At 34.2% G+C, this 72,089-nt stretch overlaps 2 non-coding genes across 2 annotated transcripts; one reads left to right on the forward strand and one right to left on the reverse strand.

Annotated features, from left to right (window-relative positions):
* Positions 1 to 20,038: 20,038 nt before the first annotated feature.
* LOC126002641 (U1 spliceosomal RNA) lies at positions 20,039 to 20,202 on the reverse strand. Its single transcript, XR_007493323.1, has one exon. It is a non-coding gene; the product is annotated as a U1 spliceosomal RNA (small nuclear RNA).
* Positions 20,203 to 23,071: 2,869 nt separating this feature from the next.
* LOC126002630 (U1 spliceosomal RNA) lies at positions 23,072 to 23,235 on the forward strand. Its single transcript, XR_007493312.1, has one exon. It is a non-coding gene; the product is annotated as a U1 spliceosomal RNA (small nuclear RNA).
* The last annotated feature ends 48,854 nt before the right edge of the window (positions 23,236 to 72,089 follow it).

The following is a 72,089-nucleotide window of genomic DNA, read 5'->3' on the forward strand; positions in this document are numbered from 1 at the left end:
GCAGTTTGTAGTTCTGTTATTTATAGCACAAAACTGTGGACTCATTACAGTAAAAATTTATCTCTTTCAAACCCCAAACCTTTGTATAATTGAACCAGTGTTCCAGATTATTTCATAGAGATAGAAAAGTCTTAACCAAAGCCCAGAAATTTCTTGTTGACATTTAGACTACGTCTGAACAGACCATGTCAAAAATTTATTTTTAGAAGTCAACTATGCCTCCAGAAGTACATAGACTATTCCACTTTGTTTAGAGAACAAAAAATTTCGTCATTAAAAAGTGAAATAATGTTAAATCTTGTTTGTAGATTAACATGTTTGCTTATTAGATTTTATTTTTTAAAAAATTCAGGTATCTTTGAATGTTTGGGGGAGAGGTCAGACTTTCTGAAAATAAGCAATGAATACATTGTGTGCTTCTGTTCAGAATTCCCACCTCAAATCAGGGAAAATTTTAAATCTCCATTAAATATAGAGTTAAAAATGGTTGAGACTTAAATTTCAATCATGAGTATTCTAGTACCCACCCCTTTACAAATGTTCACTACCTGCCACCAATTTCCCCAGTTAGTAGACGCCAAATTTGAGCACTATTTAGATTCTGATAATTCCTAATCTCAACCTAGGGAGAATCTTGTACTAAAAGTCAATTAAAAAAAACACAAGTACTTTGTATATTTTTTCTCCCCACAGTTTTCTTTTTTCTCTTGCCCCACTAATTATTTGTAGTTAAGAACATAAACAAATTAATAGCAAAGAAGCAGGTTTACAATGGTAAAAAAATAAACTGGAGTCCATATTGTATTAATGCATTATGAATTTTGTTCTCTGGGGATTTGACTTGGGCAAATGATAATGAGTTAGTTACTTCTTTGGGAAGAGAGAAGGCAGTAAAAAAAACTTAAACATCAGATGAGTATTTGGTTTTTCAGTAGATTTTATGTTCTTTTCCATTTCCCATTACTCTTCCTTATCTTGGGACAATTTCATATTTACTTTTGAGAAGGAATTTATACTTGTTTATATTCACAATGATGAATAAATCTGATAAATATCTAGATACAGCCAGGTCATAGAGAGCAGTTATCGTCACTAATCACACACAGAAACTAACCTTTCTGATAACTTTTCCTTATTCTCTACCACAACTATAAAATTTACTTGATGTGAATCTACCCTGGAGTTAAGGCTTACTAGCTCCATAGTAAAAAGTCCCCCCACAAAAAACAAAAAAAAACAAAAAAAAACAAACAAAAAAAAAAAACCCAAGCAAGAAACGCAATACCATCTCATAGACTTTGCAGTTCCAAAAGCAAGCTAATGAAAAATCACAAATTTTAATGGTTAAATTGTTACTGGACATACACTTTTTCTAGCATATAAAGAATGACTATAAGCAGTGATAGATTCACTTTTCTACTATTATAAGACATCCCCCAAAAATGCCTTCTAGTCCAGCAGGATGAACCCTATTGGTTACAGCATATGTTCAGCAAAGTTTAAAATTCAAGATATGTTCTGAGAATTGCTAAAGGAAATGTATAAGAAAAATTTGATGCAACATGAAAAAGTGATGATAATTCCAGATTGAAGAGATGAGAAAAGTTTTATGAGAAGAGATTACCACAAGACAACTTTTAGGACATTGCTTAAGTGACAGCTAATATAATGAATAATTTTATGTCACTTTGGCTCGACCACAGTATCCAGTTGTTTGCTCAAATATTTGTTTCTTGGCTTATTGTTTTGCTTTGTTTGGAATAGGTAAACCTGTCAGTGTTTGGGTTCACATTTTTTAATTTTTTGTGGAGAATGTGTACCAATTTAGCATATGCAGAACAATTAATTTAAAAGCTAGGTTTGATGGTTGCTGTGAAGGTATAATTTAGACAAGATTAGTACTAATAGTAGGAAGTTTTTAGTAAAGGCAGATTATTTGCATTAATGTGGGGTTTTCCTGGAGAATTTCTTATGAGGAAGATGCAATCCTGAATCTAGTACCTTCATATTAATAACAACATTAATACTTCCTGCATCTCTAAACTGCCACTCTACCACACAGGTTTTGATTTTTTAGCTTCCATGATACATGACCCAATTTTGTGCCATCTTTTTCATTGGTAATCATTCACAGGTATAAATGATAGCTACAGATGTTGATAAAAAAAAAGTGAATATGATCGCAGACATAGACAATGTAGAGAAATCTGTTATTCTTATTGAGTCAACTAACACATGAAAGAAGGTAGGAAGTATAGTGGATAGATTTCAATCATGTGTCCATACTTGGGATTTCAGAATAGAAAACAGATATTTATTATTTGCCCATAGAAAAGCAGTCTGAGAATTTTTTTTGAAAATGAGACTTTTTGTAATGAATTAACATGTTGCTACCTAAAAGATGATTGCAAGAGGTAATAGATAAAAAAAAGTAATAGAAAAGTTAAGTATAACTTTGAATTATCATAGAATTTGAATTACAAATGCTTAGAAGAACTCTAGATTTTGAAAATCTGGCAAAGTATGATCACTTGAAATGAAATCTGTTGATATGGAATGTTTGAACTGACATTTTCATTGCCAAAGTGACATTTCCAAGATGTCAGACCTGCACTAAATTCTGATGTCTCTTTCTTCCAATTTCAGTTCTTCACACTTAATCATCACAGATATAGTAAAGCTTGTTTATGTTTTCCTTTATCTTGCTCTCTGTTTTTAAGATACCAAGGAAACCAGCTCTCAACCAGTAGTAACTCAGAAAACAAAATGATTGAGGTTTCGTAAATTGGCAATGTCTCTATATTTTTGTTTGTAAGCACCATACCTTGAGGTGTTCAAGGCTTACTCTTGGCTCTGTGTTCAACATTCACTCCTGGCAGTGCTGGGAATCATATATGATGCTGGTTACTGAACAGTTGCTAGTTTCATGCAAGGCAAGCCTCTGTATCTTTCATGTACTCTCTTTCATGTACCTCCTATTGTTTTAATTAAATCATGGTTTGGTTGAATATATGAGTAGAGGTTGAAAATATTTTGACTCAGAGCAGAGCTACCATTGTTTTTTTTTTTTATCTTCTACATTTTCTGTTATTGTTGCAAACTCTACTACCATTTGGATTCTTAATATAGTGACTGAAATGACTTATTCCTTCATTTTCTCTTCTTTTATTTCATTACAGAATTATTATTGATGATAATAATAATGATGATATAATCATGTTACATTTTCTTACCATAGCTTTGAAAAACAAGCTACACAAGTACTTAAAGTTTTATATATCAAATATTTCATGAACAATTAAAATATTTCACAAATACTTGTTCCTTATTCGTTAAATAAGGAAGTTTATAGAAGTGTCCCTCCATTTAACGTTTATATAAGAACAAAGTCAATTGTATTGTTGGACTTGTTTTAGCATCCCCATAGGCACCAATCTCGCCATGTGATATTGTTCTTTCTTTGCATAGGTACATTAAAATGGGAAATTATATACAAACACGTTCTTATCTTATAGAGATGGGAACACACAAAGTTTCTTAAATGGTGACAATTGTGTCCACTGTTTTAAGTTAGATTGTTTATTTTCCCCACTTTTTATCTTTTTTTTTTTTTTTTTTTTTTTTTTTGGTTTTTGGGCCATACCCGTTTGACGCTCAGGGGTTACTCCTGGCTATGTGCTCAGAAATCGCCCCTGGCTTGGGGGGACCATATGGGACGCCGGGGGATCGAACCGCGGTCCTTCCTTGGCTAGCGCTTGCAAGGCAGACACCTTACCTCCAGCGCCACCTACCCGGCCCCTACTTTTTATCTTTTTTTCTCTTTGTGAACTGTTCAATAAGGAATTTTGGTGAAAGAGTCCCTCAGTTTAATGCTTATGTTTGAACCAGGTCACGGGAATTGTTGGACTTGTTCTTGCGGCCCCCTTAGGCGCTGATAATGCCAGGTGGCATTATTCCTTGTTTGCATGGGCACATTAAAATGGAAAATACTATACATAACAATAAGTTTTTATCTAATAGAGATAGGAACACACAAATCTTGTGGTGCAATGGAACCTTACAAACCCTGAACATTGACATGATGACCTGGCACAGGCCTCAGAGGTTTGGGCATTTTCCAGTCACTCCTGAACCAGGGAAGCCATCTATGAAACATCCAAAGTTGTCTATGACATCACCTAGAAGCAATCCTCTACCAGGGAAGACCCTAGTGCTGCTCTGACATCAATTTACTCAAAAGAGTCTTCCCTTAACACTGAGAAGATTTAAACAACAACAACAACGATCTGCATACTAGACAGGGCTTTCTGCATTGCCCTTTAATTATGAGTTGAAACTAGACGCCGCTCAGCACCACCCTGACTTCAACGTAGGATATACAGATTCCAGGACCTTCAAGAAGCATGAGACCAACAACAGAGACTGTGAAAAATATAACTGTATGGGCACCACAGACAATGACCGGGATTGGACAAACTAGTTTGCCTGGAGCCTAGAAATGGTCTTATGTCAGGAAACTTCAGGGGTAGGGTCTCCTTGTACTGAGGCCAAAGTTTTTCCTTTCCATGACCCCCATACTTTGGAGGGCCCATGCAAACGATAATTACCACACTAACATTGCTTTTACAGTGCTCCTTTGACTCTAAACCTTTAAGAAACCACTAGTAAAAATATCTGGAACTGCAAAAAAAAAAAAAAAAAAAAGGTTTGCATTAGTGTTAACATATATGCTTTTAGTTACACTAGCATTCTGGGGGATAAAGGAGAGAGATAAGGGATAGATGCTTGGGAACAGGGATAAAGGGAGGACAACATTGGTGGTGGAAAGGCCCTCATTTATTGTCACTGTGTATCTTAAATATCACTGTGTAAGATTTGGAATTCACTTTGGCCACAATAAAAAAAAAGAAAAAAAAAGAAAATGAACATTTTCCAGGGGTTCCCCCAGGATATTTCATTTAATCTATTCAGTTTATGCATTCAGGGAGTCACTTCAGTAAAGACTGTCCACATGGTTTAAAGTAGACAGAAATTATCCTGGACTTGAGGCACATGAATATTAGCAAATTTATCGTGCATTTAGAAAAAATTGGATAATTTTATTATAATATTTACTTTATTTCAAACTTCTCAGCTTTTTTTCTATAAAGTTTGGTAACTGTTTTAGTTTTATAAGCCATATGGCCTAAACCACTACACTTATAATTTCATGTGGATGCAGCCATAATAATGTAAACAAGGAACTGTGGTTGTGTTCCAATAATATTTTATTTACAGAAACAGACTGTGAAAATGATTTTGATTCTTAATTTACTTATGTAGACAAGCACTTGCTATCTGTGAGTGCCCTAGGATATTAAATGAATGCAAGTTCCATTGGATATTAAGTATAAGAAAGACCTATGGGAGGGTAGATTTGGATGGTGTTTTCCTGATCTTCCTGTAAATGAATGTAAAATCTGTCCAGATGGGTTCAAAAAAAAAAATTTCATGAAGAGTGCTATACAACATTTTTTTAAAAACATTTACTTTTAGAGAAAATAAATATTCCTTAAGCTATTTTATATCACTTTACTTTAATATGGGTATTTAATAACATAATTATGTTGTCATAATTTATGGAATCTATTATCTCTGTCTTTGAGTTGGAAATCTTGAGTGTTATTTTTACTTTTATTTATAATGAATTTCTCTACATAAAAATATAGGTTTATTAGTTTAACTTGTTTATATTTCTTCTTACAAACTTTTTTATTGCCATGGCTATTTTTGTTGTTTTAAGTTTTGTTTGTGTTTGAATTATTACTAATTTATATTACTAACTTTTTGCTATTAGTTTTTTAAGAGATATTCTATTTATTTATTTATTGGTTTTTGGGTCATATCCAGCAGTGCACAGGGGCTCAGGGATCAAATGGGATGCTGGGATTTGAACCACCATCCTTCTGCATGCAAGGAAAATGCCTTACCTCCATGCTGTGGGGATAAAAATATAAAATTCTCCTACTGCCTCTGGGGCCCCATCTCATGAGTGCCTTTTTCCTCCCCCCTGTCGCCAAGCTCTTGATTAACTATTATGTAAGAAATGCAGGAAACCACATAGCTTCCTGCTAGGTGTCTTAAGTGTCATAAGACTGCAATAAAAGCTTTGTTCAAGTCTGCAAAGTGGTCTTTGCTCTTAGCCCTGTGTTGAGCAGGAGGGAACATTGGCCCTGGCATGCCAGAATAAAATCTCACCTTTGTTCTTTGCATGGTTTTGTGAGTGTTGTCTAGGAGCACCCTGGACCAGAAGGAAGGAGATGTTTTCCAACCCTAACAATGCTTCTCTCCAGCCCCAAGATATAGTCTATTTTCATTCATACAGTGGGCATTTAGAAAATATTTTCCTGATAAAATATTTATTTTCATTACTCTATATGAGTAATTCAGCATTTAAGAAAGTATTTAACAATATACATACAGAAAAATACACTTATCAGAGACATACAACTGGGTAAACATGCATTCAGAAAATTTATAAAATATTATTAGAGATCAGAGACCACCCTAAGTCTCTTATTGTTTACTCACTACCATTCACCCACAAAATCACTCTTTTGAATTTTAGTAGCAAAAATAAGTTTTTATTTAGTGCTTTAAATCACCTCTTGTACAGAACTTTGCTTCTAACATTTTTCATTTAAAATCTCATATTGACTCAAACAGTTGTATCATTTCTATTCTAAGAAAATGACTATATATTTTAGGTATTTTAAGTATTTTATTGAAGATTTTAAATTTAATTTAATATATTTAATTTAAATATATTTAAATAATTAAAACTTGTCTAAACGTAACTTAAGGTTTTGAAAATAAAATTTCAGTAAATTAAACAGGTAAAATTAATGTTCAGACACTTTATGCTATAACATCACAATAAATTTTTGTTAATACATTAAGAAATTATTAGTAGCAAAGTATTTATTGGGAGATGCAGGATAAATAAAGAAACATATTTAAATCTAAGAATGTATGCACTTGCAGATAAATTCCATGCTAAATTCAATGCTTCCTTCTAATCTGATCAGATATATTAAATATGCCAAATGAAGCAATGTTGACCTTTTCTTGATGAGATATTTATTTGCATATTTTACATGTTTTAATATGTATCAAGTATTAATTTCATAATCTTAAAAAATAAGGAGTGTGTTTCAGGGAAATGCCAAATTAAGATCTAGCAAAAGAAAACATAGCTATTGTGAATGTTGTCTTTATTATATCAAGACAGGATCCTCTTAGTTAAAAATCTGTGGTCACCATAAGGGCAATCTGAACCTGCTGTAAACATGTCAATACTGCAGAATTAAAACCTGCAGTTTGCTTGAAACATCAACAAATTTTTATTGTCTTATGATATCTCATGAGAAAAGTAAAAGCTGCCTGACAGCTTAAAGTCAACAATAAAAACTTACTCATTTTAGCACTTTAGCTGATAGTTGAAATCTTGAGCAAAGTCAGAAAATAGGGTTTACCTCAGATTCCCTTGTATTGCTGTGTTCCTTATTTACTTTCACCACATCATGTCTCTTTATGGTTATTCATTTCTGAAAAAGAAAAATCATGATTTGAATCTATTTCATCAACCTTTTCTTTTCAGATAAAATAAAAATATAAGAAATATAATTTGACTTCATCTTATTAGGACTTTAAGTGTGGTTTGAATTGCAATTCACTAGCTTTATGATCCTGGACAAGTTATTCATGTTTTCTCTTCACAAGTATTTTTCTGATCTGTAAAATAAAAATGTTATTATTATGAAGATCAAACAAGTTAATTAATGTTGCAGATATTTAAAATCTTAAATATATTTATTTTAGACCATGCTATAACATGTAATATATAAACAACCTTGCTAAGACAAATATAAAAAGTAGATTTTTTTTTTCTCTTTTGACTTTTGGGCCACACTGGATAGTGCTCAAGGCTTGCTCTTCCTCTGCAATTAGGAATCAACTTGATGAGTTTAGGAGACCATAGGGGTGTCTGAGATTGAACCTGAGCCCACTACTTGCAAGACAAGCTACTTATATAATGCAACTCTTGCCCCTGTTAAAAATAGTTTAAAAAATCTATTGGATTATGTCAGAAAGCAATAAAGGTTGAAACTTCAAATACCAAAAAATAGCACAAGAAAGAAATCACAGTGAGGAGCACCCTCAACATAGCTCCGATATTGATTTGCAGACCCACAGTGCACAACACAGAAATCTAAAGGATGCTCTTGCTGCAGTGTATGAAGGTCAAGTGATAGTGTTTCATTGATGAACATTTTATTATTAGTGAAAATAACATCCACTGTACTTTTCCACATTTGAAAAAAGAAATGCTAACATATTTTATGAAATTTTTGAAAGCACTCTGAGGAAAGTAAGTAGAGACTCAAGAAAAGAACATGAAGTACGTTAAAAATAATATTTTTTGTGTATTTTAGTTTCTGGGTCATACCAGGTGATGCTCAGGGGTGACTTATGACTGTACTTACAAATTATATGTGCCTTTTTTGGAGGACCATATGTGATATGGAGATTGAACTCACTGTTTCTTTCTTTCCAGACTCATAAAGATTTTCTTAATCTGTTCAAAAACACTTTCAAAAAAATAGCAACTATCACATTTGGGGGTAAAGTACTTAAAGTTTTCTGATGAGAGTGCCAAAATAAAATGTTGGCTGTTGCCAGCATAATTTTTACTAGGTAATCACTTATTTTTAGATAGTTCAGAAACTGCTTGGAACATAAATAAAAACTATGTGCTCTTGAAAATAATGAACAAGGCTGGAGTAATATTATATTACGTTGGCACTTGCCTTACATGTAGCTTGTCTGAGTTCAATCCACAGCATCCTATATGGTTCCCCAAGCCTGTCACAAATAATCTCTGAGTACAGAGCCAGAAGCCAGCACTGAACAGAATAAGGTGTAGCTCAAACAATCCTGCTCCCCCACACAAATAATAATATGAAAAAAGGACCTGCCTTTAATCTTACTAAAATTTAGAGATTTCTATTTACAAGACTAAATATACAAAACAAATTGAATTACTAGGTCAAGTATACAATACCTTTCACAGGTAGTAAATATGTTAAGATACTTGCCTGATTTTAGTTCAATCCCTGGAACCACTAAAGGTCCCTCAAGCATCACAAGTGGTAATTACTGAGCACAGTTGTCAGGAGTAAGCTCTGAGCTCTATTGGTTGTGGTCCCCCGCAACAAAAGTCAATAAAAACATAACATTCATATTTGCACATAAAGACTTCATATAAGTAGTTATGTAGTAAATAGGCTATTTTCAACAATAGCATTTCACTTTTAGTAAGGCCAAATATCATTCCAGAATATATATTCAATAGATAATAAGCACAAATACCTGAATGAAAAATCTAAAATCACTGGAGTTCAATGAAAACGGATTTATTTTTTTTATAGAGGTCACATCTATTACTACTGAGCAAGTGGGCAGAGACATCTTGGGAATGCTGAGTGATGGTAAGATATAGGTCTGCTGGTCAGTATTCAAGGTCCTGTACTATCAAGCATCTAAAACATAATCCTGACCCATATCAATGACATATTCTTGATATGAGATAACAGGTATAAGAAGTGCATAGATGCATAGAACGATGTCAGTTTCCCTAATTTAATCAATTTTAGCTGAGGGCAGGCTACAGTTAGCATCATGAAGTGCATTTAAAATAATCAATAAAACGTTTGCAAAAATGGATGACTGAGCAGTATTGCTCTCTGTGCTTTAAAGATATTCTAGAATTTCACATTTAAAATCAGCATATTCTAGAGTGGGTAAAGTAATTGCCTTCTAAGCTGCCAATCTAAGTCTATCTCAGGCATCCCATATAGTCCTCCCGTCATAGCCAGGAGATATTGTAGTGATTGTTTCATTGTAACTCAAAAGACAGGATAAAAGTAAGCAACCAGCTGCCACCAATTTAGCGGAATGCCATAAGGGAAAGGAGGTGCAGATGTGACCTCACTTTGATCAAAGAACTGACACTCTCAAGCTTACCAAAGTACCTGCCCTGGTGTTGCCACTGTAAAGGTAAAAGGGAACCAAATCACTGATTTATCAGGATCTGCCATCAACTTCAGCTTCTTCGATGAATCCCAGCACTGAGGGACACTTTCAGAGCTATCATGTCAGAGTGTGACCATTGGTTAGTGGATTCATGTAATATTGTATTAGACTTAGGGTTAGATAAGATAGGGTAGAGTACAAATAGAAAAAGCATGATCGCATGATATAATCTGCCTGGTCACTGTGTCAGTGCTAGTCACCAATGTCATCCACTCCTACTCTAGACAACTCACAAAGGTTAACCACTTAAAATAAAAAAAAAAAACATTAAAATTGGGAGAAGTAATAAATATAAAACTCTCTGTGGAAGACTAATAAATGGATTGGTTTTATTTAGATTACATATTTAGGGAAATCAAATCAAGACAATAATAAGATATCTTACACCATTGAATGGCATGTATCAAAAATAGTGGGAATAATTTGTGTTGGTAGGTATTTATATAAAATATGAATTTTTGATGAATATGTATGTAATATACTTTTATTTTTGGTGTTCAGAAATATAAATATTAATGGGTATTGTTAACGTAAAAAACTTTCATCCACTGCTTGTGGGAATGCTGCCTGGTTCAACCTCTATGACAAACAACATGAAGGGTTCTCAATAAACACAAAATCAAATTGGATCCAACAAACCCACTCTTGAGTATCTATACCCAGAACAAAAAAACACTTATCCAAAAAGATGATGCACATCACTATTCACTGCAACACTCAGTGCAATAGCTAAAAGTTAGAATCACCCCAGATGTCCAATAACAGATGAGTGAATTATAAAGATATGGTACATATATACACAATGAAATACTACATATCTGTAAGTAATGATGTAATCTTGCAATTTGCAGCAACATGGATGGAACTGGAAGATATTATGTTCATTGAAGTAAGCCAAAAGAAGAAAGTTAAATACCAGATGCTATCACTTATATATGATATGTGGTATTTAGAATAAATAAATGAAGAAATGCAATGTTTAAATGGGTGTTGTCGAGGATACCTTAGGCCCCAGAATATAGTGAGGAAAAGGAATGAAACTGAGTGGAGGAGGAGAAAGACACATATGAAATGATGGGAGACAGGGGCTAAGGGGTTTCAGATGCGTTGTTGGTATTTAAAAAAAAAAAGACAGAACTAAATATCTAAACAAGAATCAACAACAATGAAATTGTGAGAGCCAAATTTTAACAACCAAACTTTAAAAGGTGTCTGTTATGATGTTGTCTGGGGTGAAGGTTGGTGACATGGGATGAATTCTGGGAATATTGGTGGAAGGAGGTTAACAGTGGTGGTGGCATTGGTCCTGAAACATTTTATGTTTAAAACACAACTATGAATAACTTTGTGATTCACAATTCTTTAAAATAAAAGATTAAAAAATTCCTTTCCCTTCAAAATAATAGATATTCTATCAAAAACTATTTTAAGTTCTCTTATCATAACATCTTTCAGGAAGTTGTGACCGAGCATTAGTTAAACAGGCATGTTTAATTTGTAAAAACTCATCAAGCTACATATATTTATGCATTTTTATTAAATAATTTTTAAAAATCAATAAGATGACTAGAAGTACTACAGGAGTTAAAGTTCTCACCCTGCATGCTGCTGATTTCAGCCCAGCACTGCCTATGATCCACACCATGGCGAGGAGTGATCCCTGAGCACAGAGCTAGGAGTATCCCTGAGCACTGCCAGGTGTAATCACAAAACTAAACAACGAAAAAAACAGCAAAATCATGTTCATAGATATATGTATTTGAAAGCTTTTTAGAGGGCTAAGGAGTTCAATAGGGTGAGGTAATTGCTTTGTGTAGAAGAGGCCTGGACTTGATTACTTGAATTTCAAATTGTCACCTGATTACTGTTAGGAGTGATGCATGATCTCTGAGAATTGAACCAATGATATTACAAAATACTTTTGTTTGTTTGATTTTTGGTATACACCTGGCAGCGCTCAGGGGTTATTCCTTGCTCTGTGCTCAGAAATTGCTTTTGGCTCTGAGGACCATATGGTCTGCTAGGGATCGAACCCACATCCGTCCTGGATTAGCCACATGCAAGGCAAAAGCCCTACTGTTGTGCTACCACTCAGCCACTCTAAAATACTTCTGAATATAACTTCCGAATCAAAACTAAATAAAAATAGAGTGGAGCTGGCAAAACCCAGGGAAAAAAGGAGCTACTGAATTTAGATATGCTTTTTCTTGTCAATATGTTTGGTATACTGAGATGAAAACCAGAATCTTGCACATTGAATCTTGAGATTGTAGTTGCCTCAGAGAATCTGTGACTCTTGCATCTGATACAGCAAAAAAAGTACAGATGGGAAAACTTCTCCTGGATAGGGCTGGAGCCAGAACTCCCCATACCCATTCCAGCCCTAGAACCAAGCTTAACATGTGGCTAAATGTGGCTGCTATCTACATTTGTCATTTACCTGGTACTTCCAAAGAGCTGAAAAGAAGTGGTTCATGTGCCCTTTGTCTTGAATAAAGTAGATAACAGAGAATGAACTTCTTTCCTTTTTGTCTTCTAAGCTAACAAACACTAGCCTCAATTATGGTCTGATTCCTTTTCCAGAAGATTTGTGAGAAGGCACTTTCCTGTAGGCAACGAGGACTTACAGGACCAAAAAACAAACAAACAAAAAAAAACACTGAGATTTAATTTGTATGTGTGGGGTGCAGGAAGGTGGATATGAGGTATATTGAGCTATTTTGCCAGAAAAAAAAAAGAAATTAATCACACAACATTCTTACTGACAAAGATAAATGAGTAAGTCCTAAGGAATATGCTAACTCTGGTAATAGTTGCTGAATTGCAAATGAGAGAATAGATTCATAACCCTCATTTGGTGGTGCAAATTTATGGATAGGCAAAATTGTGAACAAAAGCCCCCTTTGAATGCTGGACATCAGAGTTCTGAGAGAAAGGTGTGATGAATAAGGCTGAAGTAGCACCTCATTTTTACCTCTTTATTTAGAGATTTTTAACCCTCTTTTTCTTCAACGTTTTAGTATGTTAAATATGTTATAGTATGTTTAGAATGTTTTTGCATATTAAGACATAGTATTGTGACATAGTATATCAGAGACTAAATAATTTATAAATGATAGAAACTTATTTATCATAGTTGTGGAGACTAGAAATTCTGATTCAAGTCTGGTTGTGTTTAGGGGATGGTGTCTAAATCAACTTGGTTAGCACTTTTATCCTCATTTACCAGAGGTTTGTCACAGCGAATGAGACAAGCACAGGAGACAAGCAAACATGTTCCATCCAAGCTTTGTGGGTAGCCTGAGCACTTATTAGTGGTTCCACGGGCAGGTCATTTATTTAATAAATTTCACTCCCCCACCAGGGTCTCTCAATAACTTAGCCAACAAAGAAGTAAAAACATTAAGTACATCAACATACAATAAAGAGCAGATATTGGGGAATTTCACATAGTCTATCAGAAGGTACCAAGAAAAATAGAAAAAATAAATAACATTTTCTTATACTATTTTTACCCATGTTATTCCTGCATCTGAAAGATCCTAAATGGTATTAGTCTGTGCTTGCCTTTGCACCAGCAGTTATATGTTATTTATTTTATTATTTTCTGCGTGCACACTTTTAAATCTTTGTATTCTAAGACCTAAATAATTTTACCTATGGGAATACTCTAACCTTGATTTTTTTTTTTTTTGGTTGTTGTTAAGGGTGTCTATCTCCCTCAGGAATGTCCAGTATCCTGGTGAAGAATGACTGTTATATATGAAACATTTCCATAAGATTATTATCATACTGATCCTACCCTCATCAATTATTGTATCTACCCTAGGATGTGACCTGGTGATAGTATATCGGATTATTCCTTACTTGGTATTCTGCTCCCACTCTAGGGTGGTACCTGATTCTTGTCTATAAAAGCAAGGGTCTGAGGAAGGCTGGGGATTCTTCAGCCTTATCCACTGAATAAAGCTGATATCTCTTGAAGTCTGCCTGCCTGTGAATTTTCTACCCACCACTATCCTGAACTCTCAGACTGGACAGCTGAACAGGGTGGCAGACAAGTGCTCTAAGCTGAAGGAGAAAGACCTCATCTTCCATCCCATCACCTTCCAGCCCCATCAAGGGCTGACTTACAACAAATGACTACTGCATATTGGTTCCTTCCATGGCTCCTTTCTCAATGTTGAAATCTTTGTGGATTTTTTTATAAGCTACTAATCTCATTCACAGAAAAGAATCCTCGCATATGGTCCTGCTTGAGTTATTTTCATCTTTGTAAGTTTTAACATATGAACTTTGGAAGCCTTTAGACTATGGTAATTGATATTTACATGAATATTAAGCTCTTAGTCTTTAATATCTGGTTATTTCATTATGCTGCTAAAATAAAAAAATAATGTTTTACCAAGCATCAAATCAAATGGCTGAGCAAGGACTTATTTTTCCAGGGGGGTTTGTATTAAATGTTGGCATCAATTATGATGCCAGCTGCTCTCGTGGGAGCTATGAGGACCAGCTGCATACATAGCACAACCTTAGTTCACTCTGAAGACGATAGCATTTGCGTGGGTAGCTGCTATGGGGACCAACTAACAATAAGTGCAATCTACCATAGACTTCAGCGAGTGCTTTCCAACTCCATTTACATAATTCAAAGTGTGTCAGGCGCCCATTTGAAGTAAGTGGAGCCTGAGATGAAAATGCATGAGTCAGATATCATGAAAGTTGGTCATTGGATTAGTGAACAGCAGTGTCAGACTTGCATATTCAAGAAAGAGAATTTGGGTTAAGGAGAAAAATGAGAAAACGATTCAAAATAAACTGTAATTTAATCTTTGATCTTCTTACAACATGGGAACTAGTGTTAAGTCAGAAGCAACATGAGCAGGATGTGTGATGTGATATTCTTGTGTCTTGTTCTCATTCTGGTGAGGAAGAGGTCTCAAGAAATTATAGGTAACTGGTCTAGATATTCTACCACATTCCTCCAATTCTGTTTACACTTGCCACCTACTTTGGTCTACTTGTACAACCACAACAGCATATAATGACTGAATGGCTTGAACAAGAGACATTTACTTTGCTACGTTTCTGAGGGCTAAAAAATCCAAGATCCAGTAGTTATCTGTGCTTAGTTCTTAGTGAGTTTCAGTGTCTTGTTTATACAGATTGCCTCCTTATTGAGTCCTCATAGGGTCAGTGAGAAGACTCTGTTTTCTCTTCCTTTATTTGTAAGGATTTCAATTCTACTGAGTCAGAGTCCACTATTATGTTCTCAATGAACCATTTTCTTCGAGGTCCTATTTTTCCTACAGGTGCACCAGAAAATAGTTGGGGGAAAACAACTCCATTCATTTTGCTTTGTAACCACCCCCAGAGTCTTTCACCAAATTAGTGCATACAGTAACTGTATAAGCAAAATTCCTACATTGATTCCTCATTGAGGTAACTTAAGTAGATATTCACTCTTCATTTGCATTCACCAAAGGGAGCTAGCTTAAAATAAATTATCTGAGATAGGGCTGAGATTCTGAGTTGGCATATTTGGGGCAGCATCTGGATACCTGCTTTTGTTTTATTAACAAAGTTTATTAAGATTTTCTGACGGAGATGACTGACACGTCAAGAAGCATGCCTTTATTTCATAAAAAAAAAAAAAACCCACACATGATCTATATTGCAAGTGTTCTGCCAAGACCTATTTGCTTCACTACATAGCAAATTTAAGATTTTCTCTTCTGAAGGGAAATGGAGAAAAACAGAGGAATAATAAACAGCTGACAAAGAATTTATGAGCATCAAAAATAGAAAATCAAGAAGGTAAAAATTTACAGTTACAAGAATGGATGAAAACAAGATAAGGGAGAATTATCTTGTTTGGGATCACCTGAGGGCATGGGGTACCAGAATCATCAGAGCACAGGAAATAAAGCAGACAGTGAAATAGAAGAGAACAAAGGATATTTTTCAAAGCTACATCATCCTTAACTGCAGTTTAGTTTGTATAAAATTTTTGTAAGAGTATTAGTTTGAAATGTATAAAAATTGTACAGACCCTTAAGGGTTGAGAGTTCCCAAGGCTACCTGAACTCGTGGTTCATATTTCTTTTTCTTCTTCAAACCTAGGCTGCATTCTTGATTCTTTGACTATTCCCCAGCACTCTGAGCAATTATCTTAAATGAAATTGATTTGATTGGTATACCAGATAAAACCTTGAACAATGCAAAAAGTCACCTCTAACCAAGGTGAGGATTCTTAAACAAAGATGAAAGTATGCTTGTATTACCTTTCTCAGATTCATTTTCAAGCTCAGTTCTGGTCTAATTTGTTAATACTGACTGAACATTGAGAGAAGGAAGGGAGAAATTATAACAGTAGTTCAAGGAGTTGAGTCAAAAATGTGTGTGGGTTCCTGAACTATCCTTTAAGCACATTCATTCTGGCAGACTTCTTCTCAGGTTCTGAGCAGGGAGAGATGAACATTTTGTAAGAACCACATGGTGTAAGCCACATGCTAGTTTTCACTAGCCTATTTCCATAGATCCTGTTCAAAGCTACCTGGCCATACCAGGTAGCCTATCAGGGAAAAACAAGGAAGCAGTAGGAAGGTACCCCTAGACAATAGCTAAACATTTTAAAGATCATCAGAAAGCTGGAACCTTTCTATAGCCTTTCCCTATATAATATTCCTCATAATCTTGGCGGGGCTCATCTCCATCTAGGGATGGCCCTGGCTGGCCAATGTGGTGGTCTTGTTGGCAGACAGATTAATGTACCATTAAACTTTATTTCAATTGTGTGGACTCGGCCTTCTACACCCTACAGAGCATTTAAGTTCTTGCATACATTTCTTGTTTGGAATATCTAGAGTGATTTACTTTTCTCCTTTCTAGATGGATGCTGGCTATTAAAATTAATAATTAATAACTAATTATTAACCTAATTAAATTATTATTTTCTCAGAAAACTTTCCTTTGTTTTTTCCCCTCCCTTTCCTTTGTTTTTAAGTAAAAACAGTATCAAACTTAAACCCATATGATTAGGGATAGTTAATTTATAACAAAGGAGATAACACAAGTGGAAAAGGAAGCTTCTTTAATAATTATTGTTGAAAAAACTGTATAGACAGATGCAAAAGAAAGAAATGGGACCCTAATTTCACATCATGCCCAAAAGCTAACTAAAATGGATTATATATAGATATTAGATATTAAATTCAGAAAATGCTTTAAAGAAACTATAGGCAAAACTTCATGATTTGCAAATCAGAAGTGTCTTCAATGATTAATATCCATTGATGAAGGAAAGAATAAAAATAAACATCAAAATAGACATCAAACTAGTCTCTACACTGCAAGAGAAACAATGTCTAAAATAACAAGGCAGACTTATCGAATAGCAGAAAATCTTTACAAATATTTGATAAAAGGCGAATATCTAAGCTATAGAGGAACTCAACAATGAAAAAAAAATCAAATATCACCATTATAAATATGGAACATACAGAATGACTTCCCTCATGTGTGGAATATAAAGAAACAAAGTGATGAAATAGTTAATGGACAAAAATAACAAGATTAGTCTACAGAGTTTAAAATGTTTAAAACTGAGTTTACAAAGGGGAAAGGTTAGGAATAATAGGGAACCCTGAGACAATGGTGCAGGGAAACGAATACTCTGGTGGAGGAGGTGGTATTAGAACACTGTATGCACAAAAACCCTGTCATTTACAATATCTTAAATCATGTTGCTTTGGGACTGAAGAGATAGCACAATGGTAGGGGTTTGCTTTGCACCCAGCTGATCCAGGATGGATGGTGGTTCAAATCCCGGCATCCCATATGGTGTCCCATGCCTGCCAAGAGTAATTTCTGAGTGCAGAGCCAGAGTAACCCTTGAGCACCACCAGGTGTGACCCCCCCCAAAAAAAAGAACAAAAAATAGCATGTTGCTTCAAATAAAATAAAAATATGTGGATATATCTGCTAAACAGATATTCTAGCAATGAGGACACACATATAACCATCAGGCATATGAAAAAATAATCAGCATAACTTATTATTAAGAAATAAATATAAATGTAAATGAGAATATTATCTCTTGCTAATCCCCCCTTTTTATATGAATAGTCTATATCCAAAAGGCCAGAAACAAAACAGTCTGGCAAAGTTGTGGGTAAAAAGAGACATTCGTTTATTACAGTTGTTAGTAAGAACCTTAAACTGGTTTTCCATAAAAAACATTATGGATGCTTCTCAGAAAATTAAAAATGTAACTATGCTAATAAATCAATTCTACTGCTTGTTATCTACCCCAAAACACAAAAACATTCATTTGAAAATAATCATCCTTAATAAAATTGATTTTATTAATTTAATAAAACTGCATAAAAAGTTCTGTAGATTTTTACAAACTTTCAGGTTACATAAGAAAAAGTACATCTCAGTTCAAGTATACTTTCTTTATACATTTGCCATAAATGTTTTACCATAGGCATAGTGAGAGCAAATTCTTTCTCTGGTCCTCTTTTTAAGATACATGAATATAAGCAGTAATAGAAAAATTATAATGCATTTCCTTCCTAATCATAAAATTCTTCTGTTTCCTTGATGCTAACCAGGGATTCTTAGTTGTTCATCTCAGTAGTGTGTTGTGGGAGAAAATACAATTTTTTAATTATTTGAGATAATGAGAGACAGCATGAGACTTCCACAGAGAGTGTCGCAAACTTGCAGAATTTTTCACACAGATTCACACTTATGCTTTGTGACAGGTTTCACCATTTCCCAAGATGATGTACCATCTGGTCAAGGGAAGGAAGCAAGTATGTGCTCTGTTGTCATTTAAATAGAATGCTGTTTTCAAGCTGAGATTCAATAAATATGCACTAGGCCATACAGGAAATTTTATGGGTTCTTATAAATCCAACCTTTATTTAGATTTGTGTTAATGCTATGTAAAGAGATTGCCTTTTAACCTTTCTTCAGGGAGAAAGTGCGAGTATTGTGCCACACCCAACTATGCTCGGGCTTATACTATGTTCTCTGATCAAGGATTATTTTTGATGATATCCAGGGGGATATATAGATTCAGGGGGTTTGAAAATTGGATTGGTCATAAAAAGCAAGGCAAGCACCTTAACCCCCATAATATCTTCAGTCTCTGTCCTCTAATTTACACACACACAATACATGCAATCACAAACACATGTACTATAATGATGATTTAAGAATTCAAGGCCTACAAACTTGAGAAAATTTTTTTATTTTAATTATGATCAATATAACTTTATGATATCTCCTATAAAACATTATCATAAAACTCACATAAAATCCCATCATTAATTATATTGGGTCAATAGTGGAATAGTGGTCTCACAGATAATTCTTTCTTTCTTTTTTTTTTTTTTTTTGTTGTGGTTTTTGGATCACACCTGGCAGTGCTCATGGGTTATTCCTGGCTCCAGGCTCAGAAATTGCTCCTGGCAGGCACGGGGGACCATATGGGACACCGGGATTTGAACCGATGACCTCCTGCATGAAAGGCAACCACCTTACCTCCATGCTATCTCTTCCGCCCCACAGATAATTATTTCTTATAAATGCTGTAACCAGATATCAATTGCTTTAGGATCTGATGATTTTTATAGCTACTGTATGAAGAATAGGTTATTTTATATTTAAGAAAAATTTAAATAAAGCAAACCATATCCAGTTGTTCTTATAAAAGAGCATATTTTTAAAATCCCCTAAATGTTCACTCTCTTTATATTTTCTGAAATAGAAATTATATGAACGTTTGAAAACTTATTTAAAAAAAAACATTTGAAAGACTCCCCTGTCACAATTATTTATAATTACATTGGAAGCTGATTTAATTATTTTGCTTTCTTTTTTTTTTCTTCAGGGGAGAGTGCGAACGCAGTTCCCCACTGTCACAAATTATGCAGTCGAGTTTCCCACATTTGGGGAAATCGCAGGGGTCAGCACATCTGGAGTGCATTGGATAAGCCTCGCCCTGGGAAAACAACCTTCGTGATCATGGTATCTCCCCTGCCAGGTAAGTATTGCTTTATTTTTTTTAGTTGCAAAGATCTATACATTATTTTCAGCATTAGAAATAGAGAATAGATTTTAAGGATGGCATCAGTTCTACTTATTTACCAGGTAACAAATGCTGAGTTGTTATACAAGAACACTTTATAAAAAGACTAGGGAGTTCTGAATAAAGACAACCAAACTCTGAGATACACATTTTAATCATTTTTGTACATAGATTATAATTATGGCTACACATTTGATGCTATCTGACATTCAAAATTCTGTAAGTAGAAATTTCAAGTCACTAAGAAATCTGTGACTAATAGGATCCCTTAGAAATACTGCAGAAAATAAAAATAGTTTATAAACCTTGTAGTTGAATGGCTTTATAATTTGCATTCACACAAAACTCATCTAATCAATGCATTCCCTGTAGCACATCTCCATAGGTACTTTAGCAGAAGTAAATGCCTTATTTCTCTCTGTGATGGCTACTAGATTACTAATGTCCTACATCAATATATATTATAATTAATGTTAGATATAAAAAGAAAATGGATCAATTCAGAAAATAATGAATATGTTTATTGAAAATGACTAATCAATAGAATTCACAATGGAAAAGAAATAAGCCTATATAGGTGTTTTAATGGAGAAAAAACTTTTAAGTAAAATTAAATGAGTTCTGTGATTATTTTCTTTTATATTAAAACTGCAATTAAAGGAATCAGAGCAGTGGCGCAGCAGTAGGGCATTTGCCTTGCTCTCAGCTGACCTAGGATAACCTGTGGTTTAATCCTCCAGCATCCCATATGGGCTCCCAAGACAGGAGTGATTTCTGAGCGCATAGCCAGGAGTAACCCTTGAGCATCACCGAGTGTGACCCAAGAACAAAAAACAAATATGCTACATAAACATCACACACACACACATATATTTATATTTAGGATGTTATTGGAAAGTATCTGAAAGTATCCTAAGAATCTAAATGGCAGTTTGAATATTTTTTCAGGACCATTTTTCCTTCTATTTATTTCTTTTTTATAGTTTTCTTTTTTTCTTCTTAGTTCCTTCTCTCTTTCTTCTTATAAAAATTTTCAAATCATAATTGTGAGCCTATAAAGAGAATCTAAAATCATTATTCTTTTTGTTTGTTTGTTTGTTTGTTTTTTGTTTGTTTTTGGGCCACACTCGGCAGTGCTCAGGGATTACTCCTGGCTGTCTGCTCAGAAATAGCTCCTGGCAGGCAAGGGGGACCATATGGGACACTGGGATTCGAACCAACCACCTTTGGTCCTGGATCGGCTGCTTGCAAGGCAAACGCCACTGTGCTATCTCTCTGGGCCCAAATCATTATTCTTGTAAAAAAAAATAATAACTTCTCTCATGAAATTGATTTCTTTTCTACCTTTCCATTTAATTAAAGCAACTAGTCTTTTTGATCATTGAATCAATACCTACATTGAACATTCTCTTGTTCATTTTTTTAGGGTGTTTTCAAAATGATGACAATAGCGCATTGATTGAAAAGTGAAATTGAAAGTTGGTAAAAGGCCTGAAGAAGTAATAGAGTGGGTAAAGCACTTTCATTACATGAAGCGAATCCCTAACACCCCACATTGTTCCCTCAATATGTCAGACTAATCCCAAAGTTCAAAGTCAGGAATAGCCCTGAGCAGCTAGAGCAGGTTTAGACCAAAATCATAAAATAAAGAAAGACCAAAAAATAAGCTTAACAAATGCAAGGCCACCTGAAGAGCAAAAATTATAGTGGAAGGTATTCAAATAAATAGTGAAACACTGAAGAGCAAAAATTATAGTGGAAGGTGTTCAAATCAGTAGTAAAACCTTGAACAAGAAAGGTCCTAGTAGAGATTTCCTAGTTAACTAGAAGAGAGATGAAAGTGGACTCTGAAGGACATCACAATTATTGGACTTCCGGTTTCTTTTTGCTTAGGGTTATTTTTATATCATCCTCATTTGAGTTAAATCAGACAATGTTTTATTTTTCTCTCTCAATTATTGCACTTAGAATAATGCCCTTCCTTCAAATTCACCATAGTGGCACAAATAGCAAGCAAAATGCTATCCTTTTAAATAACTGAATAACTCAGTCCCAACTAGTTAAAGACTGTACAAAGCAGCTACATGGAACAAGAGTGATAGTACAACAGGTAGGAAATTTGCCTTGCCTTTGGCCCGTGTGAGTTCTCATCTTATATGGTTCTGAGCATATCCAGGAGTAATTTTTGAGTGCAAGGCCAGAAGTAAACCTTGAGCATGATCAGATATAGCCTAAAACAAAATATAATAAAAAGAACTGCATAGAAATAGCCCACAAAAGACAGAGAGGATGGTATCAGACACATGATAAGGCACATGAGAAAGATCATACAGTCATACAGGAGGTAAGGTGCTTACCTCTATTCTGACACTTCAGGTTAGTTCCCTGAGCTTTGCTATGAATGATCCCTGATCATCATTGGGTATAGACACAAATCAGCTAAAAGAATAAAAACATTCCTAAATCTAAATCAAAACCACAATGATATATTATTCGTATTAGTGGTCTTATCAAAGTCACAAGAATCAGCATTTTGAGTTAAGTGCAGAAAAGAAAATCCTTGTACACTTTTTTTTTTTCTTTTTTTGGTTTTTGGGCCACACCCGGCAGTACTCAGGGGTTACTCCTGGCTGTCTGCTCAGAAATAGCTCCTGGCAGGCACGGGGGACCATATGGGACACCGGGATTCGAACCAACCACCTTTGGTCCTGGATCGGCTGCTTGCAAGGCAAACGCCTCTGTGCTATCTTTCCGGGCCCCCTTGGACACTTTTAATGAAAATAAGAAAATGGAAAGAATGCAGTTATTAAAGATAACTTAAAAATTATGACTATACTTACCTGGCAGGGGCGATTCCATGATCACGAAGGTGGTTTCCCCAGGGTGAGTCTCACCCATTGCATTCCGGATGTGTTGACCCCTGCGATTTCCCCAAATGTGGGAAACTCGACTGCATAATTTATGGTAGTGGGGGACTGCGTGCACGCTCTCCTCTGAAAGAAAAAAAAAATTATGACTAGAACTACCACATGACCCAATTGTTACAAAATTCTAAAGTGAAAATCATTATAATATTTGAACTGGGCCAGCTCCATAGACTCTCTTCTCTTGAAAGAGATGTAAACCAAGTTCAGAAAAATCATGCATATACTGGCTCACTGAGCATAAAGATGGCCATCTTGTGAGGAAAGGGCAGGCCAAGCTCTTACCCTGCTGAAGCCAGGCCTGCTGTCTCCATCACTCAGAATCACCATTTTCCCAATGGCCTTGCCTCATCGCTTCTCTACCCCAGCAGACACCAATCTGACCAAATTTCAGTATGCAAATCTTTTGGTTGATATTATCAGGGCTTCTTGAGCAAATTCAGACACTTTTCCCACCATATCTTTCTTCTTCCAGAAAATCTGGTGGCCATAATCACACACCCACAAATGGATTTGCCATGTTTGAACTGGGCCATCTCCAAAGACTCTTATTTAAAAAGATGAAAACCAAGCCATGAAAGATTATGGATACACTAGCCCACTCAGCAGAAATCAGTTGTGTTTACTGTCATGCAATATTTATGAGACATTTATTCTAACATTATTTATTGTTTTACTGACATCAGAATTGTGCTAAGTATCTTCTATTTATGTTATCTAATTTATAGTCTCAAACCATAGTGTGATAGTTACCGTTTTTGTCAGATATTTTTGTTATAGGTTTTCTAGTATCAGTTTTCTTAGGAAAATGAGAAGTTTTAGAATTATATTGAGTGGCTGAAAGGAAATATTATTTTTGTTTTTTTTCCCCTTTACATTTTTATTTTTATGTTATTGTAGTGTCCACAGTTTCTCCAAGGAGCAATTATTATAGTTAAATTCAGTGACTATATTTTTAAAATTTGCACTTCAAGGCAAAATTACAAATTATTATGATGAACAATCCAGAAATACTGGAAGACTAAAGGAAATTAATCTACTTTATCTACTTTAAAGATAGTATGTCTAAATAAATTTGGTGATAATGAGAGTTGGAGTATGGGTCAAACATTTTATTATTTTATTTAAAGCATTGTAATTCACAAAGTTATTCATAGTTTGATTTTAGACATACTATGAAAAACACATATCATTAATTGCATTTTGTTTTGGTCTTAGGATTTGTAAGTCTCAATAATTTACAAGGATAAAAATATTTTCCTGACAAAGAAGTAAAAGTGAACAAATTGATAATGGGAAATTGTATGCATGAACCTAAAACCAAAATACAAAATTTGTGTAGACCTGATTTTTTCTTCTAGAATTAGTAAAATAACTGAATAAAAATAATATTTTAGAGCAACTATCTTAGTTTTTAATTTGTTATTTTTAAAATTTTTATTGTGATCAATGTAAATTACAAGTCTTTCACAGTTATATTTAAAATACATAGTGACAGTGAATTAGGACCATTTTCACCACCAGTGTTATCCCCTCTCTGCCCCTGTTCCCAGCTTGCATCCCATACCTCCCACTTTACCCCTGAACTGCTAGTGTAACAGGTCTCCTTTATATATAACTTGTAGATTGGGTATTTTGATCCTGTTGTCCTTGACTTTGAGTTTGATGTTTAGGTCTGACCATTTTTTATTTCTACTCAATGTTCATGCGACTGTTTGCTCCTTGTACCATCCACTTCTTTTCCCCCTCAATTTATGAAACAGAACAAGATAATTCAAGTTCTGTGGTTCTGTTGGGTGAAAATAAGAGAAAGAAAAAAAGAAAAAGAAAAGGAAAAACAAAAGAAAAAAAAGAAAGCTAGGAGGAGTTCGTCTAGAGCTATCTATTTAAAATACTTAAATATCTATTTAAAAAAAAGAAAGGGAAGAGGGAAAAAAAACCCTCAAACAAGCAATAACAAAACTCAAATCAGCAATAATAAACAACAACAAGAAGAAAGAAAAAAAAAAAAAGAAAGGAAGGCTGGTTGTGGCAAGGTTTTGTGTTTTGTTTTGCATAGGCACAGTAAATATTGGGGGAATTAAAAAAGGAATTCCCTTGGTCTAAGAGATACAGGGTTTCTTCACCCTTGAAGCATACTGTCATGGGAATAACTACAAGCTCCGGGCACGCTCATTATTCAACTCCAAGGTATTTTTATAGTGCCAGGAAATGTTCTGCTCAGTTGTGGTTGACAGAATCAGTCCTCTGTAGTTAGAGATACTGGTATTTGCACAAGTCTAGAATAGTCTTCTTCATGGTTCTAAGAGTTATGAAGAGCAGCAGTTTTAGTATCATCACTTTTAAGTAATTGCAAATTTATTCTATTGGTTTTCATAGTGTTAGCTAAAATTTTATTTTATTGTTAGCCATTCATTGTGAAATGACAATCATCTCTTTAGTTGTTTGTGATGGTAACAAGTAAGGACCTCAACAATCATTGCTATGTTATCAATGAGATATCAATTAATGGATAAACTGAATCAAAATAGGGTGTGTGGGTTATTGAAATGTCTAGATACTAGCGGCAATATATAGCTGCTTTACATTTTCTACGATTATAATTATAATCGTATAAATTATAAGATCTCAAACAAGCCACATTTACTAAAAGAATGTGACATATTTTCACAGAAACAAATTGCTGTTACACACCATTGGGAATGCTTCTTTCTTATATTTCCCAGATGGAATTGAATATTGAACAGCAGAATCTCAATTACACTCATGCTAAATATAATAAAATATCTTTGGAATCATCCCAAGATGTTCCTGTCACAGTATATAGAAATTGACTTAAAAGGCTTTAATTTGTCTTACTCTCCTGATGCTCTCTCCATTTACACTAGATGTCCTGCTATCCCTTTCTCAATATTGTAGATTATTGTACTTAGAAACATATAGACTGCTCTTTTTATTTTTTGAAAACCTATTTAGTTTTCATTTTTCTTACAAAAGGTAATTTTATCTTATCATCGCCAATAATTGTGTAGATGTCTATGGCTGGTATGATGCAGCTGGTACAAGAGATTTGAAAAATTGAGTAGAAACTTTTATTTTTGATATGAATACAAACTCAAGAATAATGAATTTTATGAACTCATTACTTTTCCACAATTGGAAATTTAATTTATCTCATGCTCTCTTCCATAAAGTGTACTGCAGCAATTTGAACTACAGGATATGTTTTTATTATATTTTACTGAAGGGCCATTATGTCATAAATCAACTGGAGGAAAATGAAAATGTTAACTTTTTACATTGTAATTAAACTTTTTTCTTTATAGTGAGTGATTTGAATTCTAAATAAGTTTTTATAGTAGTCTTTATTTAAGATTTTTAAATAATAATTAGCATATTACATTATGGTTTTGCTTTTAAAATGTCATAGATTAGAAAAAATATGCAGTAGGTTTCAATAGTATCAGTTCCTATTTTACTAAATATTTTGTATTGCATCCTAAAGCATAACATTTCATGTAGGGACACATGAATTTTTTGCTTAGACAAATGCTAGTGGTTTTCCTATTGCTTTAAAAAAATTTAAATCCTTTCAAAAGAAAGAAATCTACAAAAAACAGTCACTAACAATTTTTCCTATTATTTTGTCTTAAATATCTATCACAAAGATCACTACCAATAATTGTTTCCAAAGAAACATATTAGGGGTTCAAGCAATGCCAGGCTTATTGTTTTTGTGACATTATAGGCAAGTTAGGATATATTCAGAATATGTCCTTCAACAAGGTTATCTCACGCCAAGATATTCCTGTATGGTATCAGGTAACTAAGAGGGTGCTAAAAAAACATCTGTGCTTGCTTTTAAGAATGTGAAATGAATTAAGGAAAAACATGTGACAGATTGTCCTCAGGAATGCTGAAAGTGAACCTGTTGATATCAAGAAAAGGGGGTAATGATGAAATCATCATTAAACTGGTATATTTTCTGGATAACATTTTTATCACAGAACAGTATGAGTATATAAAATTCTAATTTATTTTCTAAGTGTGCCAATAGTCTGTGATCAGGTCAGATATTACTCAGCTCTTATTATATCCCCTTGTACAGTGAACTAGTTTTGTGGTGAAATTTATCACCTCTTTGCTTGGGAATTAATGATGTGTGAAGGACTTAATAGCCAAACATTATGTGATCCTCCTGAGGATGCTATGTTGAAAAAAAAAAAAGCTATTTTGAAAATCTGTTGCACCATGTGAAATGACTATGCCTAGAGTGTTTTTCTGTCACTTTAATCTATCACATAAATCTGTTTTTCAGACACCTTCAGTTAGCCAAATATAGAGCTATATCCATGAAGGAAAGTTGATATTTAGATGATTCTAACATACAAAGCAGTACCAATGGAATTGGTATTTAAAAGTTTAGAAAAAAGATTCACCAAGGAGCAAAATAGAAAGTCATGGTGAATAAAAGACAATATTTATGCAAGATGATGTATCATGTCTGCACAACGAGAAATCTTTCAGCATTGGTTAATGAATCTGTCTTTTCCCTTGTATTGGGTGAAAAATACACATGCTAAAATCATCTCCTCAAAACTTCCTAACTCCTTACAAACAACAACTGGGTATCATAGCACTTAGAATTTGGACTGAAAGTAAATCCGTTTTCAAAGTCTGTAGGAAATATACAGGAGCTACAAATTTTGTGATTTAACAAATGAATCTAAACTGTGGTATGAAAAGATAACTCCAGTATGATGAGCAACAAAACAGGGTGCAAACCTTCATCAACAAATGATGAATGCATTATCTACCTTGCTTTTCAGCTCAGATTCATCTCCTCCATTTAGGGTTTTTGATTTGCAATAAACTGATCCTACATTTATTTTAGAATAACCATCCACAGGAAGTCTTCATGAACAATCTGGCATTTTACAATGTTTTCTAGCTTTTTAAAATTGATTTATTTTAGTTGTATTGAGCCTCTATAATTTACACTGTTCTTAATTATAGTTTTTAATGCAAATAAATCCAGCAAAATACCCACCACCTTTGTATATCTTCCCTCTCCCAAGGACACCAACACTCTTCTTTCTCAACCTCTCAACTCAATTGTGTAGATTAGTTCTCCTATTATGTGACTTTTGGCCCTTTGATACCTTGCTTTTTATCTTTAAGTCCCACATACGAGAGAGATCATTTTGTATATATCTCTTTCCTTCTGATATCTTTTACCTAGAATGATATTTATATTGCAAAACGTATGATTTTATTCCTTAGAGCTGTATAGTATTCCATTGTGTATACATTCCATAACTTACTGTCCCTTTTTATTTTTTTTTTGGAGGGGTGGTTTGGGCCACACCCAAAGATGCTCATGTGTTATTCCTGTTCTGAAATCATGAATTGCTACTGGTGATGTTCAGGAAACCATATGGGATGCTAGGGATTGAACCTAGATCAGTCACATGCAAAGTAAGCACCTACCCTGAACTATGATACTGTACTATTGTTACAGTCCCCATATACCTAGTTAGCAGCCCAACCAAACCCTGAACTATGATACTGTACTATTGTTACAGTCCCCATATACCTAGTTAGCAGCCCAACCAAATCCTCATGTGTATAAAGCATGAGGATACTAATCGTTTTTACTACATACTACTTCCCAAATTCAGATCACTCTGATTGAATTAACTCTGTAAATTCAAATGATTGTTCAAAAGTATAAAAGTCTTTTCCTCCTCTATCAGTGGAATAGAAGAAATTCAGCTTCTCTGGATAATCTAGACAACTAGAAATCAACTATCTTGTTTTCGTTTGCTTTATTGTTTTGGCAAGGGGAGGATTTAGGCAACATTAGGAAGTGCCACATAGGCTCTTCCTGGCTCTATGTTCTGGATCAATTCACATAGTGTTCAGGGGATCATGCAAGTGCCAGGAATCAGATTGCGTTTGCTGCACACAAGGCAAGTGGCATAAGCTCTGTATAATTTTTTCCAGGCATGATGCCTTCTTTTCTTTGATAAATAATAATTATTTACTCTCTCTGGGCATGCAGCTCACATCTATGAACTAGTTCTAGGACTCTGATTTAGGAATAATCACTCAAAGAATATAAAGTTAGTCTCCTTGCACTCAGTTTGTTTCTAAATAAACTCTTTAATAAATTTATTTTAATAAACTAAATTTCTTTACAGTGATTACCATTGAAATGAACACTTCAAAGGACTATGTGATATAAAACAGTAAAATATGAACAATATCAGTCGAATATGTTAATACAGTTCATAATATATAAAATGTTTAACTTATCATAGGAATAAAGCAATATTTATAACAATGTTCAAAATAGAAATAATAATAACCCTTTCTGGGATTGGATATGTAACTAAAGTGGTACAGCACATGTATGAGGCTCTGGGTAATCTTTTTGACTTGTCATGTACTCCATGTACAGACTGAAGTTGATTGTTATGGACCCCCAATTACAAACTGAAGTGGACCACTGAGTACTACTAAGTATGACCATCTCAACAATGGTGGCCTAAAATAAGTACACTTTTTCTAAAATTCAAATCATTCTACAAGAGCTAATTAACTAAACCTTTGTAGAAGATGATACATCATCATAATGTGGAGTTAATTCTTGAAATGCAAAGCTGCCTTAATATTTTCAAAGTCAATGTTATTCTTCCCATTTCCTCAGTAAGAAAGCCTTGCCACCATCTGAAAGAAACAGGAAAGGTGGTTGTAGTTGATTACAGTCATTAGAAAGAGCTTGGCACAAGGGAAACAATAACCTTCTGATCTCATCGAGAAAATATATAATGTTCTATAGCAAAATTTACACTTTATGATGAGGTACTTAAATCCCTTTCCATGAGACCAAAAGTTAAATTATCCTTGCTTACATTTGGCAATATAATATAGATCCTTACAATGGTATAAATCAGGAAATAAAAATGTTGTGATTGTAAAGAAAGAAATGGTCTTAGGAGAGTGGGGACTGGAAACCTCCCAAGCAATGATCAAGAGTGCAGGTGGCGGGCCCGGAGAGATAGCACAGCGGCGTTTGCCTTGCAAGCAGCTGGTCCAGGACCTAAGGTGGTTGGTTCGAATCCCGGTATCCCATATGGTCCCCCGTGCCTGCCAGGAGCTGTTTCGGAGTAGATAGCCAGGAGTAACTCCTGAGCACCGCCGGGGGTGGCCCAAAAACCAAAAAAAAAAAAAAAAAAAAAAAAAAAAAGAGTGCAGGTGGCAGCTCCTGGAAGTTCACAAGGCAGTGAGACTGCCAACCTGCTGGATTACTATGGTACAAGAGATATTGCTATGGATCTATTTAATGGTGCTCAGGGCCATTAAAGTGCCAGTGAAAGAACCAGGCTCAGGTGCATGCCAATTGTTCACTTTAATGTTTGTACCATCTTTCTGGCTCCAAGAAATGCTCTTGGAATCTTATCTTAATTGTAAGATTAGCTACTCATAGCCTAAAAAAACCTCAAGAATAATCATGTAAAATTCCTATGTGAAGTCAACAAGGCCATTGTAGATATAATACCAATGGAGAAAAATTTTTCTGTTCTCACAGGAATATTAGTAGCATTGTATATTTAGCTGCAATGTGTGTAGATTTGGAAGATAGCACATTAAGCAAAATAAGTCAATGGGAAAAAGACACAAGGTGATTTAATTCTTATTCCATAAGTAGAGAAACACAACAGAGGGATAGATAATAAGGAATAAAGAACATCTCTTCTGTTCTCTGCCCAGAAAGAACTGCTGCTTTATCACTGAAGCTTGTTCCTCTTAGCACCTACTGGATTGGAAAATGGGACTTAGAAGAGGGCACTTTTTAAAGTTCAACTCTCGTACAAATCCCACGGACTTCCACTTTTTCCCCTAAGACTTGCCAATTCTCAGATTTCTAATTTGCCTCTTTTACTCTCCTGTACATCCAAATCCTTACTTTTGTTGTTGCTTGCTTGTTGTTGTTCTTTTTTTTTTTTTTTTTCCATTTTGAGCCAGACCCAGCTATGTTCAGGGCTTTTCCCTGGGCACTGTTCTCAGTGAACATTTCTGATGATGCTCAACATACCATATGTGATGTCAGCTATATGACCTGTGTCATTGCATGCAAAGCAATTGTCTTATAATAGAAATTGTGCTATTTCTCTGGCCCCTGATTGTAGTATTTTGTATTAATGATATACTTTTCATCAGCAGAAAATTTAGCTTGATAAAGTTCCTCTGCTGTTAAGAAATTCTTAAAGTTCTGCACTTAAAATTCATTAAAGAAAGATGAAATATGTTTTCTGTCATTATAATGCTAGTCATTTCAAGTTATTTGTTATCAAGTTATTCAATAAACTAAGCAACCAGCAATACATCTCTTGGTATCATTTTATTGTTTTAAAAAGACTGAATAAGTAACTGGGGATAATCCTAGGATTGCTTTTGATTTAAAAGCTTCTAAGCAACACCAGAGGCATTGTTGAGATTCCTGGAGTTTCTGAACTATGTAAATAATGAACTAGAAGTAAATTGCGTTCATTATTGACAAAAGCTCACTTTATTTTATATTTGGGGAAATGGTTACAAGAACTTTACTAAAAGTCTGTTCTTACAAAAACTGTTCTTTCTGCTTCTAAAAGTTCCTACCCATTCCACATAGAAGGACAAATCTAGACCTTATCTTTTCCATTCATAAATTATCCTGATTCACCTCAATATCTTTTTATATGTAAGGAAGAAAAAATGTAAAATTTGTTAGGGGATCCATTCATTTTTTTTATCTTGGTAGTAGGCACCTAATCCTCCTTATTAACCACAATAAAATCTACCATGTTTATGTCTATCTTATTATTAAAAGAATCCTCAAAACAAAAAAATTCATTTTACAGATCAAGTATTTGAGTACTGTTAACTTATCATGCAATAAATTAAAATTTTGTATTAAAGTTATTATACATGAAGAAAGATAATCCACCTCAAACAAAACACCCAACCTTCATATATATTTTTGAGGGCTATAAAGGCTAAGATACTGTTTAATTAAGGATAATTAGGCAGGACCAGAGAGAGAATTCAATAGGCTGAATTTATGGATTTCATGTGGTGGTCTATTGCTAGTATCTGATGATCCCCTAACTACTGCCAGGAGTGATCCCAGCAAAAATCTGGGAAAAGCTCCTGAACACTTTTAGGGGAATCCCAAAATTTTGCAAAAAGCAGACATATTTGAAACTTCTCATTTAGAAATATGTACTTCATTCTAAACACAATTTTAATTACATTTAAGATTAAAAATTAATAGAAGGTATCATTGATACCTGTGATTGATATCACAGATATCAATGTAATAAAACTTTTCAATAAGGGCCAGAGCTCTAGAACATGGGTAGGCCCTTGCCTTGCATGCAGCCTACCTGGGTTCAATCCCTGGCTTCCCATATGATCCCACTGCATCCTGCCAGGAGCTAGATATAACGCCCACTGTAGCCCTCAAAAAAACAACAACAAACAAACAAACAACAAACCCCATCAAAACAAAATTTTCCAATGTAAACTATTCAATTACTCTAGCATTTTCCAACTAATATAAGTATTTCTGATTGAACTGAAACAATAATTATGTGCCATAAAGACTATTAAAGTATACATCTACTCAATCTCAATCAGAAAAAAAACCAAACACAAATCTTGGTTTTATTCAGTTACTGTTAGATAATGTTTTTAATGAGAGCTTTTATGACATTTATAAATTGTATACTGGTCTAATTACTTAATATTCTAGTTTATGGAGCCCTCAGACCATGTAAACAGCACTCCTCACAAAGTCAAGAATTTGTGAGTTTTTTTTATATAATTTTTATTTTAATTATAGTGGCTTACATATCGTTCACAGTAATATTCCAGGTACATATTTACATTGAATCAGGGGAATTCCCACCACCGAATTGTCCTCCCACATCTGCTCCCATCTTGCCTCCCATATCCTCCACTCTCCCCCCAGGGGCTGCTAGAATGCGTGGTCCCTTCTGTGTCTAGTTTATTACTTAGTGGTCTTATAACTGTTTGGTCTTGGTGCCTCCATTACTGCCCCCTCTAATTGGGAGGCGGGATTAGAAAGTTCAAGTTATGTGGTTTTGTTTGAGGAAGAGAAAAGTAATATAATGGGGTAAAAATCAACTATGCCGACTATGAGTAGAGTCATTCTAGAGGCTCTCATCCTTGGTTTGAGAGATGAAGGGGAAAAGAAGAAGGTGAAACACCACTACAGTTTAAAAAGAGGAATCAAATAAGATATCCAGTGAGCACTGCAGCAATAAAAATATGCACCACATAGTTGCCATGGTATTGAGATAGAAAATATGACAAGGCGCTAAGAAGAAGAAGAGAAAAGAAGAAAAAAAAAGTAAATATATAAATTAAAAAAATGGACAACTACTTCAATATCTACCCCCAAACAAAGAAATCGACAAAAAAATAATAAAAATTAAAAAAAGGATTATTTAGTGTTTTTTGTCTTTTCCCCCCGCCCCTGCATAAGCACAGTAAATAATTTGTGAGTTTTTACTAAGCCTCACTGGTTCTGAAGTATTTGACATCAAAATAGTTATTCAATCAGTGGTCACTGCATTAGCATTAATGTGTTAATGTATTTTTATTAAAGGCTATGTGAAAGTTGCGAGTGTTTCTTTTGTGTAACTTTCAAATCTTTACTATTTAATTATATTTTAATTCTCTGAAATACAAACTTATGTTGGGACCTAGGTACATTAGTGGAGGAAAGCTGACAGTATGCTGGTGGGTGCGCAATTAGAGCATTATTGCATGAGTCTTTATCATGGACAGTATTGTAAACTCATGATTGTTTTACAGAAATGAGAGGAACAAAATAAAGTAAAATTAAAGAGAAGGGGCTGTTTCTCAATAGAGAGACCCTAACCACAAACATTCACTCATTTTTATAACATATAGGGGGACACTTAGCATGTCAGGCTTTGGTTCTGCATTTCAAGTTTTGGTGTGAAACAAATTTATTTTATACACTGAACCCTTCTTTTACTGTTTTCTGTACTCATAATTTAAAACTCAAAAGTATATAGGACACTTGTGCCCTGTAGTGTACAAAACAAATAGTTCTGGAGATAATAACTGGGACATTGGTCATGGATATTGAATTTGAATTTATTCCTTTTTGGAGATATATTAGATAACTTTAAGATAAACTTAAATTTATTCTTTAATAAAACCAGATTATTTTTAGTTCTTAAAAAAATACCATATATAATATTAAGGACTTCACAAGCCCTCTCCTTTGTCATCTCACAGACTAAGGGGAGGTAGAGACAGAAAAAAAAAGAGTAGTGAAAAGCTTGTTTGTTAGGAGATGACCATGAGATAGAGAAATGGGGAAGTAATTAATATTGCAGAAGAAAATCAAAGCCCAGGTCTTGAGGAGGATAATAAAATTGAGCTCAGCCTTCAAAGTTAAATGGGTCTGGTAAGTAAATAAATGGGAAAGGAAGAATATGTGAGACATTGGAAAGAAAGAAGTTGAAGCTTGTTGGATTTTGCAGGTATACAGGGAGTTAAATAATCTTGCTTCTCAGGTAAACTACAAAAGGCAATAAATTCCATCCAGAATTTCCTGACAAAGTGTACACAGGTGTAAAACCTGCAGTTTTGATTGGCATGCAAGGAATTGTGTGTGTTGATTTGCTTCCTAATATTCCAGCTTATTCTATGTTGGTTGATTGAAAATACCTGCAAATGTATAAATGAAGACCATCGTATTCGGCTCAATGTATGTGGTAAGCAGAAAAATACCTTCCAAAGACATCTATGTTTGAACTCTAGAACCTCTGAGTGTGTTCTCTTTCCTAAGAAAAGACTGCAAACAGGCAGTAGGAATTAATGGATTGTGGAAATGAAACTGACTCCACTATAACTACACGGTTTTTTAAAAAGGAAATGAATAATCTCAGTCCCTGAAAGAAAACATTACTGAAAGAGTCGTTATTTCAATATAATAAAAGAAAAAAAGAATTTCAATCTTGTTTTTTGTTGATGATGTTTTTCTTTCATTTGGTTGCAATTTAAATTTCACCAATCTCAGTGGCACCATGAAATCACTGTGAAATCACCATTGCAAATATAAATGAAGTATGAAATAGTACTGTTAAGTTAGCCAGCTGTGATCACTTGGAGAAGAGGCTATATCTGGATTGCTCTTTGCAATAGAAACAAAACCACTAATATTATTTACAAATGTTGAAAAAAGGCAATTAAAAAAAACAACCCTACTAAATAAATCCATTTCACTATAAAATAACACATATTCTAGAAATTCTACTTGTTTAAAATTAAAACCACCATTTGAGTAAGGATGACAACAGCTGAATTTAAATGAATTGTTCACTTCTCTTGAGTAGCTAGCAGTCAAAATATAGTTCAGCATAAAAGGCATCAAAGTATTGTTGGAAACGTTTTATTTTCTTCCTGCTGCCTGCCTAAGACCAGATTTTTGGAGAATAGCATTTATGCCTGTGGTTAGGAAACTGCCCCCATCCTACCACCAATGGATGCTTGTGATTATTGAAACCACCCCAGCATTAATACCTGAATAAATAGTTTTAGTTCAGAAATTACGAATAACTCAAACTACCCACTATATTCCACTTACCCATAACTATTACTGAAGGGACTTTGTGATAGCAGAAGAAACCAGCTTAGTGACTGAATTGAAACCAGATTAATGATTAAACTAATGGGTTGGCTGGAAAGTGGACAAACAACACAACTTAAAAATTAAAACCAGAACCAAGGGGCTGGGCGGTGGCGCTGGAGGTAAGGTGCCTGCGCTAGCCTAGGACGGACCACGGTTCGATCCCCCGGCGTCCCATATGGTCCCCCAAGAAGCCAGGAGCAACTTCTGAGCGCATAGCCAGGAGTAACCCCTGAGCATCACAGGGTGTGGCCCAAAAACCAAAAAAAAAAAAAAAAAAAAAAAAAAAAAAAAAAAAAACCAGAACCAAGCTGTTATTTCAGATCTTATCTGCTGAAACAGAACAAAAGTGATGATTGAGTTGGACTTGCCTGACAACAATTCTAAATTTGTGGAGAAATTAGATAATGAACTCAACATCTAGAGTGAATAATTTAGATTTACTTATTTTAATAGACATTATTTTAGCATAGTCACATAATGCTGCTTACTACTAACCAACTGCATAAATTCCTCTACAGGAAATTATATATATATATATATATATATATATATATATATATATATATATATATATATATATATATACACACACACACACACACACACACACACACACACACACACACACATATATATATATATTCCAAATAATTGCCTCACAGCAATTGTTCATAAACATGGCAAACCTTAAGTCTTAATCCTTGGTCTTCATTCTGTCCAAAATCTTTACACTGTCTTATGGAACATTTCTTCATGTTGATCTACCTATTTTTTTTTTCACTTGAAAAATATGGAGAATTCAAAGAAAGGCTGTCTTAATCCTAAAAACTTTGAAGTTCAATCGCTTATTGAAAAGATCTTGAGATCTTGACTGTTTTCATGAAAGGATACTTTACAACATAAATGATTCCATGGTTTCTTATTTATATAATTCTCTCTATGATTTCTGACTCCACATAGGAAACTTCCACAGAATGGTTTCATTCACTTCTTCTTAGGAGGTTTTGTAACCCCTGCTCCAAAATTTTGAGGACCCACTGTTGTAAAAAGTGAACCTGAAGTCCCAAAAAGCTCTTCACTCAACATTAAAAGCCTTCCCTGAGCACTAATAAATTTATTTATTTGCACTGTGTGTAGTGGGTATTTTGAATCATTTAAGGCTAGTATGTATAGTCCCCCTGGAAGTTGTTTTCATTAAAACCTCAATTAATTGAGACAGTCTAGAGAAAAAGATTTAGTATCCCAAAAATTACTTCATAAATAATGCTATGTTCATATGTTAGATTATATTTAACAAAGAAAACAAATGACAGTCATTTAAATTTGATTTTCTACCAAAAAGGAAACAAAATCAATCAAGTACGTAATTTTTCGTAGAAGAACAAACTGATATCAGAAGTAACTTGTGATTTACTCTTCATTATAATCTAACTAAACATCCCATATCTTATCAGGACATATTCAGAATCCTATTCTCCAAGAAATATCTTTGTGGTACTTTCTTTGGCTTTACATGTTGTAAACATCTTTTTCAAAAAAAAAAAAAAAAACACAAAAAACAAAAGAGTAAAAACAGGTCAGTTTGGTCCCTTCAAGAACTATGACTAATGCTTTTTCATTCTAGCATACTTTCACATTGCCTTTCCCAAGAGTAACTTCTGATGTTTTTAAAAATACTATAGATAGAAAGTTTGAACAATAATACAATTACTTTTTCTTTTCTCTGCAACCAGGGAAAATTTCCAACAGAGAGAAATATAGTACCTGTCAGCAGTTATATCAAAATAGCATGATCCAACTTTTGCTTTGGAAATGGGCTACTGTGCTCCCTCAGTTCTCCTGGGTAAAATACCTACCCTGTAAACATTTTTTTTCTTGCATAGTACAATCAAATTGTTCCTAAAATAACTCTTCTATGGTATAAAATGTCATCTTTATTAATGTTAAAATATGACCATTATAAAATTGGCCAGACCTAACTGTAGTAAATTTCTGTTTATTTTCCTTTAACAATACGATACTCAAGTCATATTTTCTTTTTTCTAATGAGAATTCTGAAATTTAAAATTTCACCAAATTTGTAATTTATATTTTATCTTTAAATTGTATTTTTAAACAAATAGATCCACTTGACTTTCTTACTTTTCCGTTAAGTTGAGAAGAAAACAACTGTGCTTTGTTGTATTATTTGAAATATTGGGGTCTAAGTAATAATACAGCTGGTAGAGAGAGCATTTGCCTTGTACATGGCTAAATAGAGTTTGATCACTGATATTTCATATGGTCTTTGCAGCCTTCCAGGATTGATCCCTGAGTACAGAGACAGGAGTAATCCCTGAGTACCATCAGTGTGGCCCCAAAACAACAACAACAACAACAATATAAGTAAAATCTTATATATGTTCATGACAGCAGAATACTTATGTTTTCTTTAAAATTGTATGCAGACCTGTCCAAAAAATAAACTAAAGGTTAGGAATGGTTTGATCCCATTCTTCCTGACCTCTAGAACATTATTGAGTGTAGCCTAGAAGTTCACCAAGCAAATTTCCACCAAGCAATCTTCTCATGAGTAGTTCACTTCTGCACTTCTTGGAGAATTCCTCAATGTTTAAGGGGAACTCATAGCTAAAAACAAGCCTGACTATGAGTTGCCTCAGAACTTGGAACTAGGGATGATTAGAAATTGCCAACAAAGAATGAGTAGTGGTTCAAAGGAGAAGACAAAATGACATAACAGGACCTAACATGTCCTCAGAAATACCAGCACTAGCTCCATCTTGAATAAAGAATGAAACCTTCATCAATGAAAGTTTGAAAGATTACAATGAAACCATGAGGCAGAAGAGTTTTTTCCCTAGCTTTATCTGTCCTGATGGTTTGCATTCTAGAAACTTATTTTCAAAATGAATGAATACCCTTGCTTTTTCTTTGTACTTGTCCCCTTGGATAAATCTTGCATAGTTGGTTATACAAGTAATTCACCTCTGAACTTTCAAAGAGCTCAGCCTCTTAGCAATTGAGGTATATAAATATCCTACATCATTTTTTATTCTATTACTTCTGAGAAATTTGTTAAACAAGTGGAAACAAAAATGAACAAATGGTAATATATATAATGGGGCTTTATATATATATACATATCTATGTATATATATGTGGCCTCTTGTAGAAGCAGACTAAGTGGAGGCAATTTGGAATAAGAGGGGGCATTGGTGAAAGTAAGTGGGCACAGTAAAGAGACTGGTATTGAAATACTATGTGTCTGAAATCCAATCATAAATAATTGAGTAATCTCATGGTAACTATGAAAAACATCTTTAAATGAACTTTGTTAAGATGTATCAAAATTAAAACAATATACGTATATCACCTTATAATTATAATTATAATTATATTCTTATAATTAATTACTGTTTCTTTTTTTTTGGAAAATATAGTTTCTAATCCAAATTAGAGTGAATTAAGTTCACTCTAATAAATTAGTTTCTAATCCAAATTAGAGTGAATTAAATTCACTATAATTAAATTCACTCTTAAATTCAAGTTTAAGTGAATTAAACTCATCAGGATAAAATTTCAAGAAAAATAGGAGAACTAAATTCAACAATAATCAGAATGGCAGATCTCCCTGAGATTTAAAAATTGAGTCCAAGCTTTTCCATATATAACCTTGTTTAATTAACATAGACTATATCATTTAAATGATACTACTATTATTGTTAAATGCATGGAGATAAAGACAGTATAGTTGATTGCTGTGCCTTAGGTCATAATAGATATGGTCTGAAATATGCAAAAAGCTCATTAATGTTTGCATATCAGTTCATTTTATCTCCCACATATGCACGTAAGTGAATATATGCATGTTTGGTGAGGGAGTAGATCGCACTAAAGAAATGCACTGAAGTCATTTTGAGATTAGGGATTAAATCTACTATAATTCATTCATTTGGATAAAAGTTCCATGCTAAAATGTTATGCAGTTCTTAAATGATGATACAAAATGTTTGAGCATATGAGCCATAAGTCCAAAACTTCATATCTAAGATATGGAAATGATTACTAAGCACAATATCTAGAGTCACCAGCACAAAAATTCTTTTCACAGGTTGAAATGTCTTTGGACATGATTCTTTCCAAATTCTACAACCGAAAGTGATTCTAGCTGTTCTCAGGATCCCAGAGCAAATATCTTTCTTTACAATATACTTAAGCTTAATTTCAAAGGTTCTAACCTGGCTGCACATCATGACTGAATGTTGAACTGGTAAAGTAATACGAATTCTCTTAGCTACAGTATATTATCTAAATTAAATTCTCAGAAAATTAAAGCCAAGATTATTGTTTCAAAAAAGTGTTCTTAGACAACCTGGATGCATGTTTATAGTATATAAGCACTATACCTTATAGATATATAAGATATAATCTGATGGCATTCAAGCAACCTTTGCTGAACATCTTATATGTGAGACACAGAAAAGAAGCTCTTAATAGACAGAAACCTTTCTGCAAAGGACTCATGACTGCTGAAAAATAGAAGCAGATGTGTACAGAGAAGTCTCATAGGAACAGGATTACACGATAGGTAATGACCACAAGAAATACAAGGACTGATGTGGTAGGACAGTCATTTCTGTGTCTTTGTCCTGTTCTGGACAAAAACTCTCTACCCTTTTACAATTTTATCTTTTTTTACACTCCAGGTTTCCAAGCAACCTGATAGAACTCGAGTTTTTTTTTTTTTAATATAAATATATTTCCTTTTTTTTTATTATTTGAGTCACACCCTGCAGTGCTCAGAGATTACTCCTGGCTCTGTTCTCAGGGTTAGCTCTTTGTGGTGCTTGGGGAACTATATGGGATACCAGGGATCAAATCAGGATTGACTGTGTGCAAGACAAACACCCTACCCACTGTGCTATCTCTCTGGTTATAAGATATTTCCTTTTTAATTCTTCAATATTATATCACTATTGGGTAATTCAATATTTTTCTCTGATCTTCAGCATATTTATTTCTGAAATGTAGTGTTTGTATTATTTATTATGTGATAAAATTGTTAAAAACAGGACACTATTTCAAAATTAATGTGCAATATTAAATTGGGATATTTTTGGTGGCAATAATTTTTCATTATCTAGCTTTAAGCAACAGAAACCTCTCTTTATTGTTCCCTGCAGACTGTTTTTTTTTTTTTTTATGAAATTCTCTACAAGCAAAACTACTTGCTTCAGGTTTGTTAGATGCTGATCATTTTAATATAGTATTTTATTTTTTTTTTTTTTTGGGCCACACCCTGTGACGCTCAGGGGTTACTCCTGGCTATGCGCTCAGAAGTTGCTCCTGGCTTCTTGGGGGACCATATGGGACGCCGGGGGATCGAACCGCGGTCCATCCTAGGCTAGCGCAGGCAAGGCAGGCACCTTACCTCCAGCGCCACCGCCCGGCCCCTAATATAGTATTTTAAATTAAATCAATTGCACTGTTCTTGCAAATATAATACTATGAACATTTTACAGACTACAGAATATTAAAAAGTTTAACTTTTATATGCACTAGGATATAAAATTCTGACTTTTTATGAAGGTAATTATTTTAAAAGAGTAGTCTGAAACCAAAACTACACTATCTTCTAGATATGTTTATATCTATATCAATGTGGCTAATTCTTAACTCAATCAAAATTCAATTAACTCAATCAAAATAAAATTCTTAACTCAATCACAAATTTTGTGATTTTAGCAAAACTTCATTTATTGTGGTTAAATATTATAATAAAAAATATCAATAAGTAAATTTTTCATATGCTTCCTGGACACAGTGATCCTTGATCTTCTACTCTTCCCACATTTTAACGACCTGTTGTCATGCCAATGTTTATACACACATCATCCAGAGAAGGTTGTAGGCCTTTTGCCTGTCTTGGATCTTTGTATATTTCTATGTTATAATTTTCTCTTTTATTTTGATGAGAATTCTCCCAAAGTTTTCTAAGAAAAGGTAAATAGAACTTGTTTTGTTTTGATTTGGTGCCTCTCCTGGCTGTACTCAGGATTTATGCCACTCTGGGCTCAGGGATCATTCCTGGTCAGGTTTTGGGTTCATTAAGCAGTGTTGGGGATTGAATCTGAGTCAGCCCTATGAAAGGCAGTTCTTTGTCATTTCTTTATTCTGCCTTCAAAATTGATAGAACAATTTAGATTGTTACAAAGCTAGAATGAGACATTGGTTCCTCCATTTTAGAAATATCAATTTTTTTCATTCTTTTTTGCTTATTTTGTGGCTATTTAGATGTCCAATGTCATTCATTGCCCAAGAATATGAAGATATGAAGTAATTGGCTGTTAGTTTTTGTTATGTTTAGACTTTTTTACATTCTTTTATATTTATATTATATATGTTATATTATATATTATAAATATATTATATTAAGTCTAAATCCTACTGGTGCCAGATGTAACTGGGCACTTATTACAATGACTATTTATATGAAAATGAATTATATTTACTATATTTTATTGCATGAAAATGACTTAGAAATCAATTAAATTCAGATCTCTCTATACTGCTGTATTCTTTGAATGATACCAAGCCACCATTTTCAAAGTTCCTCTGAATAATTCCAATCTAAACCCTGTATTGAGGGTCACTCAAGATCATCTTCAATGTGGACACCCTCTAACTCTGATTTGATAAAATGTAGGTTTTTACTCAGAAGATATGAAAGGGTTTTTAACTAATTTAGGTGGTTATTATGCCCATCCTGAAGCTTTTATTATGGGAGACACAATATGGGGGAGATTGGGTCCTGAGAACTTGTTGGGTAAAGAACACCCTGGACTCTAGATTATATAAATCAGAATCTCTATTTTTTAATTCTGATCATTGAGTGATTTTTATGACCATAAAATATTTAAACACCTAAGTTCTAGAAACAACATTTTTGAAAGAGAAAAAGATCAATTCAAAGTGAATAGGTTCTAACATAGTGATTCAATTTAATTAGAGTGATACAAATAAAATACTATTTAGATTGACAGGAAAAAACAATAACTAAGAAATTGTATGTGTGTAGGTAGGGAATGAATGAGAAATCTCTGTACTTTCTCTATTTTCTCATGAGTCTAAAACTTTTTTACAAAGAAAGATTATGAGACAATTCAATAAGGAGCAGTAGTATGACTTATAAGCAAAGATATTTCAATTACACAATAATCTCTGCTAGTCTGAAGAGGTCTATGGAGGGAGAGGGGATGTGCAAGAAAATATTATACACGTTTCAAAAACTTTAGGAAGATGAAAATTTCACAATTTAAGATTTCTGGGACATGAGAGTTTATGAGATTATTTCACTCAACAAATATTCATCAAATACATACTATGTACAAGGCATTCTTTTTTTGGGGGGGGGCACATCTGATGACACTCAGGGGTTACTCCTGGCTATTTACTCAGAAATTGCTCCTGGATTGGGGGACCATGTGGGACACTGTGGGATCTAATCACAATCCATTCTAGGCTAGCAGAGCAAGGCAAATGCCCCACCACTTGAGCCACAGCTCAGACCCCAAGGCATTCTTATTTTAAGTCACAAAAATTGATCTGTGAACAAATAAGGACCAATGATTTCTTGTAATATGAAATCTTATTATGGAAGGTGACAGAGATGGGGATTAGCATAAAAGCAAGTAAATTACAACTCTTAGCAATGTACATCATGGAGAAAAGGTGTGATCAACAAGAAATGACAGAGCTTTAAGGAATACGGTGCTATTTTAAAAAGAAGTTTAAGGTTGGCTTTGCCAGGAAAATGACATTTGAACAAAACCATACCGAAGGTGAAAGAATTAGTCATGGAGATGTGGAGAAGAATAATGCTTTAGGCAGAGACAAAGTCTGTGATTATATGCTGAGGAGAAACCTTTTCTGTGAAAGTTCATCAACAAAGTTGTCAATGTGGCCAGAGCAGAGTTATTGTGTAGAAGAGAACAAGGTGCCTGGTTGGAAAGCTATTGACTCCTAGAGATTTTGCAATAGCTTTGGCTTTTACTCTGCATGAAATGAGGTTTTATTAGAAGAATTTAAGCACTGGAGTACCCAAACTTTACAAAAGAAATGATGTAGTTGTATTGAATAAAATATCCTGAGTGAAGAAAGATAAGAGTAAAAGAAGACTTGTAAAGTCTTAGATGGGATCCAATGACTTCAGTGGGTTTTAATAACCCAGGCAAAATCTAATGACCTAGGTATATTCTGGTGCCCTAGGTGGATTCTAATAAAGTAAGTGGGATCTAAGCACGCAGATGGCTCAGTGACTACAGAGAAGTTAGATTCTGAGTTAGATCTTAAGATAGAGTTAACAATATTTCTTTAAAACTTATAATTTTCATCTTAAGATTTTGTTTATGTACTATAAATGTCAGATTTTTAGAGAGTATAGTTCAGTGGATTTTTTTTTTTTTTTGGTTTTTGGGCCACACCCGTTTGACGCTCAGGGGTTACTCCTGGCTATGTGCTCAGAAATCGCCCCTGGCTTGGGGGGACCATATGGGATGCCGGGGGATCGAACCGCGGTCCGTTCCTTGGCTAGCGCTTGTAAGGCAGACACCTTACCTCTAGCGCCACCTTCCCGGCCCCAGTTCAGTGGATTTTTTATAACAAATGTTATTAAGAACATTTAAAACAATTTCATAAGATTTAAAATATATATATATATATATATGTGGTTTTTGGGCCACATCCGGCGGTGCTCAGGGGTTACTCCTGGCTGTCTGCTCAGAAATAGCTCCTGGCAGGCACGGGGGACCATATGGGACACCGGGATTCGAACCAACCACCTTTGGTCCTGGATCAGCTGCTTGCAAGGCAAACGCCGCTGTACTATCTCTCTGGGCCCCAGATTTTAAAATTTTTAACCTCCAGAGAATTTGGTTAATTTGTTTGAAAATATTTAAAAGACTGACAAAGTGTTGCCTTTTATGTGTTTGCTCGCTTGCAAATGAGGGCATAACTCAGGTTGAAGATGAAGAAATCTGTGGCTTATTCCATTTTAAATTCATCAATGTTGAAAGGAACTTAAATAAAAACAATATAATAAACAAAATTATGAGGAAAGAATGCCTTTAGTCCATGCCAAATCTGCTCAATCTATAGTTGTACCAAAACATTTATGTTGAGTAGCACTCAGAAGGAATATTTAAAGGGTAGATGACATAATTATGAAATGGAAGGGGATGTCCTACAATCAATGCTAAGCCCTGAAATAATCTGTAACAGAGAAGTAGCCATTCAAAGTGTGTCTATAAAGAGCCCAATTTGTTATGCTGGGTATGGCAGAAAGAAGCAATGCCATATTATTGTTGTGACATCTAATACATAGTGGTAATGTCACCATTTCGAATAGAAAACAAACTTTTGACAATTTACAGTTGATGATAACAATACAGTTTTAAGCCAGATACACTCATAATGTCATTCTAACCCATAAATTTTATTTTCTTGCATTTTAGTCTTTCCCTGCTCAATTAATTCCACATCAGAATTATGTCTGGTATGTTTGCAGGAGCTAAGGGAGAATCTTTCTCTGATAATTTTACCCAATTAGTTCAAATGTTGTTGCAAGCTTAGTTGCACTTAGTAATATTAACCTGGGCAAAAATGCCATTTATTTTCAAATTCTCAGTATGTCTAAGAAAAAACAGTGGTTCTTCCTGGAAATGTTTCTATGAGAGTACATTATGAAATTATTAGTGTTTGAAAGCTGTAATAATAAAAAAGGCAGAAAGCAAATTAGTGGCAACAGGCAAACATAATGGAGAAATTGCTAATTATATCAAAATTTTATTCACAGGATGTGAGAAGAAAAACATTTTCAAAATTATTCATTTATTAAAAAAAGCTTTCATCCTATCACAAATTGCCTAATCACCAAAATTCATTAAATAGCAGTTCAATCTTTTTCCAAGAAATACTAAAACATCACCTAAAAATAAACCATAACTAGGAGAATTTTGGTTCATGAATATCTACAAAGTTAGTCATAGAGTTTATTTACTCTAAGATCAGTAAATCCTTCATAAGATCTAAACATTCATCAAGTTTTCTGGATGACTGCTAGGACACAAAATTAAATTTAAAACAGGCTTATAAGATATCCATCAATTCTGGTTTTATCTCACTCTGAACATTAAACTTTATAGTTTCCTTCCTTTGAATGCAATTTTGGAAAAGTTCTTATATTCACCCTAGAAAATATTGAAGAAGCTACAGTTAACTTGTTGGGGTTAATTATTAGATATGTTTTCTCTATTCATGAACTATATTTATGAATACAACTTATAATAGACATTGGATAGAAGGGAAATACAGAATGTAGGTAAAGGAAAAACTAAGTAATTAAAAAGAGAAAACATGAGAATAACTAGAAGAAGGGCAATTGTTATTATATATGTGGAACATCAAGGAATTCAAAATATTTCCCAGGCATGAATTAGATAATAAAACTTGCTAGGAACAATGAAATAGATGTGAAGTAACTTATACTTAAGCAATAATCAATAAAAAAAAAGTAATTAAAGAGAGCCTGAGCAAAAGTACTGTGGCTTACCCAGCTTCAAATGCTGGCACCACAATGGTCCCAGAGTTACCAGGTATGACTGATCCCTTGTTGCAAATCAGCCCCTGATGAGGTAGACTGATGGAGGGATGGAGGATGAGGCCTTTCTCCTCCAGCTCGGACCACGCATCTGTTACTCTGTTCAGTCGGCGGTTCTGAGGTGAATGCGGCGGGAAGAAAGTCAACAGGCAGTCAGGCTTCCGAAGAAAACAGCTCTTTATTCCGTGAAGAGGCGGAAGCCAAAAGGCCTAAGAATAGGCCCCAGGAAAAAAGCCCCTCACCTTCCACAGACCCTTGCTTTTATGCCCCAGAATCAGGTACCACACTAGGTGGGAGCAGAATACCAGGTCACACCCTAGGGTAGGGCACAATCACTGATCAGGGTAGGGTCAGTAACATAATAATCCCATAAAAATGTTTACATACACAACAATCCCTGAGTGCAAGGCGAAGAGTAAGCCCTGAGCACCCACAAGGTTAAAAAAAAAAAAAAAAAAGCAAATTAAGAACATAAAAGAGAAGAATATGCTCTTGGGCCAAAGAGACAGAACTTGCCCTTGGGTAAAACGAACAATTCTTGGGTACGGTGTTTATATTGTATGTGGCCAAATTAAATTTAAGCCCTGGCATCCCAAATGGCCTTTTGAGCACCTCTTGGAGTGATAGCATTGTTGGTTCTGGCAGAAAACAACCAAATTGCTCAAGGAAATAGGTAAATATCTTTTAATATCTTTATTTAATCATAGTTACACAGAAGAAAATCAGGGAGGAAAATGAAAAAAATCTTATCTCTTGTTTTGCTATATCTATAGAAGATGGTATCAGAAAAAGTATATTTTCTTGGAAGAATGAAAAAAATCCCATCCAAATTCCAATTCAAAATCAAAGAATAACATACAAGACAATGGCAAAAGCATATTTTTGAGTAGACTCATTGATTTCATCTTAACTAGATTTATTTTCATGGTGATAAAAAATGATGTTAGTGGCACAGTTACTAATACCTCTCATGTCTAAAGCAAATCAGATTGGCACCTTTGATGCACAACTAGCAGGGATCAGTTGCAGAAAATGAGATTAATCCATAAAGGAGACAGACAAACAGACTCTCCATGCTTTTGGTTCCCTGGGCAGACATCAGTGATCTCGAGGCCAGCCATTTTTTTCAAGATAATCACTCTCCCTACCTCCTCCTCTCTGTAAAAGGGAAGCCATTTTTGACAGAGACATTAAGGTCAATTAGAAAGTACATAAACATTCAATAGGTACAAGAAGATAAGAAGATCGGTATTTTACATAGCAATTAGAAGTCAACCTTAAATCTGAAGTCCCAAGAGTATCCTTTTCTATTTTTGCCTATGCAGTCCCTACATCTAAAAAAAAAAAAGGTTAAACAATCTTATTCTTTTTTTTTTTTTTTTTGGGTCACACCCGGCGGTGCTCAGGGGTTACTCCTGGCTTTCTGCTCAGAAATAGCTCCTGGCAGGCACGGGGGACCATATGGGACACCGGGATTCGAACCAACCACCTTTGGTCCTGGATCGGCTGTTTGCAAGGCAAACGCCGCTGTGCTATCTCTCCGGGCCCAAACAATCTTATTCTAAACTTACTCAGTGCATTCTTTTAGCCTGTAGACATTCATTAATTATTATTTCCTGTTTTTCTTTAAAATTATTTTCTGGGTGTATTTTTTTCAAATCTTTAGATTTTTTTAATAACTAAATAATCTTACCTTGAGTGGGCATATCCCATCTTTGGTAATTTTGATTAGGTGGATGAATTTCCAGACCTACATTTACTACGTAACCTAATAAACATTTCATATCTAAATCTCTGTGAAGACTTCATACTGGCCAGCAAGCAATATAAAAAGTGTGATTCTTTTTGACAATGAATTTCTCTATAGAAATGGGGCGATTTCTGAGCACATAGCCAGGAGTAACCCCTGAATGTCAAATAGGTGTGGCCCAAAAACCAAAAATAAAAGAAATGACTGAATTGTATTTGTATAATAATCTTTTATAATCATAGTACCTAATTGCCATGCATCTTTCTTTAAATTGTAACCAAATTTAATCTAAAATTAATGAAAAAGGCTAACACACTTGAGCAATAAAATGAAAAATACATTTTAAATCATTTATGTAATGTACATATTTCAAAGAAATAGGATGTAGAATAGCTCCTGTTTTGTTCTTATGGAGTTTTTCAAAATTTTCAAAAACAGTCTATTGAGACATTATTTTCTTTTTCCTTAATATCTTTTAGTTTATGTGGCTTTAGATAGGGACACATAAAATCACAATCTCTGTTTTTAAAAAATGTTCCATCTGCTCTTGTCTTGCTTCTTATTCCCTGACTTGAAGACTAAATCCTTTTTTTTGCTTCTCAATTATCCTGTTTCCAACTGTGATAATGGTAGCAGGAATAGTAGAAAAGAGGATGTGGGACTATGAAATGATGTTGGATGTTCATCAAAATATGTCTTTTAAAATATTGGAAATTGTAACACTCTCGTCAATGTTACTGGATTAAAAAATATTTTATGTTCTATGTGAATTCTAGTGAATTTGTCTCTCTGACAAATCATTTAATTCTCACAAGAGACATGTTTATCTAGAAAAGTTAAAGCTCTTATATTTTAATTTTACAAATGTAAAAGCTGACAAAGTATATGGGTTCTATTTATCTTCTTTTTTAAAAGTGCATATTATTTCTACCATAGACTAACCACTCCCTAAACACAAATTAAATGATAAAGGAAGCCTTTTTCCTTTTCTATATTCACAAGTAAGCTTGCTGTTACCAAATAATGATATAATTCTGCCTGAAATTAATATGTTCAGTTTAAAATGGCCAATAGAAAATATGACCAATTGATTTTTAAGTTTCTGGCTCAAAATGACAGCACTGTTACTAAGTAATTTTAAAAAAACATAGTTTTCTAAATTATGAAAACTTACACACATGACCTTATATTCTATAAATAAATATTTATAAGATACAAAGAGTAGCTGACATTTCTATAGAATAAAACATATAAACAAACATTTAGCAAGAAAAGAAGGTTGATAGCATGGAGGTAAGGCATTTGCCTTTCATGCAGAAGGACGGTGGTTAGAATCCCAGCATCCCATATGGTCCCCTGTGCCTGCCAGAAGCGATTTCTGAGCATAGAGCCGGGAGTCACCCCTGAGCGCTGCCGGATGTGACCCCCAAAAAGAACAAAAACAAAAACAAAAAAAGAGAAAAGAAAAGAAAAGAAGGTAGCTGATTTTTGCTTAAGCTATTCATGAGCAGATTCCATGAACTTTTCTCGTTCAAATTAACATCTAGTTCTTTTCTTTAATCACTATGCAGACTGCCAAGATAGAATTTATTGTTCCTAGATTTATAACATTCTAATACGCAAAAGACCATGAGTCACTATAAATCATTGACAAAATGTTTTGAACATTTACTGGGAAAAATTTAGTGGTATGCAATCACTACATCTATACTTGGATAAAAAACCTCATTCTGACCTGCAAAACTTATCTTTTCTTAAGGGCCATGTGGACTTAAGAAAATCACACATATTTCATTGTTTTTTGTTTTTTGTTTTGTAATCAACTTACCAGGACTGAATTCAAAAGACCATGCCTTTGATTAAGTGCCAACTGTGAGTGAGGAACTAAGCAAGTTGTCAAACACAAATAAATTCTAGATGTGCCGTGATGTGCTGGTTTCTTTAGATATGAAGTTGATGGGGCAGAAAATGCATGCCAATGACATACATCATTTAATATAAGATGGTTATAAAAGGAGTGATACAGGAATCCAGGAATGTGGCTCAGTCATAAAGTACTTGCCTTGCATGCATGAGGCGTGAGTTCAATCCCTAGCACCCTCAAAACAATTAAATTAAGCACTCACTCTATTATTTATTTTATAACAATCACCCATGCTTGTTATTTTAAAATATACCTTAATTATTTTCCTATAGTGCACAAATGACGAAGATGTGTCACATTGAAGTTCTGCTTTTTTCTAGTACCCACCTTGGTCATTTGCATATCCACCAAGCATATCCTAATAGAACATTTGTTCTTATTCTGCCTTGTGTCTTAAATCTTATCTCCAGTGATGTCCTCTTGCTTCTGGGGTTTATACAATTAAGTAGTTTTGCAGCTTTTCAATTACCTTTGGAACTGGTAGAGAAGAAAGAGGCAGTTTTATTTGCCATTCACTTGATTAGCACAAGTAAGGTAGAAATGCAAATCAGTTTGACATATCTGAGAAGATAACCTATAGCATGTTTAATGGAACTGAACTCCATATGTCCATCTATTTAAAGTCTAGTTTTGTTTTTTTTTTGTGAACCTACTTCCAACTGATGTAATAATCAGTGATTTGTAAGAGAATTTGAGGGGCAGAGAAGACAGGACAGCTATCAATTAAGAGCAAGAATTTGTATATTCTTTTCATAAAACAAGCTTACCTGATTAAACTCATCAAAACCAGTTTCTATATAGAAACCAGCCATAAAACCAGTGTTTATGGAATAAAACAGAGGAGACCCATGCCAGAAGCATGGTGTGTCTTAACATGTTGACAGGAATGACCATACTCGTTAAAGTCATTTCACAGGCTAGCCTCACAACTGTCATATCTTTTGTTCTATATTTTTATATTGAAATAACTTCTCTGTCTCATGTTTTTTTCATCTTTTATTATCATTACTGTAGTAGAAACTTACATAGCCCTACTGCGTGACATCACATTCTTAATGTTTTATATAAGTCAGTTCATTAAAATGAACTTTTATCTCCTTTAAGCAAAAGGTCACTAACTTATTATAACTCATAGTCAACAGAAGGCTAGAAAATAAAAATAAGAAGAGCCTCAATTTTCTATATAGAAAAAAGATAATAAATAAAATAAACTCATGCCTCTACACAGGATAGTGAAACAACTGAATACATAATTAAATAATTAAAAGCTAGATCTAAACTTTAATAGATGTGAAGGGTCAGCATTTGGATTAACAGCAGCTTCACAGATGCCATAAATGAAAGCTATGAAATAAGTAGCATCAAAATATTAAGTGTAAAATGTATTAAACTAAAATTCAACAATTAATTAAAGTATCATGAGGTATAACAATACTTTAAAAATATTCAATATAGGAAAAAACTAGAATCAAGGGATGCTATATTGTTCAGTTTTTGCTGAAATTATAAATTAATATATATGATACCATTTAATCATAGTGACATAATAGGAAATCAATGTACATCTTTCAAAGAAGTTGAGAAGAGAAATATATCATACATCCAGGTTAATCAGCATAGATGAAAACAGGAAGGATTAAAAAATGATTAAATAGTACATAAAGTAAAAATGGAACTTAAAAAATGAAGAAATAATTAAAAATGCAAGCTATTATTATATACTAGACTTAAAAGATCATATTAAAAGTAGTACTTTCAGATAAATTGAGCTATATAATAAAAACAAAATCTTGGAGGAAGAGAAATGAAAAAAAAACCATATCAAATAAATATCAAATAAAGAAGAGGAAAACTTGAAACTGCTGCTCATAATTTGGAAACAATTTGCTAAACATTCTGAACATCTAGCACGGCCAAATTGTCCTGTATGTTACTAGTTAAAAATTTTTAAACCGGTTCTATTTTTTCCCCTTTCTTTAGATATTCACAATCTAGTACCATTGAGATTTTCACATTTAAAGTGTATCTTAAGCACATTAAGTTTGATGTGACAAAATTGACTTGGATTTGAACTACCTTAATTTTGCACTCACAAAATTAACAAAATTGTCTAAAAAGGGCAAACCACAATAATTTGCAACATTATCCCTCAACACTTCATTCTTAGTGTGTAAAATGACACCCAGGTATTAACAAAACAAAGACTTTCTCCCATCTTCCCCCTCTGGTAGAACTATCCTTTGTTGTGCAAAAGGGGATCACTCTGCCCAATCCCATCCTGGTGGAATTTGTTCTGGGATTACAGACAATAATTTCTCCTGGAGGAAGGGACTAGGAAAGTTTCCCTGCTCAAATAACAAATTCAGATCTTAATCACTGATAGGGATCAATTAACAATGTTTTTAAAATCACATACTCTAGCCTGCTTGAATTGGATTTTAAAACAGACACATTTTTTCCTCTCTCATAAGCCAATTTTTACCATTTGAAAGTGATCAGGTTGGGGCCTGGTACTGAGTTCTGACAACTTCCTTCCATGATTTCTTGAGTCCCCCCCTCCAATACACACGCAGATAATTTCAATTGATCTTCCTCTGCCCTCTTCTCCCCATCTAAGAATGGCAGGATAGCAACTAGGATTGATCTGAAAGTCTAGACTTTCTTCAGAACAAATTTAAATACTGACGTCTGTTTGAGAATTGCGCAGCATGTAAGACCCAATCCTGCTATTCCCTTTCCCGTCTCTAGGAGAGCAATAATACCAGACATGCAAATCAAGCTATACAAAGACACACAGGAGGCTAACACAACACACAATTTTTGCTGACCTCAAACCAAAATCTACCAACCCCAATGAGTGGCATTCTCTCTAAAATTTCTTTCCATGTTCTGTAAATGAAGATGGGGTACAGAAAAGGCACAACATGATGGACACAAGGACAGAGAGACACAGAGTGACTGTAACCCCAGTGGGACTGAAACCCATGAGGTCCCACATGGGACTCAAACCCACATATCACACCCAGTGCAGGAAACAAAGATAAACAGCATGACTGGAAACACAATGGGACTCAAACCAACAAGGTCCTGGGTGGGACTCAAAACAATGTTCATCCCCAGTGGAGATGCTAGCAGAAACCCAAGTGGGACTCAAACCCATGAGACAATTTGCAAACTCAACCAACATGGTTGTCATCCCAGTGGTAATGTCACAGGGGAGGTTGGGGTGTTCCTAAAGCCTATGGCCCTGGAGAGCAATACCCTGTCTGGATTCTCTCCTTTGGGCCTCCCTGGAACTCCTTTCCCTTAGTCTTTCATCTACTTCAATGGTTCCAGTGTATTATGTTCACAGGACCTAGACAGCTTTGTTGGTGACTGAGTTATCATTGTTCAATCCTGATCGAGCCCCAAAATGTTAGGGTCCAGAGTCAAAGAATGAGACCACACAATTGGAGTAAAGATGAACAAAACTTTAATCCTTCTAAACATCTCCAAACTGACTGATCGTGGTTGTTTCTCTCAGGAATTGATCACAACCCAAAATCATTAATCTGATTATATAAAGGATATAGGGAGACTCTAGCTTTTTGATAGTCTTTAAAATAACTGGCTGTTGTCTAGGATACCTTCTTATTGCTCCCTATGTCTTTCCCTGACAGGCTATCAGGTATGGCCAGAGAACTTGGGGCATTTGTTAATGGAAATAGGCTTGAGAAAAGATAACATGTGGTCCTTACAAAATGGCATCTCTCCTTGTCAAGAACCCAGGGCCCCAGAGATACTGCCTCTGTGTGTAAATGGAAGTTAAAATAAATGAAAGGCCAAAGTCTGGATTTCATTCAGTGTGAGATTTTAGGATGAGAGAAAACTCTATAATGATACATACTCACACTGTAGATTCTATAGCAAGTGTAATTTGACTAGAAACCATTTACTTTTTGTTAGAGAAACGAGAACTTGGAGTTAGATGCTTATTAATTTTATTTGTCTCTTTTTCATTGTTTCTGCTAACATTTTATTTATTATCATTATGTATCATTTTTAATTATTGTGCTGATGCTCACAAAAACAATACTTAAGAAATATTACCCTGATATGCTTACCATCTTCCACACTCTATTCATTTGAAGCTAAGCTGTAACACATCCTTAATATTTCTCTTAAAAATAGTTTATAAAAAACTTTAAAGGCACTATGATTATCAGTTATTTATGACAGTTAAGGCATTTAGTGTCTTCCAGCATCAGTGTCAGATTTGTTCCACTTATGTCTCCTCAACTTTTTCTCAATCCTCCAGACAAACTATGATAGGCAATTTCATACCCACACTTTCATATGCACTATAGTTTTACTAATAGGATTTCATGATAACATTTTTCTAGCTCCACATCCTTTTATCCCTTAGCACCCCAATGGTCTGCTTTCTACTGAAGACCATTTCTCAGTTCCGGCTGACTGTGGGCATTTATTATTTAAGATATCACTTACTTTATCTCAGCATAAAATTTCTCATATGTAGAATGGAAACTATAACATTAAACTTGCAGAGATATATCTAATATTAGAAATCATGCATATAGAAATGTTTGTGGAAACATACTGTATAATGAAAGAGTGGATAAATACAGTTAATTTAATGTATTTTATTTTAAAACACCACACCCGAATTGTTTCCAGGGCTCACAATGTAACAATCCTTTTGGGGGATCATGTGCAGTGCTGTTGGAACCTGAATTCTGAACTAGGAGGGACACCATTTTGTAAAGGCCACATGTCAGGCTACTTCTCAGGTTCTGAACTGGGAGAGATGCCATTTTGTATGAACCACATGGTGTAACCCACATGTTAGGTCTCCACAAGCCTATTTTCACAAACCCTGCCCCAAGCTACCTGGCCAGGCCAGGTAGCCTATCAGGGAAGGAAAAGGGAGCAGTAGGAAGTTACCCCTAGACAACAGCCAATCATTTTAAGGATCATCAGAAGACTGGAACCTCCCTATATCCTTTCCCTATAAAATTTTCCTCATGACCTTGGGTGGGGCTTATCTCCATTATGGCCCTGGATGGCCAGAGTGGGGGACCTTGTTGACAGACAGATTAAAGTATTAAATTTTATTTCAGTTGTGTGGTCTCCTCCTTCTATTTCGGATCCTAATAGTGCCAGGATTTGAAACAGGGTCACTGTGCATTGGATGCTAAGCAAGCTTATTATTTATTTATCTATCTATCTTTTATATCTTTATTCTAAAAGTACTTTTTTTTTTATTTTTGGGCCACACTTGGTGATGCTCAGGTGATAGTCCTGGCTATGTGCTCAGAAACTGCTCCTGGCTTGAGGACTATATGGGATGCTGGGGGACCAAATCAAGGTCTGAACTAGGTCAGCCACATGCAAGACAAATGCCTTATTGCTGTGCTCCTGCTCTGACCCCTAAAAGTTAATTTTTTAAGCAATGTTATGGCTTTGCACTTATTGATCATTTGTGGTTCTCAGGGAACCATAAATAGAATGACAAATCAATAGAGATTTGACAAGTGCAAGACAAACCCCATAACACTATATCATCTTTGTTTAATTAATCATTTAATTTTGTTTTGGGGCTATACTCAGAGCTTGCTCCTGCATTTATACTCAAGATTACTTCAGATGGTGCTCAATGGATCATATGCAGTGTTGGTCAATGAATCCTGAAAAACATGCAGGCACTTTACATGAGGACTATATCCCTTTGGCCACCCTAAATTTAACTTAGATAGTAATATTTCTAAGTATGAAACTATTGTCTAATTGAACATATTAAAGATAATAATTCCCACAATATTGTTTTAACATAAATATAGTAAGGATATATCCTGTTACATATTTAATTTTGGTGAAGATATTATAGATATAGGAGTGATTTTTTTTTTCCAGTCTGTGTAAGAGAGTTTTCCAAACTGGACATTATCTTGACTTAGTCCTCACCTACAAATCCAAATTGGGGATTTCTAGAAAAAAAAACTAACTTTTTCATATGCACAAATTGAAACAGGAGATCAACATTTGTTAGAGTTTTTCTATATTCAACAACAGGATATGTGTGCCTGATTTCTTTCATTATCTCAATGTAATTGACAGCCAGGCATATCAAAGGCCTTAATTGCAGAGATGAAAGACTTGATTTACACTTGATCAGAAAGGAATTAGTCTCTCACTTAGCAACCTGATTTCCTGAGCTTAGGCAGGATCTGATTGAGGAATGCTGTGCCACAATTATGGTATCCTTTTAGGCATGATTGTAACTGTAAAAGATTTGTCCTTTCTGACAACAATCTTCTTTTTGTTCATGAGATAAATTGTCCCTTGTTCAGTCCCTCACATATCCTTTGTTCCTTTTCTTGATTAGACACTTGGTCCAGAACTCAAAATTTGCAGTTGATTGTTTCTATTTCAATTAGCAAATATTGAAAAAAAGATGAATATATTTTTAAGTGCTTTTGGAAACTCAAGGACTTCTGTGGCATAAATGGAACAAGCTTTCATTTCAAAACAGAATGTATTTTGTGGTGGTTTTCTTTTTGCTTATTTTTAATTTAGTTTTGGAGTCATGATCAGCAGTGTTCTGGGCTTACTCCTGGCTTTGTGCTCAGGGATAATACTGGCAGGTCTTAAGAGATCTTACAGGATTGTTTCTGAGTCAGCTATGAGCAATATAAGCACCTCTACCTATTGTATTCTATGACTCCTGGGCTGTATTGGGAGCCCTGATAGAGACACATTTAAAAAGAGAAATTAATTAAAATAGATGAATTTTATACTTTAGGTAATTTTTACTTGACAAACTATCCTTTATCATCTCAATATTTATAAATTATAAAGTGCAAAATAGCTATAAGATAAAATATGTTTTATTTAATCTATCTGCATAGTCCTTACTGAGAAATGGAATAAAAATTTCTTTCCATAAGAGCTATCTACAACAATGTTTACAGACATATGACATGACAGGAGTGTGCATACACTCCAATATCTTAAGCTACATCTTAAGTCACAGTTGGCTTTTATTATATTGCATATCCTCATCCTGGATCTCACTTTTCTTGTTTAGAAAATGAGTACTGTCAGCAGCAAATGCTAAGACAAGGATCCAGCACTACAGGAAAATAGAGAATTTGAAATGATAAGTTCTTAGTGATTTTAACACTGCTTTCCCTTCATCCTGTATCTCCTTACACCTCCACTTCTGTGTCTCCAGTAACTCAGGGGTGGAGGGAGCAGAAGTCACCCATATTTAGGTCAGTCCTCATGACAGTAATTAGCTTTCAGTAATCTGGCAAATTCTAGCATATTTTAAGATTTCAATTCAGTGTAACTAGAAGCGTTATATGTAGATTTTTTTCCCTACAAATTTTTATTTTTACTTCCTCATTACCAATCCAAAAATCTTTCTCCTCTAGAAATAAAATATTGCTTATATTATTCCAAGCCACAAGTCCAACATTGAAATATTTTCTAAGATAACTAAAGAAAAATTGTTGTTTTATCAAAATGCAACATAGCTGTATGTTAGTTATTACACAATATTTAAATGTTGGTATTTTATTTTAACATTGAAAATGGTAAATGATTATAATAGTCCTCTGTATTTAAACAAAAATTAAAAATGGGAATTTGACTTGATTTGAACAACTCAACAGCAAAAATTCTGAACATTTGAGTCAAGAAATTGAATGATTTTATTTACTTTGTTGATAGCTAATATGAGAATTTTCTATTTTTATTAAAATGCTTACTTGCATTAATTATAACATGTGATTTTTTTATTACTTTGGGGGTATATTTTCTCTTTGACATATAGCTATATCTACTGACTTCAGGAAATTTTTTTTATTTTTATTGTGTTGGCAGATCAGAAATATTTATTTGACAAAGTATAAATAAATGATATCAAAACTTTCACTGAAAACTCGAAATTTTTATTCTGCTTTCTTGTGGTTCAGAACTATTGTGCTATCCTTCAAAAGTTTCCCTAAGCCTATAAAGCAAAAATAAAAATTAGTTTTTTTCTTGCCTTACACCACCAGGTAAGTTTGCCAGCTTTCTCTTGTTTCCACGTTGTCTGTCTCTTCCCCACTTCTGCTAAAGTTGCACCTGTCTTCTCATTGAGTTTTAAACTCATTGTACAATGTTCTGCTGCCTAACAAGTTAAATTTTAGAATTTAAGCTAAATTGTCATCCCTTTTATTCCATGTCTTACCGGAGTTAGCAGTGATTTAACCAGTCTTGTATCTCTATGTTGAATGTGTAATTAAATTTTTGGTAATTTTTGTAATTTTTCTAAACATTTGCAAAATTTTTTTTTCTCTTCAAGTTAGTAGTAGGAGTTTCTGGTGAGTTGGGTTTGGAAACAAAACAGACAGTCAAAGAAGGCAGGTAGGGAAGGGAGACCCATTCTGAGATGTAATAAAACAAGAAATGGAATTTGGAGGAGCTATTTCACCACTGATAAAAGTCTCATCTGGCTCCAAGACCCAGAGAAGACCGGACCACTCACACCCACCCCAACACCAAAAGAAGCATCAGCAGGGAAAAGGCTAGGAAAAGGAGTATCAAACAACGTCATCTACCTCAGCCATTCCCCTTAGTACAGGACCCTTCACTGGATAGAAAACCTTATGCAGAGCAGGTTGTTGAAAACTCTTTAAAAGTACAGTAAGAACAAAGGAAGTGCACACATGTGTTGGCTGGGTATTTATCTCCCACATCTCCTTTCTGAGACTTGCATTTTCATATTTTAAGTCTGGGAGAAGTATCAGGGTTCTTTTAGCCTTTGGAGAAGTCTGCCCTCTACCTTGAGTTCTTTACTCTCTCTCTTATTCTTCCCTTTCCTTCCTCACTATCTCCAAATAAAATCTGTTTTTACTTCACTGCTTGTCTCCTCCTGAAATACCTTTTATGAGGAAGGTGATAGATCTGAAAAGCTTGGGTAAACTGACTTTCATTTCCCTGAGAAGAGCAAATTCCTTTATCCAGTCTAAGTCCACAGCTCCCTGAGAAAATCTCTTGTGGCAGTAGAAATTAAGTCCCCTACTGAGTAGACAAGTGGACATCAGTGGCTTGAAGGCTGCCTAGTGGACAGGGAGGACTTGAAGTCCTTGCCATGCAGGAACTCACTGAAAACTGTCAGTTTTAAATCTCCCCAGACACTTCCCCAGGTAGCAAAGGTGGGTAGAGGGAAAGCAACAGATTTTATTTTCAGTGCTGCTTTGTTCTTCTCATTTCACATAAGTCACCTGGGGACTCCCCACCAGCATCAGAGGCACTAATAGAAACAACTTTGTTACATTCTCTTGATTCTCATTGAGCCCAAAACAAAATCTTAAGAATTTTTTATACTGATAAGGACATCAAATTCCTATAGAACAGTAGTGATCAATGGGGTTTGCATAATAAGACAGATTCCTTTCCACCATTTATTTACCACTCTTTTTCCATTAAAAAAAATAGCCACACTCCAAAAGATTTTTATTTTCATTACATGTTCCTCAATCATGCATGCTTAAAGACCCTCCTCATGAATATTTATGAGTGCCTTGGTAAACTACTAGAGTATGTGTTATTATAGATGTATAATACTTATATATCTATATATAAACTATTGTATCAGCTACTTTTTGGCATAAAACAGCATAACTACGTCCTTGGATCTTGCCCACTAGTTTGTGGATATTAAAGAATTAATTATTTAATTAATTAATATCCACATGGCTTACAAAGCAGAGTCCTTTTTATCAGTTATTTATTTATTTCTAAATATGAATCAAAAAGTAATTCATAATTAATAGTCTGATTATGGTAACCCCACTTTTATTTGTTTATGCTATCATCAAATCAATGAATTTACAAAATATGTGATACTTCATATTTATATGAAGCTAGCAGGAAGACAGATAGGGAAGGGCTCCTTACTAAAATGAGTTTTTTGGATAGATGGGATTTAAAGAACTTATTCTGTCACTAGTCCTAAAGTTGCCAAACCCACCTTGAAGACACAGGAACAAAAGCCTGGTTACTAGTGTCAGAACAGGTGTAGAGATTGGCTGGGCCATCCACAGAGAGAAACTCCAAAAGGATCAAAGATCAGGAAAAGAATATCAGACATAGCTATCAATTTCTTCCAACACATTTTTTGTTTGGTTTTTGGGCTACAACTGGTAATACTCAGAGCTTAATTCTTACTCTACTGAGGAATCACTCTGGGCAGGATATGGGTACCATCTATGGTGCCATGGATTAAATCCTATAAGCCACATGCATAACGAAAATCCAACCCACTGTGTTATCTTTTGGACCACTGTTCCCAACTTTTCCCCTTAGGAATGAAGGAAGCAATCAAGAAAGTCCTGGTAATCAAGAAAGTCCCAAATGGAACAGCTTGAGAAAACTCCTATAAAAGCTGATTTGGAACAAAGAAGTTGTATAATATAATGTGTTGCCTGAGAGCATGTACTGTTGCCAGGTACATGATATGAACATGTTGTTCATATCTCCTCTATTGAGACATGTGCTTTCATACTTTAATACTAATACCTTGATGGGATTAAGGCTCTCTCTCCACTCTGCCACTCTGGAGAAGCAAGTGTTCTCTCCTTGGTGTTTGGTGTGTGTGTGTGTGTGTGTGTGTGTGTGTGTGTGTGTGTGTGTGTGTGAGAGAGAGAGAGAGAGAGAGAGAGAGAGAGAGAGAAATAGAGAGAGATTGTGTGTCCCTTTCCTCAGGAAAAAGGAAAAACCAACCAAAAACAACAAAAGGACCTTGTTTTTACTTCACTGCTTGTCTCCTACTGAAAATTTTTATTGCAAGGGGAAGCTGAAGACCAGAAAAACATGGATAAGGTGTTTAAGGAATGACTTCTACGTCCTGCAAAAAGCAAGACTCATAGCTGATTCATAGCAGTCCTAGATGTCCTAGATTTCCCCAGCCATCCTTGGGATACAGAGGTGGATAGAAAGAAGTAGTAGATTTCCTTCTTATGTTTGCCATATCTCTTCTCCCCACTTCACATAAGTCACTGGGGGACCTCCACTAGCATCAACTCTGCAGTAGAATGTATTGCACTGAAACAAACAACCACATAGAAAATTAGTCCTGAAATTTTAACCATGAGAGTTAGGAAGAACCCCATGTAGCAACCATAAGTATTCCCAAAATAACAGCGAATGCCCTATTTTAATTGCTAACATATTGCTTATTATACTCATGAAGCAGTGCAATATGAAAGCACTACTATATTCCCCAGACATACAGTCACCTAATTTTTGATAAAGGAGCAAGAAATCCTAAATGGAGCAAAGAAAGCCTCTTCAACAAGTAGTGTTGGCACAACTGGCTAGCCACTTGCAAAGTATTGAACTTAGACCCCCAGCTAACATCATGTATGAAGGTTAAATCCAAATGGATGAAAGACCTCGATATCAGACCCGAAACCATAAGATACATAGAACAACAGGTAGGTAAAACACTCCAGGATATTGAGACTAAAAGCATCTTCAAAGAGGAAACTGCACTCTCCAAGCAAGTGAAAGCAGAGATTAACAGATGGGAATATATTAAACTGAGAAGCTTCTGCACCTCAAAAGAAATATGTTCATATTTTTAAAGCCTGAAAGTGACTTAATTTTTACCTTTGCAGCCCATGAATTCAAATTTGTCCACCACAAAATATAACTTAGAAAATATATGCTTTCTAAACAAAGAGGTTGTTTCTAAATTTTCACAAGTTGCTAACAAATTAGAAAATATTAGATAATTGTTTTCACCCAGTTAAATGTTAACTTTTGAAATTGGCATACTTCACATACTTATTCTAGCTATAAAGCACAAGGTTAGCATCCAGTTTTGCTGTCTCAAATGCTCTGCAAATAAAAATATAGGTTTTCTAATTGCCTTGGGCCCTCTGTGATAATGGGTATTTTGACCCACCCTGGAGTTAGTAGTGATTTGGGTCTCAAATGTGAAAATGTACATTTAGTCATTCTAAAAACCACTGTTTGTTTTCATGAATAGCTTATTTTCCTTTTTTCAGATTCTTCTGGAAATCCATTAAAAATCATTTGGTTCTATTATTCATCTAAAAAACTGCTGTTCAGTCAGTTACTCAATAAAAAATAATGACAACAGTGTTTTAAGAGATTGTACTAGTGGGAAATGGTTTTATTATCCAAATAGCAAAAAAGTGTATCATTGACCTAGATGAGATATAAAACAAGGTCACACTGGGAGTTGTCTCATTTATGAATAGTGAGGTGGAAGTTTTTACTTTGCCGGCAGAACTTATGCACTAGAGAAATAGGTCTGTTACATGCTATATTTATTTTTAGTGATACTATTCCTAGCTGCAAATGTAATTATTTCCTGGTAAGCATTTATAGTGAGAAAAGACCATAAAATGTAAATTTTATACATTTTTGCTAATGAAATAATAAAGTTGCCTACCCTACCTTTATATTTTTTTAAGCAGAGGTCAAAGTAGTCTTAAATTTAACCTTTTTGCCTAACTTTTCAGGCATGTTAACTTAATGGAGAATCTCATCTTTAGAAAGATTCCTTCAACTTTATGCTTTATTTGGATTATTCGACTTACAGGGGACACACCATGCATGTTCAGGAGTTACTCCTGGCTCTGTGCTCAGGAATCACTCCTGGTGATACGCAGGAGTCATATGGGATACTCTGGATCAAACCTGTGCAGTCCACATGCAAAGCAAGTGACCTACTGGCTATGCTAGTCCTGAATTACTAGACATTATTTATGCAGGTAAAAGAACCTGGTCTTCAAATAAAATACTTTTCTTGGCTAGCTAAGGAGTCTCTGACTCCTGGCTATCTTGTCTAATTTGACTGAGTGCAATTTCTGGCAATGCAACACATAACTGAATAAGCAAATAAATAAATATGAAGTTTATACTGCATTTTTGGGGGGTTTTAGTATAATTATAATACTTAGAATAAAGCAAAAAAAAGAGAAAGAAACAGATGAGAGAATCAAATAGATGGTGTATTAACAGGACTTGATTTCATGTGGCTAATTTTGATAATACAGGATAAAGCCTGAATCCTTGAAAGCCAGTACCCCGTGGAAGCTATTAAAGGCAAAGGAACAGATATTACAGAAGCCTTTAGGGGGGAATGGAATCCAAGGATTCCAATTCTTACTCAGTGAGATAGGTGTCAGACTTGTAAGTCATGAACTTATGTGATAGATTTTAATTGCAGTAGACAACCTAAGTGGTAGCAATTCACTATAACAAAAGTGGGAAAGTAGTACTTGTCCCCACTTTTCAATCAATTCCTTTCCTTGCCTGTAAATTCTCCTGTTCTATTCTCACCAAATTTTCTATTAATTCTGTTTTCTTCCACTAGAACTCTACTCTCCATCGTTCTAAGATAGCCCACAAGCTTTAGGTTACAAGAGGATCTTTAATACTGAATTCCAGGTGTAAATAGACAGCTGATTCACTGATGACATCCGTCAGATGAAACAGTCATTTTGGAAAAAATATATAGCTTAAAAAAAAGCAAGTATGTCCTTTCCACCCCACTGATCCTCTTTGAGGATGTTCTATCTCAGCAAATGTAATCATCATCTATTTAGTTCCACAAACCAGATACTATTGAGTCACCTTTGATACCTGTCTGTCTCCTGGAACACCTAGATGAAATTCAGGGCTATCTTCTATTCTTTGACTTATTACTTGTTACTGAAACTCCATTTATCTCTTGGCATCTCCATGGCCACCAAACAGCTATATTAACTTTCTGGCTCTGGAGCAAACTAACTCAAATTCATCAATTAATAAACAATGTACCTTTTCTTTTAGGTTACAGATCTGCAGATAAAATGTGGCAGAATTTCTAGGCTCTTTCTTTACTCAAGTTGAAATAAAGGTATTCACTGTTTGCTTTGTTACCTTAATTATCTTTTTTCTTCCTAAATTGTAACTGCTATAATATTATAGAGCATTTATATTTAAAAGAAGAAAGAGATCATCTACAACTTCTAACAGCTGGGAAGGAAACAGAACCTCACAGACACTTTCCTTCCAAGAAATTGCCCTTCTTAAAGCCGTACTGGCCGCTGGACTATATGACAATCTGGGGAAAATAATGTATACAAAATCAGTTGATATTACGGAAAAACTGGCTTGCATTGTGGAGACAGCCCAAGGCAAAGCACAAGTACATCCATCCTCAGTAAATCGAGACTTACAGACTTATGGCTGGCTCTTATACCAGGAGAAGATCAGATACTCCCGGGTGTATTTGAGAGAGACAACACTAATAACTCCATTTCCAGTTTTACTTTTTGGTGGTGATATAGAAGTTCAACACAGGGAACATCTTCTTTCTGTTGATGGCTGGATCTATTTTCAGGCCCCTGTAAAGATTGCTGTCATTTTCAAGCAGCTAAGAGTTCTCATTGATTCTGTTTTAAGAAAAAAGCTTGAAAATCCCAAGATGTCCCTTGAAACCCTGGGTTGGATACTACACTGCATGCTGTCCCCTTTCCCAGCACCACCAGATGTGTCCTCAACAATAAAAGCATGAAGAAGATAATTGAAGGATGACAAAATTCTACAGATCATTACAGAATTGATAAAAACAGAGAATAATTGAAATTAAAATTCTTGCTTGGTCAACTACTTAAAAATTACAGTGAAGATGCATTCATGAAATTATGTGAAAATAAACCATGCCATGAAGTATTTCAGTACTTAAAATTTGGTATTAGCCATAACATAAAGGTGGCGGGGGAAAAAACACATATTTTAAACATGTGTAATTTTCTAATTCATTTTTAATGATGATTATTCTCAATGTATTTGCCACTACCTTTACAATAAATTCTTTGGTATCATCAAACAAAACAAAACAAAAAAAAAAAAAAGAAGAAAGAGGATCAAACAACATAATCCATGTCGTTCAAATTAAAATTGATATCAAACTATTATCACTATTTTCTACTTATTATCATAGAGTTAAATCTGTTAATCTTCATTTTATTTTTGGCAGCATTGGAAATAGTATCTTAAAAGAGAGATATGGAAATTAAGGCATAAGCAAATGTTTTATTTGAAAATTAAAATATGAGGCTGAATAGATAATACTGGTAAGATGTTTGTAATGCTAGTAAGGTGCTGCCTTACCAGAAACCAAACTGTGTTCAGTCCCTGACACCACATATGGTCCCCTCAACAACTGCCATTTGTGATCCCTGAGCACAAAACCAGTATTAAGTTCTAAGAACAGTTATATAGTCCCAAATCAAAAAACAAAACAAAACAAAAAACCTAAAAATAAAACAGTGATTTTAAAATTAAATTAATGAGTTGATATAATCATAATAGAAGGATTAATTTTATAATAAACTTAATATTTGACAGGCTCAGTGGACCAAATGGGATGCCAGAATTCAAACCAGGTCCATCCTGCATTGGCCATGTGCAAGCAAGGCAAACTCCTTACTGCTGGCCTATCGCTCTGACCCCATAACTTTTAAGCAGTAAGTCCTGGGAAGAGTTAATATAAAGGCTAAGCAATATGTTATTCGTAAAAAACAGATTATTTAATAAAATTAATTGTATTTCTGTAATTAAAATGTACTTGTAATTAATTTTAATTAATAGATTTATATTCTAATGACACTACTTTATAGCATTATGGGTTTTTATTTGTTTGGTTTTGGATTTTGGACCACAACCAGTGGTGCTCAAAGGTTACTCCTGACTCTGCACTTAGAAATTGCTTCTAACAGGCTCAGGAAGATCATATGAGGATTGAAATCCAGGTCTATCTCAGGTTGTCTGTGTGGGAGGCAAATTCCCTACCGCTGTGCCGTCACTCTGGCCCCAGCTTTATTTTTTTAAATATAAACTATTAAAACTTGATATTTATATCATGGCCATTCTGACCACCACATAATGTTTAATTTCTTACTATTCTTTTTTAAGTTTTGGGTCTCACTCCAAGGAGCTGGAGCTACTTCTAATTCTGCTTGTGCTATGTTCCCAGCAGTGTTGGCAGGATTATTGAAATTTAAGTGGAGCTGACTGAAATTCAATAAATGTGCCTTAATCTCTCCAGTTCTTAATGTCTATTTGTATAATTTCTGTATAGCTGGTTCCCTTGTCCATTGTACCCATATACCCATTTCTCTCTAATAATCTCTAATCTATTGTATACATTCGAAAACCAACTGTTTATTTTCTTTGTTTATTGCATCTCCTCCATCAGTGAAATTAAATATTTTCTTTCTCTTTCAAACCATGATAAAATTTTCTCTTTTTTTCTTCAATAATTCCAACAATGGCAACAGTTTAAGGTATTCTTAAATATATTTTTTCTCTTCAGTAATTTTATGTGTCTGAAGCAGATTTTTAAGGAAGGAAGGAAGGAAGGAAGGAAGGAAGGAAGGAAGGAAGGAAGGAAGGAAGGAAGGAAGGAAGGAAGGAAGGAAGGAAGGAAGGAAGGAAAAAGAAAAAGAAGAAAGAAAGGAAGGTAGGTTGGAAGGAAGGAAGGAAGGAAGGAAGGAAGAAAGAAAGAAGAAAGAAAGAAAGAAAGAAAGAAGAAAGAAAGAAAGAAAGAAAGAAAGAAAGAAGAAAGCAAGAAAGAAAGAAAGAAAGAAAGAAAAGAGAAAGAAAGAAAGAAAGAAAGAAAGAAAAGAAAGAAAGAAGAAAGAAAGAAAAATAAGAAAAGAAAGAAAGAAAGAAAGAAAGAAAGAAAGAAAGAAAGAAAGAAAGAAAGAAGGGCCGGGGCGGATGGCGCTAGAGGTAAGTTACCTCCCTTGCCTGCACTAGCCTTGGACTGACAGCGGTTCGATCCCCCCGGTGTCCCATATGGTCCCCCAAGCCAGGAGCAACTTCTGAGCGCATAGCCAGGAGTAACCCCTGAACGTCATCGGGTGTGGCCCAAAAACAAAAAAAAAACAAAAACAAAAAGAAGAAGAAAGAAAGAAAGAAAGAAAGAAGAAAGAAAGAAAGAAAGAAAGAAAGAAAGAAAGAAAGAAAGAAAGAAAGAAAAGAAAGAAAGAAGAAAGAAAGAAAGAAAGAAAGAAAGAAAGAAAGAAAGAAATAAAGAAAGAAAGAAAGAAAGAAATAAGAAAGAGAAAGAGGGAAATAAAGAGAAGAAAAAAGAGAAAGAAAGAAAGAAAGTAAGAAAGTAAGCAAGGAAGGAAGGAAGGAAGGAAGGAAGGAAGGAAGGAAGGAAGGAAGGAAGGAAGGAAGGAAGGAAGGAAGGAAGGAAGGAAGGAAGGAAGGAAGGAAGGAAGGAAGAAAGAAAGAAAGAAAGAAAATTGCATCATGGGTTATCCATCACAGTAAGTCACATTTTTTTCCCTAAAATACAACACATATAATGCACAGAAAGGAGACAGGGAGAAATTGAGTATTCAGAAATAATTAGAAATTTACTAATAGTGACATCCTCCTGGAGAGCTCAAGACAGAATCTAAGACTGGCAATTTCTTGAAACCTTTGGCCCTGCTTCTTAGAATTACTATTAACTGGAAAAAGATCCTATTTGTTATTTTTAGTGGAGGAAATTTCCAAGTACTGTGGAAAATAAAATTCCAATTAGAAAACCTTGAAAAGTCTGCTATACACAGTAACAAATGGTTATAAATTCGCAAAACTCAAATTAACACCATTTGTAGCTAGTTACAAGATTAAAAGAATCACAGTTTTAATAACATTTATTTAATGATCCATTGATAAATTATTCTTTAATGGTTTTCAACGGGCTCTAAATTTTGTAACACTCTTGTTTTGAGTCATTTTTAAGATAGGGGGTACCATCAATAATTCCAACAATGGCAGCAGTTTAAGGTATTCTTAAATATATTTTCCTCTTCAGTGATTTTATGTGTTTTAAGATTAAAAATACCAGTGACTGAGTACTATTTTAGACAAAGAAAGGAAATGTACAAGCATAACTATTCTAAAATTACAGCATTTCATAAAAGAAATAGAGGCCACAAAATTTAGCCAAATTTTGACTTATCTCTATATTTTCTACGGCACTAGGGTGTTTTGACATAGATTTGACATAGGCAATAGATAAAACATTGTATATATTGCATCACCATACTTTCTTTCATGTCATAATAATATATCATGTTTCAATATCAAAAAAATGAAATTTTTGTTGCATTAACATATATATAATAGTTTGAAACTTAAGCAATGAACATTTATGCAGAAATATAATAAATATTTAATCTGACAGTAAATTATTCCCAACATCACGATAGAGTTTTAAGGAAATACATTATACAAATGAAACAAGTAATATTAATCTTTATAATACTTATGTACATTATTTACATGCTAGATAAGACATTCTCATTGATATGAGTATAAAAGGGATTTCAAGGAACTTTTTTTTATTTTTGGGCCACACCGGGTGATGCTCAGGTGTTACTCCTGGCTATGCGCTCAGAAATCGCTTCTGGCTTGGGGGATCTTATGGGACTGTGGAGGATTGAACCATGGTCGGTCCTAGGTCAGCTTTGTACAGGCAAATGTCCTACCACTGCTCCACCACTCTGGTCTGCTTTCATGGCACTTGAAGCCCCTAGCTTTCCTACCCTTTATAAAGAGGATATATCGAATATTCTGTAATGGATAGTGAGGAGATTGGACTCTACATCAATAATCAGAAGGCGTAAAAGTAAGATTCAGTTTTAGGAGTGTATTTGTATTTCAGTTTGTTCCTTGACTCTGGACCAATGGCTATTTTTCTTTTCTTTCTTTTTTCTGGAGAGGTGTTGGAGAATTTATATGTCACAGTGGTCAGGGCTTACTCCTGGCTTTGCACCCAGGAAACACTCCTATTGGGGCTCATATCCGGTTCACATCAGGGAAAAAAATCCCAACTAGACTACATGCAAGATAAGTTCCCTACTAATGCTCTGTCCCTGCAAGATTAGATTTTTTTTTTTTCCAAAAAAGAGACCCAAAATGTTAAAACACATTCTGTTTCAGCCCTTAAAGATCAGGCAGATGCAAATGACAACAGCAGAATGAAGAATTCCTTGAGAAACAAATGACTATGATGTACCAACCATGTTTGAAAACAAGATCTTTTCTCTTTGAAGAGCATACCCTTAGTTCAAAGAACAGAAGTTGATTGTCTTCTGAGGAGCCAAGTTAGTTTCATCTGCCCTTGGCTTATCTGTTTATTTTCCTGCCTAATTCTTTATCTATTATTATTTTAAAATGTTATTTAATCTCCTTGAGATCCAGAGATGTTTACCTTGGTTCAGCACCTGGTTCTAGTATAGAGTGATCACTTCCCACTATCATAGTCATAGTAGTTTCTTCTCTTATGAACCAGCTCCTCACACTCATTATAGCAAGATATTTATTAAACCCCAGTCCTCTTGTCTTTGAATATTATTCTCCTGTTATGATTCTTTATATCCCAGAAATGAGTGCAATCTTTCTATGTCCCTCTCTCTACTTCTGACTCAGTGTGTTATTTTTCATGTTCATCTAAGTATCAGCATATTTTATGACTTCATTTTATCTAATTGCATAGATCAGGGGGAAATATGGACATTCTTCAAAAAAACCTAGGAATTAGGCTTTGTAGAACAAAACAATTTCATTCCTGGAAATATATATGGTTTTACTGAAATGTGTTTAGTATGATTTCCTCATTCTTCTTGACTAAAGGAAATAAAGTTTTCAGTCTCATGCTTTCAAAATTATCATTTCATGACCCAAGTTCATGACTTATTTAGATATCATTTTATTTCTAGTGAAATAATTTACTTTCTTATTGAAGTGAATAATTTGTTTTCTTTTGAAAAATCCATTAAACTGCTCAGAATATAATGCAAATAAATTAAGGTCTATAAATGAAAAACATTTATCAATATCATGCTATAACTACATATACAAGTCTTGCAGAAAGTATTCACAAGTATATTTATTAATCAACATTTTAAATGTTAAGTGTTCAACAGTTCTTGATAGCAATATAAATGATTAGAAATACAAATTGAAAAATAGCTTGAAAGAGAAGCTTTAAAATAAATAAAATCCTTTATATCAACCTCAGACTTTGCTTCATAGAATCAAATATTCTTTGGTTACCTTGAATGTCATATTTCTAAAATCTTTCACATAAAAGTGTTGTGATTGGGAAATTTAGCATTAAAAGTTCTATTCACATATTTTGTATCATACTTCTTAAAGTATTTTAGCTTCTGGCTTTGAAGTCTTGACATTAGTATATACATTTTTGTCAACAAAAAGTTTAAAAGAAATTAACATATTATATGAAGTAGTTGTTTACTTATATAGTACTGTATTAATAGATATAAATATATTGCACCAATTTCATCTTCAATAAGATGTTGTAAGAGGAACTGTCTTAACATATTTCTTAGAGACATGTTATACTATAATGCATAATGAGTTTTGAGATTAATTTTGAGATCTGAAGTCCAAGATCTATAGGGAAAGAGCTTCAACAAAAAGCCTCATGATTCTCTATATGTTCACAGAAGTCACAGGGGCAAGCATTGACTTAACAGCTGGCAATATTAGTAATAGTAATCTATTTTCAAAGTAGAATATTAAGTAGAATTAATTGGATAAACCTAGACATAAATGAACACAGATTGCACACACACACACACACACACACACACACACATATATATATATATATATACATTTTTAAAAAAGTAAACTTCAGTGAAAAAAGCTAGATCTACTGCAATATGTTTTAAGACATTAACAGTCAAGGATTTAAGGTTTTATTATTATATGAATTAAATTCTTTGGATGTTAAAGATCAAATCAGTTTAATCAGTGACACCATTTTGGGGAAGATATAGTCTACGATGGCTAAAAGGTCATACATCTTCCAAGAGATCTTATAATTAAACTGTTTTGAAGATTATGCAAAAAATAAATAAAATAAAGTATATTTACTGATATTTAATTAAAAACAAATCATTGAGAAAAAAGAGAATGCTAATAATATCCAGAGATAATAGAAATGAGGACCAGAAGGACCAGACTAAGATAGGAAGCTTGTCACAAATATCAGGGGTCTTAAATTAGGACAAAGAAGGACCACTATGGCAATGACAGTTTGAAATCATCACTTGACAAGAATTAGGTTTTAGAAGAAGATAAAGTTACATCCCTCGCTAACAATATTGATACAGTGTCTTAAAAAGGAAAAAAAGGATGAGAAGAAAAATGTCTGTCCTTGTCCTAGAGGTAGGATCAGGAGAGAAGGGGAGGGAAACTGGGGACACTGATAATGGAAAATGTGCACTGGTACATTTTATGACTAAAACTCAATCATGAACAGCTATTTGTGAAAAAAATAAAAACAACTGTATTATGAATAACCTTGCAACCACAGCATTTAAATAAAGTAATTAATTCAAAAGAAAAATTGTAATGTATCCCAATATAATATACCAATAATTACTTTCCTTGTGAAACCATTGTTAGTAAATTCTGCTTGTATCAAATAGAAATAAAATAAAATTTAAAAATGTTTCTGTAAATATAACATTTGTAACAACTAATTATTTGTTTTCTTTCAGTTTTGTGTATTTCATGTCTAATGTAAAATATAAGATGTCAACTTAACTTGGGAATAAATTTTCTTACTGAAAACATGTTTTATTAAAATATGTAAATTATTTTTTCTAAATTGCTAATATATAATTAATCATTTGTGCTGAATGTTTCTATTTAGTGTCTTTTTCTCTGTAAAGTTTATTTTATTGTTAAGATAAAAAGGAGTTATTTCAGAAAATGCACGTGTTTAATGAAATATATATACTCAACA

This window comes from Suncus etruscus, chromosome 2, assembly GCF_024139225.1.
Source record: "Suncus etruscus isolate mSunEtr1 chromosome 2, mSunEtr1.pri.cur, whole genome shotgun sequence".
NCBI lineage: Eukaryota > Metazoa > Chordata > Mammalia > Eulipotyphla > Soricidae > Suncus > Suncus etruscus.